Source organism: Oncorhynchus keta, chromosome 8 (assembly GCF_023373465.1).
Source record: "Oncorhynchus keta strain PuntledgeMale-10-30-2019 chromosome 8, Oket_V2, whole genome shotgun sequence".
Lineage (NCBI taxonomy): Eukaryota > Metazoa > Chordata > Actinopteri > Salmoniformes > Salmonidae > Oncorhynchus > Oncorhynchus keta.
The window spans coordinates 31,548,826-31,620,914 of record NC_068428.1 but is presented as its reverse complement, the minus strand read 5'-3'; the positions used below and the strand labels follow the sequence as shown (position 1 = coordinate 31,620,914).

Below are 72,089 nucleotides of genomic sequence, written 5' to 3'. Positions count from 1 at the left end.
CCCTTTTTACCTCTAGAGGGAGTTTTCAGCTAATATTGTGACTGTTGCATACATTCCACCTCAGGACAAGAAAAATAAAACCCGGGCACTTAACAAACTGTACAAGGCCGCTTTTCTGGTTGCTGCCGATTTGAATTCCACGTCATTAAGACGCGTGAAGCCCAACTTCCATCAACATGTCTCCCGCACCACTAGGAGTGATAAAGTCCTAGACCACTGTTATTCTACCCACAAGCAAGCATACAAGGCCCTCCCTTGTCCACCAATCGGCAAATCAAATCAGGACAGGACTGATTTGCTTGCGCTGATTGGAATATGTTTCGGGACTATAACCACCTCTGTCATCGGCTTCATTAGGAAATGCATCGGCGATGTTGTCCCCATAGTTAAGGTTCGCTGCTTCCCCAATCAAAAGCCCAGGATTAACACTGAGGTTGGCGCTAAACACATTTTTTACAGTTCCTGGACGACACTGGGCCAGGATAGGGCTACCGCACACAGGGCCATCGCAGACAACCTTGAGACTACGGCTGTGGACAGGAACAAGTACAAGAAGTCCCGCTTTGACCTTCGCAGAGTCATCAAATTAGCAAATGGACAATATAGGAATAAGGTGGAATCATATTACACAGGCTCTGACATGCGCCGCATGTGGCCGGAGTGAGTAAAGTCTTTAATCAGGTCAATAACCGCAAGGCCGCAGGGCACATTCTCAGAGCATATGCAGAACAGCTGGCAGGTATATTCACTGTAATTTTCAACCTCTCCTTTCCCAGTCTGTACTCCACACATTTTGATCACCATCATTCCTGTTCCCAAGAATTCTAAGGCTTCATGCCACAATGACTACCGCCCTGTAGAACCCACATCTGTAATCATGAAGTGCTTTGAAAGGCTGATCATGGCTCACATCAACTCCATTATCCCAGACACCCTAGACCCACTCCAATTTGCATACCGCCCCAACAGATCCATAGACGATGCAATCTCAATTGCACTCCACACTGCCCTCACCCACCTAGGTGTAATACCTATGTGAGAATGCTGTTCATTGACTACAGCTCAGCGTTCAACACCATTGTCCCCTCCAAGCTCGTCACCAAGCTTAGGAACCTCAGCCTGAACACCTCTCTCTGCAACTGGATCCTGGACTTCCTGACAGGCCGACCCCAGATGGTAAGAATTGGCAACATCAACTCTGCCATGAAGAACCTCAACACATGGGTGTGTCCAAGTTCCCTGCCATCCATGACCTTTACTGTTTATCAGGCGGTGTGAAAGGAAGGCCCAGAAAATCATTAAAGACTCCAACCACCCAAGTCACTGTTTTCCCTGCTTCAGGATGGCAAGCGATACCGGTGCATCAAGTCTGACACCAACAGGCTCCTGAACAGCTTCTATTCCCGTGCCATAAGACTGCTAAAAAGCTTCACGGATGATCTAAACTGACCTTTGTATTTTATTCTTATTCTCTATGCACACTCACAGGGCCCTACACACTACGCACATGGACACTCCAACACACACACAAACACTCTCTCATTTGCTCACACTCACATACAATTATCATATATGCTGCTGCTACTCTGTTTATCACATATCCTGATGCCTAGTCACCTTACCCCTATACATATCTACCCCCATCACTCCAGTATCCCTGCACATTGTAAATATGGTACTGGAACTGACCCTGTATATAGTATGCTTACTTACTTTATCATGTTCTTATTATTTTATTGTTATTCTTATTGGTATATCTCGGTAAGGTAATGTAAAGGTAATGTAAATATTGTAAGAACCACACTTTTTGTTACAGCTTAACTCAGAACGTTTATTTCAAGGGAACCTTCAAGTTCTTACATCTCCACTTCATAGCCCCCTCAAATTAAAATCTGGACCTTGAAGCCAGTTCCATTCTTATTTGTTTCATTTAGACCCAGGACACCAGGTGGGTGCAATTAGTCATCAGGTATTCCAGAAAACCAACAGTACTCCAGACCTGCAGGGTAGGATTTGAATACCACTTCTTTACAGCCTCAATACGGAACAGTTTATGATTCAGGGTCATGTTCTGATGGTTGCATACTCTGTCTGTTGGTCTTTCTCCACCATCCTCCTACTAGTGGGAAGGTTGACCTCAGCATAGGTCATGTCTGCTCTCTGGTCACGCACGCACGCACGCACGCACGTACGCACGCACGCACGTACGCACACACACACACACACACACACACAGTAACAATCAGAGGGAATTATTTTGTTGACAACCCATTTACTTACATTCTTGTTGTTTGCTTGCACCATATTTCCTGGGTTGACTGGCATCTGATTTCTTGAAACATAATCTGAGAACAAACGACCATGAATCATTCATAAAATACACATTTAGCAAGAGAAATAAGGTTTTCTTTTCTATACAACATTATAAATATCTACTGTGTGAAGGAAATTTGTTCATTTCAGATAGAACAGAACCTGACTTCAGAAGGATAAATAAGAGAGTTATAGTTGACTTACACGCCCTCCTTCTGAAGGTGACTGCGGTCACACACACACACACACAGCCACACACACCACCACCCCCATTGGCACCCAGATCAGCAGCGACTGTTTAAGACCTGATGGAGGAAGACAGAGAGCACACCTGTGTCACTTGAGATCCGCCTGGCTCACAACAAGGAGGTTAGTGAAGGAGGGACTGGCACACAACAAGGAGGTTAGTGAAGGAGGGACTGGCTCACAACAAGGAGGTTAGTGAAGGAGGGACTGGCTCACAACAAGGAGGTTAGTGAAGGAGGGACTGGCACACAACAAGGAGGTTAGTGAAGGAGGGACTGGCTCACAACAAGGAGGTTAGTGAAGGAGGGACTGGCACACAACAAGGAGGTTAGTGAAGGAGGGACTGGCACACAACAAGGAGGTTAGTGAAGGAGGGACTGGCTCACAACAAGGAGGTTAGTGAAGGAGGGACTGGCTCACAACAAGGAGGTTAGTGAAGGAGGGACTGGCTCACAACAAGGAGGTTAGTGAAGGAGGGACTGGCTCACAACAAGGAGGTTAGTGAAGGAGGGACTGGCACACAACAAGGAGGTTAGTGAAGGAGGGACTGGCTCACAACAAGGAGGTTAGTGAAGGAGGGACTGGCACACAACAAGGAGGTTAGTGAAGGAGGGACTGGCTCACAACAAGGAGGTTAGTGAAGGAGGGACTGGCTCACAACAAGGAGGTTAGTGAAGGAGGGACTGGCTCACAACAAGGAGGTTAGTGAAGGAGGGACTGGCTCACAACAAGGAGGTTAGTGAAGGAGGGACTGGCTCACAACAAGGAGGTTAGTGAAGGAGGGACTGGCTCACAACAAGGAGGTTAGTGAAGGAGGGACTGGCTCACAACAAGGAGGTTAGTGAAGGAGGGACTGGCTCACAACAAGGAGGTTAGTGAAGGAGGGACTGGCACACAACAAGGAGGTTAGTGAAGGAGGGACTGGCACACAACAAGGAGGTTAGTGAAGGAGGGACTGGCTCACAACAAGGAGGTTAGTGAAGGAGGGACTGGCTCACAACAAGGAGGTTAGTGAAGGAGGGACTGGCTCACAACAAGGAGGTTAGTGAAGGAGGGACTGGCTCACAACAAGGAGGTTAGTGAAGGAGGGACTGGCACACAACAAGGAGGTTAGTGAAGGAGGGACTGGCTCACAACAAGGAGGTTAGTGAAGGAGGGACTGGCACACAACAAGGAGGTTAGTGAAGGAGGGACTGGCTCACAACAAGGAGGTTAGTGAAGGAGGGACTGGCTCACAACAAGGAGGTTAGTGAAGGAGGGACTGGCTCACAACAAGGAGGTTAGTGAAGGAGGGACTGGCTCACAACAAGGAGGTTAGTGAAGGAGGGACTGGCTCACAACAAGGAGGTTAGTGAAGGAGGGACTGGCTCACAACAAGGAGGTTAGTGAAGGAGGGACTGGCTCACAACAAGGAGGTTAGTGAAGGAGGGACTGGCACACAACAAGGAGGTTAGTGAAGGAGGGACTGGCACACAACAAGGAGGTTAGTGAAGGAGGGACTGGCACACAACAAGGAGGTTAGTGAAGGAGGGACTGGCACACAACAAGGAGGTTAGTGAAGGAGGGACTGACTCACAACAAGGAGGTTAGTGAAGGAGGGACTGGCACACAACAAGGAGGTTAGTGAAGGAGGGACTGGATCACAACAAGGAGGTTAGTGAAGGAGGGACTGGCACACAACAAGGAGGTTAGTGAAGGAGGGACTGACTCACAACAAGGAGGTTAGTGAAGGAGGGACTGGCACACAACAAGGAGGTTAGTGAAGGAGGGACTGGCTCACAACAAGGAGGTTAGTGAAGGAGGGACTGGCTCACAACAAGGAGGTTAGTGAAGGAGGGACTGGCTCACAACAAGGAGGTTAGTGAAGGAGGGACTGACTCACAACAAGGAGGTTAGTGAAGGAGGGACTGGCACACAACAAGGAGGTTAGTGAAGGAGGGACTGGCTCACAACAAGGAGGTTAGTGAAGGAGGGACTGGCACACAACAAGGAGGTTAGTGAAGGAGGGACTGGCACACAACAAGGAGGTTAGTGATGGAGGGACTGGCTCACAACAAGGAGGTTAGTGAAGGAGGGACTGGCACACAACAAGGAGGTTAGTGAAGGAGGGACTGGCTCACAACAAGGAGGTTAGTGAAGGAGGGACTGGCTCACAACAAGGAGGTTAGTGAAGGAGGGACTGACCCACAACAAGGAGGTTAGTGAAGGAGGGACTGGCTCACAACAAGGAGGTTAGTGAAGGAGGGACTGACTCACAACAAGGAGGTTAGTGAAGGAGGGACTGGCACACAACAAGGAGGTTAGTGAAGGAGGGACTGACTCACAACAAGGAGGTTAGTGAAGGAGGGACTGACTCACAACAAGGAGGTTAGTGAAGGAGGGACTGACTCACAACAAGGAGGTTAGTGAAGGAGGGACTGGCACACAATAGTCCATAGATGAAGCACAATGAGGTACAGTAGTAAAAGCGTTGCCTTGGTAAACAAAGTTTGAATTTGACTTAGTACACTGTAAACCCCAAGGCATTTTTAACTGAAATACTTCTAGTACTCAAAGTTAATGAAGAGTTATTAATACTTAAAATGTTTATGTGGTACTGACTCAGAACTAAATGAGAAGTCGCACCAACAAGTTTTTTAAAAGACATGATAAAAAATTTACTATTTTCTGAGCATGCTGTATTGCGGGTAGAGTTTTCTAAATAGTTTTAATATCTGTGTTTTAGCATATACATTGACTGATTGGTTGATTCAAAAGTTATGCTACATAAAGATAAATACATTTTTTTTAAACTAATCCGATCACCGAATATTTGCCCCATTACTGAAATGGTTGTTCCAGTTTAAATGGTTTAGGTCGTCTCCTCCCACTGTTCTGAACCCTGGCAGTCATTATGAATGCAGGTTGTGGATGAATACACATTTCAACTGTTGGATAGATGCATGATCAATTTCAATATGAGTTACACATCACTTTGCAAGCCAGCATGATGCGATTTAGAGTAAGGGTTGGAAAATTCTGGCACATCCTCGTTCGAAGATTACTGGACATTTTGCAACCCCACTTAAATTATACGTTTCAGGCTACTGTATTACACTTTATGATAAAGATCATGGTTTAATTATAATGTTATTATAATAATATTCACCTAGGAACTCACTTGAAGGCCACAGGACTGAAAATGAACGAATTCAACAACCATGTCTCACAAACTACGAGCTACAATTCAATCGAAGAGCCACAAGGCACACAGGGAAAGTTTTGGATTTGTTGCTTGGTGGGGGTGTTGAATTGAAGTATATCTTAGTCCAAAAAAACTGCATTTGTATTACTCATATGAAGGTTGTACTGCTCGGTTCAGCTATTTTTGAGGTAATCGTTTCCTCTGGCTGTTCAAACAGCCAGAACTTATCTGGTTTTACGGTGTAGATGGTTTCTTACCGTCGTTTTCCTCTCCACCGTCATCATCCGTGTCTTTAATATCTAGTTTAGGAGAAGAACATGCTCTTTTAAATAACTCTTCATTATCAGACTCATACAGTAGAGCAGTATGCTTGTTCACTCATCACTGATATCAAGAGAAAGGATCAGGTTTGACATTCACTTTAATGTCATTAAATCTTGTGAACTTATTCAGATTATAGGAACATAACAAGAACACATACCTGAGAATGTGGAGGTGAAGTCAATGGAGATCTTCATGTTTCCCTTGTCAGTCAGCGTGCACGTCCACTTCCTGTTGTTGTCCTTCTTCTGGAATGTCACATTCAGAGTGATGTCACAGCGAGGCCCTGTGAGCTGGTATCTGGGGTCTCCCTGCAGCTTCCTACCAGTCTCATCCATCCAGCTCAGATGAACTTGACTATTGAGTACTATCCTACACTTTCCACGTCCTTCATTGGTGTGCAGAGAGCACCTTATTGTTACTGGTCTATCAGGCTTTAGATATGTCAGTAGTGTGGACAAGGAGACTGCAAGAGACAAGAAAACATTCAATTTTACCATGGTTTCTCTTCAAGGAATAAGGTATTGTTGTGGGTCACTCATGTATAGAGTAATACTATAATGTCAATACTATAATACTGCAATGCTAGAATACAAATACTATAATACTGTAATCCTGTAAAACTATAATACCAATACTATAATACTGCAATACTATAACACTAATATTAAAATACTGTAATACTATAACTAATAATATAATACTGTAACACTATAGTACTGCAATACTATAACACTAATACTAAAATACTGTAATACTATAATACTAATACTATAATACTGCAATACTATAAAACTAATACTAAAATACTGTAATACTGTAATACTATAATACTGTAATACTATAATACTGTATTGCATATGTTTTACGAAGACAGATTTTCATCCTTGAATTTACTGTAAACAGAAATACTCACTGGTCAGAACAGACAGGTATCAGTGTCTGAAAAGGGATTTTGGGGTTTTAAAATTCGACATGTGTAGCGTCCAGCATCCTCAGCTGTGACATTGTGAATATGTAGAGAACAGTCAGCGTCCACACTCAGTTTTTTAGCTCTCTTTGAGTTAACTCTCACCTTCCCGTTAAAAACCTCTTGAATAGCATTTTGAAAACTCTCTCTGCTGTGAAGCCACATAATTAAGGAGCAGTCTGAATGAACCACATTGTCACACAGCAGACTGACATCAGCCCTCTCTCTCATTGACGTATTGAGATAATTCTTTTCCATGCACACCTAAAGAGAAAAACTAAATGTATCCATGTAACACAGTAAAATCCTTACTCAAATAACTTCATCAAGGATCCATTATAAGTGGTAAATACTATGTAGATTGATCTCTAACCACCTGTTAGCAAACCTACACACAGCATGAATGGTTAATGAGCATGGCTGATCTTTTATCCTACAGTAGGTGTCCTCTTACCTGCATTGATAAGCTTTAGGATCAGCAGTGGAATGAGAGTGTGATGGGCCCCAGCCATGTTGCTCTTGCTCTGCCTTCCGTAACCGTTTCTTTCTCTGTTCTGTGTGGTGTTGGATTTGTCTTGTTTTTACGAACCAGACTTCACTTCTTAGATTGGCTAATACCCTCTTCTTCGATTTGAAGTTGATGCGCAAGGATGATGATGTGTTTGATGCCATTCCATTTACTCCATTCCAGCCATTATTATGAGCCATTCTCCCATCAGCATCCGACTGTGCTGGACATTCCCACATCACCAACCTCAAATAGAAGCTCAAAAGGATGGCTACATCAAAAGGATGGCTACATCAGCACTTTAATTGTGGATGAATGATCACAACCAATGTGATTTAATAGATCATCGAGGATGATTCAGCATGATCCTGTCATGTCGACTAGAAACAGAACTTGGATTGCACAAGTTGGTTCTTTGAGTTACTGAGAATACGGAATGGCGTGTGTGGTCCATTAACCACTTGGTATGATGTTGCTTTACAAGCTGGTCTTAACATAGATTTAAAGATTGTGGTGGTGGTCTATCATCACATATCTAAAAAGAAAAGCAAACAGACACATTGCACACTCATAGACGTCATCAATATACGAAGGGGAAGTAAGTGTAAGTAAGGGGAAGTAAGAGCTTCAGCACGGCTACACAGCTGTTTAGCTCTTCCTTTCTATGTTGTTAAAGCCTTTTTTCTTGTGTATCCATTTTTTGGTTTGTTGCAAGTTACTTTTACTCCCTAACCTAAGTTGGTGGGGGTTTTCTCTTCCCTTAGTTTGTCTGATGTCAGGCAAATCTAATGGGCTTCATGGTGGGTGTTTGTTAAGACGTGGATGAGTGCAAACCCTGGATGACGGACAGGGGTGCTGTATTGAAGCCACAGGCAGCAATCTTGGCACTCCTCCTCAATTGTAAAATATTTTGGAAGCTATAGAAATGCATTTATTAATGTCTTTATTTGTTTTTTTTTACCCATTTATTCCATTACAGACACCTTTATGCATACTTTTAATGTATATTATGTGAGCTAAAATATTTTCCTTAAAGTATTTATTTTTTGTACTAATGTTACTGTCCTCACTACAACAAAACAATACTTAAATACATGTCATTTCGTCCTTGAAACTTTTAATTGAAAATACTGTAGAATTCCATTAATTTCTATGGAGGACTGCTCCTACTAGGGAGTGCCAATATGGCCGACCAGTGGCTTCCAAGCATCTCATTGGCGAACACATAGCATCAGTTTTCTAGGGTATATATACACTACCATTCAAAAGTTTGGGGTCACTTAGAAATGTCCTTGTTTTTGAAAGAAAAGCACATTTTTGGTCCATTAAAATAACATCAAATTGATCAGAAATACAGTGTAGACTTTGTTCATGTTGTAAATGACTATTGTAGCAAGAAAAGGCAGATTTTTTTAAATGGAATATCTACATAGGTGTACAGAGGCCCATTATCAGCAACCATCACTCCTGTGTTCCAATGGCACGTTGTGTTAGCTAATTCAAGTTTATCATTTTAAAAGGCTAATTGATCATTAGAAAACCCTTTTGCAATTATGTTAGCACAGCTGAAAGCTGTTTTGCTGATTAAAGAAGCAATATATCTGCCCTTCTTTAGGCTAGTTGAGTATCTGGAGCATCAGCAATTGTGGGTTCGATTACAGGCTCAAAATGGTCAGAAACAAAGAACTTTCTTCTGAAACTCGTCAGTCTATTCTTGTAGGAAGGCTATTCCATGCGAGAAATTGCCAAGAAACTGAAGATCTCATGCAACGGTGTGTACTCAGTTAGTGCTAAATACGGCTGCTAGAATCCTGACTAGAACCAAAAAGTTTGATCATATTACTCCAGTGCTAGCCTCTCTACACTGGCTTCCTGTCAAAGCAAGGGCTGATTTCAAGGTTTTACTGCTAACCTACAAAGCATTACATGGGCTTGCTCCTACCTACCTCTCTGATTTGGTCCTGCCGTACATACCTACACGTACGCTACGGTCACAAGACGCAGGCCTCCTAATTGTCCCTAGAATTTCGAAGCAAACATCTGGAGGCAGGGCTTTCTCCTATAGAGCTCCATTTTTATGGAACGGTCTGCCTACCCATGTCAGAGACCCAAACTCAGTCTCAACCTTTAAGTCTTTACTGAAGACTCATCTCTTCAGTGGGTCATATGATTGAGTGTAGTCTGGCCCAGGAGTGGGAAGGTGAACGGAAAGGCTCTGGAGCAACGAACCGCCCTTGCTGTCTCTGCCTGGCCGGTTCCCCTCTTTCCACTGGGATTCTCTGCCTCTAACCCTGTTACGGGGCTGAGTCACTGGCTTGCTGGGGCTCTCTCGTGCCGTCCCTGGGGGGGTGCGTCACCTGGGTGGGTTGATTCACTTTTGTGGTCGGACTGTCTGGGTTGCCCCCCCCCTTGGGTTGTACCGTGGCGGAGATCTTTGTGGGCTATACTCGGCCTTGTCTCAGGATGGTAAGTTGGTGGTTGAAGATTTCCCTCTAGTGGTGTGGGGGCTGTGCTTTGGCAAAGTGGGTGGGGTTATATCCTTCCTGTTTGGCCCTGTCCGGGGTGTCCTCGGATGGGGCCACAGTGTCTCCTGACCCCTCCTGTCTCAGCCTCCAGTATTTATGCTGCAGTAGTTTATGTGTCGGGGCTAGGGTCAGTTTGTTATATCTGGAGTACTTCTCCTGTCCTATTCGGTGTCCTGTGTGAATCTAAGTGTGCGTTCTCTAATTCTCTCCTTCTCTCTTTCTTTCTCTCTCTCGGAGGACCTGAGCCCTAGGACCATGCCCCAGGACTACCTGACATGATGACTCCTTGCTGTCCCCAGTCCACCTGGCCATGCTGCTGCTCCAGTTTCAACTGGCCTGGGCCCTAGGACCATGTCCCAGGATTACCTGACATGATGACTCCTTGCTGTCCCCAGTCCACCTGGCCATGCTGCTGCTCCAGTTTCAACTGTCCTGCCTTACTATTATTCAACCATGCTGGTCATTTATGAACATTTGAACATCTTGGCCACGTTCTGTTATAATCTCCACCCGGCACAGCCAGAAGAGGACTGGCCACCCCACATATGCTCTCTCTTATTCTCTCTCGGAGGACCTGAGCCCTAGGACCGTGCCCCAGGACTACCTGACATGATGGCTCCTTGCTGTCCCCAGTCCACCTGACTGTGCTGCTGCTCCAGTTTCAACTGTTCTGCCTTATTATTATTCGACCATGCTGGTCATTTATGAACATTTGAACATCTTGGTCATGTTCTGTTATAATCTCTACCCGGCACAGCCAGAAGAGGACTGGCCACCCCACATAGCCCGGTTCCTCTCTAGGTTTTGGCCTTTCTAGGTTTTTTTTTCTAGCCACCGTGCTTTTACACCTGCATTGTTTGCTGTTTGGGGTTTTAGGCTGGGTTTCTGTACATCACTTTGAGATATCAGCTGATGTATGAAGGGCTATATAAATAAATTTGATTTGATTTACTACTCCCTTCACAGAGTAGCGCAAAGTGGCTCTAACCAGAATAGAAAGAGGAGTGGGAGGCCCCGGTGCACAACTGAGCAAGAGGACAAGTACATTAGAGTGTCTAGTTTGAGAAACAGACTCTTCACATGTCCTAAAATATCCCAGGTCAGTGATTGGGGACATTGCCCTGTGTAGAGTGCTGCCTTTCAATCGGGACAAGTGTCCTGACTCTCTGTGGTCACTAAAGATATTGTAAGAGTAGGGGTGTTAACTCTGGTATCCTGGCTACACTCATCTGACCATCATACTGTAGCCACCTAATCATCCCCAGCTTCCAATTGGCTCATTCATCTCTCCTGTAACCATTTCCCAGGTTGTTGCTGTAAATGATAATGTGTTCTCAGTCAAGTTAACAAGTTAAATGATACATTTAACCGCTGCGCTGAGTGGTCTAAGGCACTGCATCTCAGTGCTAGAGGCATCACTACAGACACATAAGAGTCCCATAGGGCAGCGCACAATTGGCAAAGAGGTGTCTGGGTTAGGGTTTGGCCTGGGTTGGCCGTCATTGTAAATAAGAATTTGTTTTTAACTGACTTGCCTAGTTAAATAAAGGTTAAACAACAGAGGTTAGGTGACAGTGTTGTAGAGGGAACTGGGGTCAGCAGGGTTCTGTCTCTCTTTATGTCTTGGCTCCCTGAGGTTAGTTGACAGTGTAGTAGATGGAGCTGTGGTCAGCAGGGTTCTCTGTCTCTCCTTATGTCTTGTCTCCATGAGGTTACTTGACAGTGGAGTAGAGGGAGCTGGGGTCAGCAGGGTTCTCTGTCTCTCCTTATGTCTTGTCTCCATGAGGTTACTTGACAGTGGAGTAGAGGGAGCTGGGGTCAGCAGAGTTCTCTGTCTCTCCTTATGTCTTGGCTCCCTGAGGTTAGTTGACAGTGGAATAGAGGGGGGTTTGGCCGGCCATGATGTCCTTGTCCAAAAAATAGGCACGGTGGGCTTTTGGTTTCTCTCCCTCTAAAAACAGAAATAAATTTGCAAATAAATAAATAAAAAATCCTACAATGTGATTTTCTGGATTTTTTTCCCTCATTTTGTCTGTCATAGTTGAAGTGTACCTATGATGAAATCTCTCATATTTTTAAGTGGGAGAACTTGCACAATTGGTGGCTGACTAAATACTTTTTTTGCCCCACTGTATATATTGGTCTAGCCTATTGACACCCTCTTGAAGGTGAATAGAAACATTAACTTATTAAAGTTATTTCCTGCAATTCTACACATTTTGCCATGGGTGTAGAGTAAATGTTCCAGTTTTTAAACAAGATTTTGTCCGTTGCATACATTTTGTCATGGGGCAGAGACAAGATGTTGCTATTTTATAAAAAATGTCATGCAATTCTACACATTTTTCCATGGGGCAGAGATTAATTTTTGCATTTTTAAAGACAATTCTGCACATTTTGCCATGACTCATGACATGTTAATGATATCTGAGTAAGAATGACTAACAAAGTCAATACAAGCCCCCTGGAGGTCAGGGCCCCCTGCCATGTGCCCTGCGTGCCCAGTCGGTATTTGGACATGATTACTACAAGATTAGAAAGCTGGCTAGACTCATTTACAAATCTAAAAATTGTTAGCTGACATGGCAAATTTAGTGACTGTCATTGACTAACATAACAAGAGAAAAACTGCTGATGCACAACTAAAATGTCAAACTTTCACCTTGTGTATTCTACTATTCTAAATCTCAACAGTATGTTGAGACACCGGGTTTATTTTTTAAATTGGTTTCGGGGGGCCCCTAGTGGCCAGGAACGCTCCACCAGGCCGACATGAAATTCAGCAGCAGGTAAAGGTGAAAAAACTAAAAACTGTGTAGGCTACTGTATTGTGGAAGTGTATAGTAAAAAAAACACCTCTGTACTGTACTGACAAAGAGTTAGACATAATACATTTTTAATTGTTTATTTAAAAACTGTTTCATAAATTAATTTAAACGTTAGAAAAGCATTGTGTTCATTAAAAAAAAATTGGTTAGGAAAAAACATATGGATAAACAAAATCTGAATGTCTCTTTGCTGACTTCCTTCATAATGGACAGGGGGAAAAAACGAACTTATCATTCACATAGACCATGTGTTGCTTCAGTGATGTCATCACCCCTACTGCATGCAACAACAAATATGTTAAATACTAAAGATACTAAAAGTTGAAAATACAACTATAAATACATCTTCCAACACACTCTACTCTATTATAGATGAACATCAGCTTTAAAAAACATGTATAATGCCCTCTTAATCAATAAAACCAAAGACTGTTTGAAAGTCTTAGTCCAGCACAGGGAGAAGAGTGAGGAACAAGGGGTCATTCCTCCAGGACATGAATCTCAATACCAGAGGCTTCTTCTATACAGAGAACAAAAATCAGACAACATGTCTCACCATTCATTCTATAGCAGACCATAAAGATGAACTAGTTAATAGGGGATTAGATGGACAAGATGACTACGTCAAAGGACTATTTATGACCTGATTCCATTTCAGTTCACACATCTGAAGATCAGAATATGTGAATGTAATGTGTTGTTTGCTCCATGTGTTCTATGGATTGATGGAACCATTCATAATGTTTAGGTCTATACAGTCCTTTCAGATCTGTGAACTCTGATGTTGTGGGAGAAGTTAGGAACCTAAATGGAACTGGGCCAATGCCTGTGACTCTCACCTGCTTGTGGGGGCAGAGCCTTGGGTGGGCGGATCCTCCTTGTGTGAATAGTGACTATGGCAGCCATGATGGTCAGTGTCACAAAGAGCATGATGTGACTGATGGGCAACTTAACAGCATTACTGGTACCTGGACAATGAGACAGACAGGGATTAAACAGTCAATCATTAAAATTGATTTAAATTAAAGTAGAGTTTGTATCACACACCGGTCAATAGAGGATGTTGAGGACCAATATCCATCAGCCAAACACCTCTACAACTTCACCTCTGTATGAACACCAACAATCTAGCTGAGTGTTTTAATTCATGCCTAATAGATTACTTTGATTGTTCAGACTATCCACTAAATAACTTTAGAGTTATATAACATCTTAAACATGGAGTAGTGGTATTAGGCACCACAGACAAGCATACAGGGACGGCCTACAGGGAGGAGGTGAGGGCCCTCGGAGTGTGGTGTCAGGAAAATAACCTCACACTCAACGTCAACAAAACTAAGGAGATGATTGTGGACTTCAGGAAACAGCAGAGGGAACACCCCCCTATCCACATAGATGGAACAGTAGTGGAGAGGGTAGTAAGTTTTAAGTTCCTCGGCGTACACATTACAGACAAACTGAATTGGTCCACCCACACAGACAGCATTGTGAAGAAGGCGCAGCAGCGCCTCTTCAACCTCAGGAGGCTGAAGAAATTTGGCTTGTCACCAAAAGCACTCACAAACTTCTACAGATGCACAATCGAGAGCATCCTGTCGGTCTGTATCACCGCCTGGTACGGCAACTGCTCCGCCCACAACCGTAAGGCTCTCCAGAGGGTAGTGAGGTCTGCACAACGCATCACCGGGGGCAAACTACCTGCCCTCCAGGACACCTACACCACCCGATGTCACAGCAAGGCCATAAAGATCATCAAGGACAACAACCACCCGAGCCACTGCCTGTTCACTCTGCTATCATCCAGAAGGCGATGTCAGTACAGGTGCATCAAAGCAGGGACCGAGAGACTGAAAAACAGCTTCTATCTCAAGGCCATCAGACTGTTAAACAGCCACCACTAACATTGAGTGGCTGCTGCCAACACACTGACTCAACTCCAGCCACTTTAATAATGGTAATTGATGGGAAATGTAAAATATATCACTAGCCACTTTAAACAATGCTACCTAATATAATGTTTACATACCCTACATTATTCATCTCATATGTATACGTATATACTGTACTCTATATCATCTACTGCATCCTTATGCAATACATGTATCACTAGCCACTTTAACTATGCCACTTTGTTTACATACTCATCTCATATGTATATACTGCACTCAATACCATCTACTGTATCTTGCCTATGCCGCTCTGTCCCATCACTCATTCATATATCTTTATGTACATATTCTTTATCCCCTTACACTTGTGTCTATAAGGTAGTAGTTTTGGAATTGTTAGCTAGATGACTTGTTGGTTATTACTGCATTGTCGGAACTAGAAGCACAAGCATTTCGCTACACTTGCACTAACATCTGCTAACCATGTGTATGTGACAAATACAATTTGATTTGATTTAAATGTCCACAGGATGAGAGTGTGAACTGCACCACAGCAAAGTAAAAAACCTGAACTTTTAAGTTAGTTTAGCAGTAGGTAGGTAGTCTAGGAAGGTAGCCTAGCAATTAACTTCTCTAGGGTAGGGGGCAGCATTGGGAATTTTGGATGAAAAGAGTGCCCAAATTAAACTGTCTGCTACTCTGCCATAAAAGCTAGAATATGCATATAATTAGTAGATTTGGATAGAAAACACTCTGAAGTTTCTAAAAACTGTTTGAATGATGTCTGTGAGTATAACAGAACTCATATGGCAGGCAAAAACCTGAGAAAAAATCCAACCAGGAAGTGGGAAATCTGACGTTCGACTCTTACCCTATCGAATACACAGTGTCTATGGGGTCATCTTGCACTTCCAAAGGCTTCCACTAGATGTCAACAGTCTTTAGAACCTTGTTTGATGCTTCTACTGTGATGTGGGGGTGAATGAGAGGGGATTGAGTCAGAGGTCTGCCAGCAGCCACGAGCTCAGTCTCGCGCTTTCACGTGAGAGCGACCTGCATTCCATTGCATTTCTGAAGACAAAGGAATTCTCCGGTTGGAACGTTATTGAAGATTTATGTTAAAAACATCCTAAAGATTGATTCTATACATCTATTTTCTATTCTCAGTCTCAAGCCGTTAAAGGTACCAACCCTGACCCAACATTTAAGAAACGTTGCTAACTTCTACATATCAAGATGGCACATGGAAGGTGTACTACAGTATATAATAATAATAATAATAAATGCCATTTAGCGGACGCTTTTATCCAAAGCAATGGAGTTTAAAAAAAACCTGGGACTGTGGTGATGACATCACCATCTTCAGTGCCCTTGTCTTTAATATCTAGATCAGTTGAAGAACATCCTCTTGCATGCATCTCATTGTATACATGTATTTTCATATTGTGCGCATGCTTCAGGTCATATAAATCTGAAGGCACTACCAGTGCTTTGAAAAGTGTATGTAATTATACTTCTCTGTGTACATATTGTCTTACATCCATACCGCCAAAAGAACCAACAGCATGAACATGGACAAAAGGTAAAGTAGCTTCAAATATAATTTTATTCAACATTCTGGGATATTGAGGTCGTGAAAGGAAACTTTCCTGATTCAAATGCAGATTTCTGCCCGACAGAGATTTCAATGCAATTCTAAATCGGGTTTCCAGGTAACATTCTCCTGTACAATTATATAGACTATTATATATATAGACTCTCTATATACGCAGAGGCCTAGGCTGTTACGGTATAACCTCAAAAGCCCCCAAAAGGAGAGGGGTCACAAACTTCTATAACGAACGAACTTCCAAATATTATTGACGACGCACACATAATTCCTATGAATGATATTTTCCATGAGCTTGTTATTCAGGGCTCGGACAACCGACATTAATATTAGGCGACGTTGTTTTTAAATAACGCTATACAGCCTCGAGATCGCTATAGGTTACGTACCTCCTATGGATCCTGCCGCGAAATCGGCGATATGCATTCTTCAATCATAAGATAACTTGTGTGAAAACGATATCACTGCATGTTTCTCATGCTCCCACTGATTGTCGTTGTGTAAACTGTGTTCCCTGTTATAGAAGGACTATTCGAGCCAGTTATGTGAAGCTTCTGCGTCCTTCATACCAAAATACCACGTGTAAGTTCGGTTGGGGGTTACGAAACAGAGGAGCCGAGTTTAGCCGAATAATGCCGAAGTTGCCATTGATAAGTTCGTGCGCTTCAAAACAGCCATCGTGTCTAAAGCAATGACAGTATATGAAGTGTCAAAGACACACTGAAACAGACATTGAATGGCTTTATCAAAGCTTTTGAAAAAATAATTACAAATGTAATAGGACTATAACAACATATTCAACATAAAAATGAACTATCTTTACAAATGCCCTCTAAGCAAATGTTATTCTAGCACAAAACCAGTAATTGTTTAATGCGAAATATCTCAAGATACTCATTGAAGTAATGCCAGGTTGAGAAACAATTCAGCTTTTTCTCTTAGAAAGAGGCATAAAAGCATATTGTGTCTAAAACTAGTGTCTAAAACGGAGAACTGTTCTGAAATACATAATGTCATTGATAAGGTTAAAACGAGAAGTTTGAAAGGTGGTAGCTATTCCATGATATGCTCGTCCATACGTGACCTTGAATGTAGGTAGTTAAGCCATAACATATGGAATAGTTCCTATTTTGTCTAGGTTTGGCATATGTATGATATGGTAATCGCAATTTTCAGCAGCCAAATGTTTTTCAGCCTGTTTACTTATTCGTAGAAACATCTATTTCCCTATGTACAATCGATATTATTTAAAACCTGCCATAATGATTCAAACGAGAGTTGGTTGTGTTTTTTTTTTTTTTTTTCATCAATGACCAAAAGCGTCACACCGTATTGCTGACGCAACCTTGAAAGTGCGATTATTTTCATACACAACCAATAAACGTTGGGGGTAAGATTGAAAAGAGGGTGGTGCCTTCGGCACTGTAATGTGATTGGATACGATGTTTACCCGAAGCAGGTAGTAAACACCTCCAATGCCAACTGTCAAAACGTTGGTCAAACAGACACAGGGTTACTACAGAGAGGGGATCGTAAGTCACTTAGCTCGGACAGTTCATGGAGGTCGTGTAGCTGCTCTATTCATACCTCAGTGATTCTAACGGCCGCAACAAGGAAATATTAGCTAGCATGTTAATAGCACATTAGCCTAGCTACGAGACGAAGACTGTTGCCAACTAGCGCAGCTGTGTTTCATCAAACTGTGTAAGTGGCAAACGAATCGGCATCAAAAAGTATTAATTAACCGATATTTGACACTCTTAATCGCAAATTTGTACTGAAGAGTGGTGATGGACTTTCTCGCTGGCTGCATTGGCGGTAAGTCTGATTTGAAGCACATCAACCCAGGAGGCAGCTTTAGCTAACTACTGGCTGCACGAAGCCAATCAGGGAAGGCAAGCGCACCCATCCATCGTCATATGCTACCTATCGTCACACCACACACAGATAATTGTCTTTAAACCAATTTGAGAAATGAATTCTTACATTGTGTAAATTTGTGTGAGCTATGTATGTCATTGAGATTGTTCAACTCTAGCCTTGTTCACATGATCACCCGGCTAACTACTGTAGGTAGTTAAATCGATAGTGTGTGATAATGCAATCCCATTCCGCGATTTAAACCGCATTTTTGTACTTTGCGCAAGTGGGTCGACAGGGCACGCAAGGTTCATTTTCCAAATTATATCTATATAAATGGGAAAACGTGTGACATAATGATAATAGATGTCTAGAACTTTTCAGACAATGCATTAAAACCAGTAACTGACTCTGTGTGATTGTAACCATAGCCGCGGGAAGTAGAGGTGCTTAACTCCCTGAAAATAAAAAAATATTAATACATTTTTATTATCATTATTATTATTATATATTTTTTTATTAAGGTAGTGCACTGGGGTAAAAATCACAGCATCCCCCATACCCAAACATCTTCATGTGGCTATGATTGTAACATCATATACCAGGAATAACAAACTCAATTTAACACCATAAGACACTGTAGCCTACAGTCTGAATAATTGTTAGGCATGACATTGTTGCAATGTAGATATATGCCTATTTGGTAAGTCAGGTCGGTGCAAGCCAAATTGAGTCTGGTGTCAGAAAAAGTAGGCCCTATGAGTCAAAAGCTAGACACCAGGGGATAAGGGAAACCACCGTCAACATTTCAGGGTTAGACCTTATTTAGGAATCTGATGCCAGTAGTCTCCAATGTTACCTTGATGCTATTCTTCTTGATTAGATGTGTTTATAGGTGGTTGGTTCATAAAGCAGATGGATGGCCCTTCTCTCCAGGAAGACTAAGTTTATGTTGTTTAAAGTTAAAGGTCTACTTCTGGTGAAATTTATTTATGATAAGTGATACTTCCTGTGGTTTCAGTTATTTATGATAAGTGATATACTTATACACTGGTGTTCAACCTTCCCAAGTTCTCTCACGTCACCCCGCTCTCTCCACTGGCTTCCAGTTGAAGCTCGCATCCGCTACAAGACCATGGTGCTTGCCTACGGAGCTGTGAGGGGAACGGCACCTCAGTACCTCCAGACTCTGATCAGGCCCTACACCCAAACAAGGGCACTGCGTTCATCCACCTCTGGCCTGCTCGCCTCCCTACCACTGAGGAAGTACAGTTCCCGCTCAGCCCAGTCAAAACTGTTCGCTGCTCTGGCTCCCCAATGGTGGAACAAACACCCTCACGACGCCAGGACAGCGGAGTCAATCACCACCTTCCGGAGACACCTGAAACCCCACCTCTTTAAGGAATACCTAGGATAGGATAAAGTAATCCTTCTCACCCCCCTTAAAAGATTTAGATGCACTATTGTAAAGTGGCTGTTCCACTGGATGTCATAAGGTGAATGCACCAATTTGTAAGTCGCTCTGGATAAGAGCGTCTGCTAAATGACTTAAATGTAAATGTAAATGTATATAACTCTTCATCAGACAAATACAGTAGAGCTGTATGCTTGTTCACCAATCACTGATATCAGGAGAAAGTATCAGGTTTGATATTCAACTTTAATATCATTACAGATTTTATTCAGATTATAGGAGCATAACAGGAACACATACATGAGAATGTGGAGGTGAAGTCAATGGAGGTCTTCATTTATCCCCTTTCAGTCAGCTGACACGTCAGCTTCCTGTTGTTGTCCTCCCTCTGGAGTGTCACAGTCAGAGAGATGTCACAGGGAGAGCATTGTGTTAGCTGGTCTCATCCACCCAGCTCAGAGTAACACCACTAATGATGAGTGGGTTACAGTTTCCATAATAGCTGAGCAGGGGCATGTTCATTTCACTGTTCCATCAGGCATTGTATCTCTCATTAACGTGGACTGGGAGACTGTGAAAGAAAAGGAGATAGTTTACTGTCACAAATACATCTAATATACCAAACTTAATGTATTCAAACAGTAATACTCACTATTTAGAAGTGACAAATAAAAAGCTTCACCCACTACACATTTTGTCCCATTCTTAAGGTTCTCTTTAAAAATGTAGACTCCAGCATACTCAGCTTTGATATCACTAACATGTAGAGAAAAGTTAGACCCAACACTGAATCTGTCTGTCTGTTAGTTTGTTTTCCTTTTCTGACCTCCCCCCATTGACCTCTTCAATAGTACCAGTAGATGCATCTCTGTTATAGATCCATGTAGTTGAGGAGCACACAGAGAGTGTCTGACACCTGGATAGGCAGAATAAGTCTCTAATTTAAAAAATAATGATTTGGGCATCTTTTGTTGAACACAGTGCTGAACTTGTGTTTTGGACTTAATAAACAACCTACCTTAAAACCTTCAGGTACTTCATCAAACATGGATACTAACTCATTGTTGTATATTATCATCCATTATAGGGGGAAAGTTCCTGGAGAGACAGAAAGTTATCAGTAGCACCTTATTTTGAACATGCTAGTTGCTGAGACTCAAGTTGCCAGGGAAGTAGAAATAATCATACACATTAAACAAAAGATTCCAGCTATCAACCATTGAGCTATCTGAGGTCCCGAAGCTCCAAAGAGGCCCTTCAGCCAACCAGTAAACACCCACTCTGATTCCCGGGAATAAGACTTTGTAACAGTGGCAATGTAGTTAGCAAAACCAGTCACATTTGATGACACATCTTGGACAAAAGTGCAGCATTCGTCGCCAATGAGTGCACAAATAGCCCCTTGACCAGCCAATAAGTAGTCAAGTGCATCCCTGTTTTGCAGGGCCACCTCGGTGAGTGCTTTTACTTCCTCATTCAGAGAAAACAAGGCATCTCTAGTAGCATTTCCCATTTTTCTCAGGGGGTGGGGGGAGTAGCCAATGACAGTATTGGGGGACAGTGTAATTGTTAAGATTACCCCAAAGGAAACCCCTACATATGGAGACCCTTACCTACTCCCACATGACCCCATCCACATACCCAACAAGAAGTCTTATATGAGGTGACATTTGCCACCATTTCAGCTAGAGAGAGGAACAGATTCCCTCCCTCATCTTGACCTTATACTTCTCTTTTCCTTCGACTCACTTCTCGTTCTGGACCACTACTCCGGGTCTGTGGTGGTCCCTTCGGCTCGGGACTTTCATCTTCACCTGAACAGTCACCCAGTGGAGGGAAACAAACTGTTCCAATCAACACAACGGTGCAGATCCAGACAGCAAGGCCACACAACCTAAGGGATTGGACTCCCGCCATCCTCCCCAGGGGCAGGAACTCGTCTGCAGAGGAGATGTGTCGCGCTGCATGAGGCAAATGGTGGTCACACATTCTAGCTAACATCTGCTTCATCCAAAATACTGCCTGTAATCCAAGTCACTGGGAGGCTGAGGTTGGTGGATCGAGTGAGCTGAGGAGTTCTGGGCTGTAACGCATTATGTTGAACAGGTGTCCTCACTAAGATCGATATGGTGCTCCTGAGGGAGTCTGGTACCACCAGGTCGGCTATAGAGGGGTGCACTAGCCCAGGTTGGAAACTAAGCAGGTCAAAGCCCACATGCTGTCCAGCAGTGGGATAGTGCCTGTGCGTACGTGTTAAAAATATCTACTTCATGGTGGAAACTGCCTCTGCGATACAATAACTTGAAGCAGACAAACAATATTTAGCAGGTACTTTTCTGAAAATGTAGAATTACACTAACGCCTACTGACGAAGTGAGTGAATAACACATTCATATCAACGCAGCAGACATCTATTTTGTTGGGATGTTTATTTTACTATGTAACATTATAAAATGTAGTATAACAATGAAACTATTGTTTTCAAGGCACAGGAATAATGACACAGAGAAAGATCTTAATCCTAGTCAGTCGTTTATTGATTTTCAAATGTTCTACAAGTCAACCTTGATGAACCAAAGCATGAGATACACTGACTGGGCTAAGCGTTGTTAGTTTGTTATAAAAATATATCAGTGTCTCCATCTTTTGAATCTTCCTTTTCCAAGCTCATCTTTGTAACAGCAAAACCCACAAGTTAAGAGAAAGACAAAAAAAATATTCTGGTCAAAGTCAAAAATTGAGGACATCACAACTAACAGATCAAAAAATATATGTTTTATATATTTACATTTTCATTCCCCCTTTCAAATGATCTAACAGATTATCATCACACAAAATCACATACTTTGTTCATATCTTCCCAGTCCAAAGAATTTTCATATGCCAGTTTTTTACTTTAGCCTCGTGTCCAGGACTGGAGGAGTATGAGAACATTAAAATGATCACAACAAAGCCCAATAAAACATTATGGTGACAAACACAATGTGATACAGTATATAAAAAATATTAAAATGAACAATTAGCAATGGCAAAAACTGATTGGCATACTGAATGTCACTCAGCAACATATTTTATTATTTGTGGGATTCTGGGTTACCATATATATATATATATATATATATATATATATATATATGATTAAATATTATCTGATGTTGGCTGTGTGAAGTATCTGCATTTGTGCACTTGAGCATCATCATGAGATTAAACATCTGCTTGCTACATCTACTTGCCTGTTTGTGTGTGTGACAAGAACTGAGTAACATGGTGTGACCTGCATGTTGCAAAACTGTAGATAACAGTCCAGCAGATGCTTTGTCCGTAACAATATTGAGCACATGGTGTGACTTGCTGTATCTTACAAAGTTGTGGTCAATTAGGTGTAGGGAGGGGTGGTCATCTCGAGGTTTAACTGAGATGGAAAAATACTGAACACCACAATAGCAGGAATTGAGCAACTGTTATAACTAGGCTGCGATACCAGAACAGTAAGAATCTATACATCGATGGATGGAGGACTCCAAGAGGTGGGGACCCGCCTGAGTGCCAGTGATAGGCTGAGCAAGTCTAAACCACGCTCAGCCTCTACTGTGATAGACATAGTTCCAACCCGTCTGTTGGCCTATCACAGTATAAGAACAACTGTTTACATACATCCTGTCAGTTCCCTGTTCTTCCCTGCGTGGTATTACAGTGAGCCTGTATATTCGAAAGTTGCATTTGCCATTTATTGCTTAGCTAATAAAAAATACACAGTATACAAATCGGTGACTCATTGTTATATTTATCCTGATACCAGATTCAAATTTACGCAACTCTAACAATTACCACACAACCACAATTCACCAATTCAGCAGACTGCAGGACACCAGTATTTCAAGGGTTGTGCTATCCAAGCAGCCAACTTCCTTCGAACCAACCAAAATATTTAGAAGAGAAGCTGATTGTTACAGGTCTCTGGGTACATGTTTCTTCTCCTCCTGGTAAAAGTCAGACCATTTTGTGGAGGTAACATCTTGTTACATTCAACAATTCAGTACATGTGGATATGTTTGTGGATATGTTAGAGACTGTCATTAAGACGTCACTGTCGCTGTTTTAGAGAACGCCATTATGAATGATGTCATAGCTCTTTTAAAGAACACTACTGTGGTGTCATCGTAGATTTTCCTGAATCCTTTGTTTCAGAAGGTTATGACAATGATAGTTATTTACTGCAGCAACACACTAGAGACAATTCAGTGTGTGTGTGTGTGTGTGTGTTCTTCCCTCCCCTCCACAGTGAAAGAAGAGAGAACAGAGTCATTAATAACACATGAATACTGTGTCAAAGCTACCATACTGTAGGTCCACTGATGTGTATAGCCTACTATATTAATACCCTCATACAGGAACAGCATGCAAAATACCCCATCATACATATCGCAGAGAGATCTGCCAATCTCTGCTAATACGACTAAGTATCTCACATACCAGTAAAAACATACAGTACCAGTCAAAAGTTGACACACCTACTCTTTCCAGAGTCTCTTATTTATTTATTTATTTTTACTATTTTCTACATTGTAGAATAATAGTGAAGACATCAAAACTATGAAATAACATATATGGAATCATGTAATAACCAAAAAAAGGTGTTAAACAAATCAAAATGCATCTTATTGTAGAGTCTTAACTGGAGCCAACCTGACAGCTTTGCATTCTCTCAACCAGCATCATGAGGGAGTCACCTGGAATGCATTTCAATTAACCGGTGTGTCTGCTTAAAAGTTCATTTGTGGAATTTCTTTCCATCTTAATGCATTTAAGTGAATCAGCTGTGTTGTGACAAGTAGGGGCGGTATACAGAAGATAGCCCTATTTGGTAAAAGACCAAGTTCATATTATGGCAAGAACAGCTCAAATAAGCAAAGTGAAACGACAGTCCATTATTACTTTACGACATGAAGGTCAGTCAATCTGGAAAATGTCAACAACTTTTTAAGTTTCTTCAAATGCAGTCGCAAAAACCATCAAGCTCTATGATGAAACTGCCTCTCATGAGGACCGCAGTTCATTAGAGTTTACCAGCCTCAGAATTTGCAGCCCAAATAAATGCTTCACAGAGTTCAAGTAACAGACACATCAACATCAACTGTTCAGAGGAGACTGTGTGAATCAGGCCTTCATGGTCAAATTGCTGCAAAGAAACCACTACTAAAGGATACCAATAAGAAGAGACTTGCTTGGGCAATGAAACACAAGCAATGGACATTAGACCAGTGGAAATCTGTCCTCTAGTCTGATGAGTCAAATTTGAGATTTTTGGTTCCAACCGCTGTCTTTGTGAGACGCAGAGTAGGTGAACGGATGATCTCTGCATGTGTGGCACCCACCATGAAGCATGGAGGTGGTGTGATGGTGTTTTGCTGGTGAAACTGTCAATGATTTATTTAGAATTCAAGGCACACTTAACCAGCAAGGCTCCCACAGCATTCTGCAGCAATACACCATCCCATATGGATGTTTCAACTGGACAATGACCCAAAACACACCTCCAGGCTGTGTAAGGGCTATTTGACAATAACCTGACCTCAACCCAATTGATATGGTTTGGGATGAGTTGGACTGCAGAGTGAAGGAAAAGCAGCCAACAAGAGCTCAGCATGTGGAAACTCCTTCAAGACTGTTGGAAAAGCATTCCAGGTGAAGCTGGTTGAGAGAATGCCAAGAGTGTGCAAAGCTGTCATCAAGGCAAAGGGTGGCTACTTTGAAGAATCTCAAATATATTTTGATTTGTTTAACACTTTTTTGATTACATGTGTTAGTTTTGATGTCTTCACTATTATTCTACAATGTCGAATGAGTAGGTGTGTCCAAAATGTTGACTGATGCTGTATAGCAACTCCCCATTACAAATCTTCTAAAATGACAGGAGTTAACAGTAACAGATATACCAAAGTCTACATTATGAGGAACAAGAGACACAGATAGATTAGTTAACATTCGGCTCAAATAATAGCACACAAAAATCCTCTAGAATTTGCAATATTTTGCCAATCGCATCTTTAAAAATAAAATACAATGAATCTCACATTTATACACAAGTAAAACACCAAAGACAAAACTTCCCATTACTCAGTAAAACACAAGCCTTGTCCCAAAACAAAACACACAAGACAAATTACATTATTGCCAACTCTAATAGGGATTCACACTTGTGCTTCAAACACAAAACGTCACATTCGGGGCTTTCATTCAGCTTTCAGATATCGCTCAGGTGCATTATAGGTTGCTTTTCAGTTAGGACTTTACTGTGCAAAGACAGAGCTATAAAAGGATAAACTGCATAACCATACCATTACAGTGCTTGTTAGTATGTGGTTGTACCAGTTAGTACCAGCGACTTAACCATAACTTAACCATTTGAGCAATACTATGGTCTGAGAGAGAAAGTGACATATTAAACTTTGGGTTCAATCTCAGTCTTTTTTGTCACATCTTCCAAAGATATCAGTGCTTCGACTTCTCCATTTCAGTAAAACTGTTAAAATGTAATAAGGCAGGAAATAACGGTTACTTTAAACATGATACAAAATAACCCCCCCCCCCCAAAGTAAATTATATATACAAGTCAAGTGCAGTCTTAGCCTGCAAATCTATAGATTTACACTACTGTTCAAAAGTTTGAGGTCACTTAGAAATGCCCTTGTTTTTGAAAGAAAAGCACATTTTTAGTCTATTTAAATAACATCAAATTGATTAGAAATACAGCGTAGTACCATCAAAACACCAGTCTCAACGTCAACAGTGAAGAGGTGACTCGGAGGCTGGCCTTCTTGGCAGAGTTGCAAAGAAAAAGCCATACCTCAGAATGGTCAATAAAAATAAAAGATTAAGATGGGCAAAAGAACACAGACACTGGACAAAGGAACGCTGCCTAGAAGGCCTGGAGTCGCCTCCCCCACCCCACAGTAGAGCAGCTTTGGTGGGAGTAACACCTCCAGACTCAGATCACAAGCTGGAAGCCTGGGTCTGCTGCGGTAGCGGTGTGTGGTGAGCTGTGTTGGGGAGCCCCAGCTCAGTCTTTGGGCCCCTCTTCCACTCCCCGTGCGTACAGCAGCACCAGCGTGACGGTGGCGAAGGTGGCAGCATTGACGGGAAACGCCCTGAGCAGGGTGGAGGTAAGACCTCGCGTGAACACCCTGAGCCCCTCCCTCCTCACGCTCTGCCGCACGCAGTCAGCGATGCTGGTGTACTGGTAGACCCCACCCACCCCATCCGCCTGGAGGCGGGACTTAATCACATCCACTGGATAGGTGGAGAGCCAAGAGGCAATCCCGGACATCCCACCGGCGAATAGCAGTTTGGGGATCATGTGGGGGTCGTCAGGTTCACAGCCAATTGAGCGAGTCAGGAAGTCATAGGCCAGGAAGTAGACCCCAAAACCGGGGGTTTCTCGGATCAGCGTGGTAACCATGCCACGGTTCACCCCCGACAGCCCCTCCCGCTTGTAGATACGGGCCAGACAGTCCAGGGAGTTCTTGTACAGCTTCCTCTTGGACTTCTTCTCCCCAGTGCCTTAGTAACACAGTATAATTATAAATACTAGTGATGGGTACCAATATGGAAAACTTGACGCTAGGAGAAACATGAAATAGGTGGCCATACATGTTTTGAAAACATTTTAATAGTTAGTGCCATTAGTGAACCCTTTAAAAACTGATACTATAGACGGGTGGGTTGACAATGTCACCAGAATTATGCATGCGCGTTGCAGAGGAAAAAGGCAGTGTGTTATGATTCTGAATGGTCAGATCTCTAGCAGCAATGACAAGAAGCGGCCATGTGGAGTATCGTATTTGGCTTGTTTCAGCTAGTTGTATGTTGTTCTTGATAACGTCTTGTTTTTAGGTGTTTTCACTTATGTCACGTCAATGCTAATATGGCAAAAAAATTGCTAGCTAGCTAACCAACAACTGTAACTAATTATTAGAGAAAAAAATGTGTATTGTTTTACAGTTTACAATATAGTTAACATGTTGTCAATAATCCTTTGATACTAAGGCAACCCACTTTGTTTTGCCCCAAAGTTGAGTATGCATCGGCTTTGTTGCTAAACAACCCATCCGTCTATGGTACACACACTTTCCAACAGTGTAGGGGCAGTGCACAGAGTACATTATGCTAGCTAGCTCAGATAAGCTAAAATGACAAACATTTGACAACTAGCTAGAAACGTTCGCTAACTAGAACAAAAACATCTGCACAAACATCAACTACACAGAATGTGCTTCTTAGAAATGATTGTTCGCTAAGGAGGTAGCTAAGTCGCTAGCTTGAAAAGGCAGAGTACAATCCACAAATTGTTTAACTTGCTGGCTAGTTAGCGAAGTTCCTCCACCACCAAATACTGGGGAAACCAATGAATGAAATATGGAACACTTTTGCCCAGTAAAGTATTCATGCAAGTGTTGACAACAGTTTTTGTTATCTTAAAGTAACAAATACCTCATCAAATCATGATATTGCACTCTCCTAAGGTAGTGTTGCATGCTTGCAACAATGGTATGGTCATCACAACATACTTCACTCAAATCAATATGATATCGAATTATCAACAATGGTCCCCAAGGTTGTCAAAATAATGTCCAATACTGGTTCATGACTTTTTTATAGCAACTTCAATTGAAATACGTGTGCATCTATTACATGCATGGGTATACAAGGACATCTAGTGGTCAGATGACCTGGTTTATACCTCACCATGACACACGTGTAAAGAAAAGCACCATTTTCTAATTCAGACCATTTTAAGCAGTTGGAGAGAATAGTAGTTATCTCCCCTATTTTCCTCGTATTAAAATGGTGCTTTCAAGACAACTGGGAAAGCAGAAAAATTATGATTAAATTATTATTAATTAATTATTAAATTATGATGTTGAAAGATGCCGGAGTTTCCAGCTTGGAATTCCGATTTGGATGAGCGTTCAAAACTATTTTTCCCCAGTCAGAGGCCTATTTTTCCCCAGTCAGAGGCCTATTTTTCCCCAGTCAGAGGCCTATTTTTCCCCAGTCAGAGGCCTATTTTTCCCCAGTCAGAGGCCTATTTTTCCCCAGTCAGAGGCCTATTTTTCCCCAGTCAGAGGCCTATTTTTCCCCAGTCAGAGGCCTATTTTTCCCCAGTCAGAGGCCTATTTTTCCCCAGTCAGAGGCCTATTTTTCCCCAGTCAGAGGCCTATTTTTCCCCAGTCAGAGGCCTATTTTTCCCCAGTCAGAGGCCTATTTTTCCCCAGTCAGAGGCCTATTTTTCCCCAGTCAGAGGCCTATTTTTCCCCAGTCAGAGGCCTATTTTTCCCCAGTCAGAGGCCTATTTTTCCCCAGTCAGAGGCCTATTTTTCCCAGTCAGAGGCCTATTTTTCCCAGTCAGAGGCCTATTTTTCCCAGTCAGAGGTCTATTTTTTCCCCTGAGTTGCCGGTTGTCTTGAATGCTTTTTATGGTTGTTTCTACACCTGCATTGCTTGCTGTTTGGGGTTTTAGGCTGGGTTTCTGTACAGCACTTTGAGATATCAGCTGATGTACGAAGGGCTATATAAATACATTTGATTTGATTTGAATGCACTGAAGTCTGAGATTTTTGAGTTCCCAGCTGTTTTGAACGAGACATTAAAAGCCCATCTTTTTGATAATCCCTACCTTGCATCTGCATGCGTGTCTTGGCCAGCTCCATGGGGCAGCAGATGACACACTGGATGGTTCCGGCTGCGGCCCCGGCCAGGAACTGGTTCATAGGGGTGTCGTGGCCCAGGTAACGCATAGCGTTTCCCTGCACTCCAAACACTATGGCATTGATGAAGGTTAGGCCCATCATGGGGGAGCCGATGCCTTTGTACAGCCCAAACATCTGGGGTGGGGGGTGAAGGTTGGAGAGATGGGTCAGGCAAAGAGAGGGAAAGGGAGAAATTAAAAACATTTTATATTTCAGGCTATGGACTCATGTGGAGCATGAAAAGAGTGAGACATAATTCTAACTCAATGGATATTGTAGATTCATTTATAAACTAGTTAAAACCCTTAAAAAGTGAACAGAACACAACCCATAATATCTATTCCCAATGCCCATATTTTGCTACAGGGCGCTACGCTTACCTTTTTTTTTAACTAGGAGCATGTGTGGAAAACGTAGGCACACACCAAGAAATTTAGCAGCACAATGAAAAATATTTGGGGTAATAAGGGTAGATTCCTTCATTTTTCAAGGGACACTAGCACTCTTAAATAAAAAGTGCTCTTGAATAAAAATTCCAGGTCGCACAGCTAAATATGTTTGCGCATTTGCGAGTAAAATGGTTGCACTGTAGAGCTAGCTCTGTGCTACTGCCTCTCCCACACCCATCAGCTCTGTGAATATTCTATCAGGCCCATAACAATCAGTCACAAGACAAGACAGGTGAGGTCATCTGAAACAGACAGGTCTAGGATCAGCGCTTAGGACAAACTGACCTCAAGCAGAGCAGACTTCAATGTGGTTGTATTGATGAGAGAGTGGCCAAAGTCTCAAACAAATCTGAAGCCTATAGGACTATAATATACCAAACATGACAACTTAACATGAGATCATCGCCTGTTTAAAGTTAAATTGGAGACGCAGCTTCCACTTAATGATAAAGATTTAGGTAGGACTTACCGACTCCTGCCGAACGATGGACTGGAAACAGTGGTAGGTCCCGCGGTAGAGAGGCTTGTCCACATTCTGAACCTGGAGTCTCACCTGCAACACATACACAGGTCAAGGTCGAAGAGAACCTGGATGGCCAAACAGCATCCCTACTTAACAAACCAACACTTCCTGACAACAGTATCACAACATAGGAACAAAAATGAGGGAATACAGAATAGCTTACCAATACACACAATTATACACTACATGACCAAAAGTATGTGGACACATGCTCGTCGAACATCTCATTCCAAAATCATGGTCATTAATATTGCGTTGGTCCCCCCTTTGCTGCTATAAGAGCCTCCACTCTTCTGGGAAGGCTTTCCACTATATGTTTGAAGATTGCTGCGGATACTTGCTTCCATTCAGCCACAAGAGCAGGTCGGGCACTGATGTTAGGCAACTAGGCCTGGCTTGCAGTCCAATTCATCGCAAAGGTATTCGAGGGGGTTGAAGTCACTGCTCTGTGCAGGCCAGTCAAGTTCTTCCACACCGATCTCGACAAACCATTTCTGTATGGACCTCGCATTGTGCACAGGGGGCATTGTCATGCTGAACCAGGAAAGGGTCTTCCCCAAACTGTTGTCACAGTTGGAAGCACAGAATCGTCTACAATGTAATTGTATGCTGTAGCATTAAGATTTCCTTCACAGGAACTAAGAGGCCTAGCCCGAACCATGAAAAACAGCCCCAGACCATTATTCCTCATCCACCAAACTTTACAGTTGGGACTATGCATTTGGGCAAGTAGCGTTCTCCTGCCATCCGGCAAACTCAGAGTCATCCATCGGACTGCCAGATGGTGAAGCGTGATTCATCACTCCAGAGAACATGTTTCCACTGCTCCAGAGTCAAATGGTGGCAAGCTTTACACCACTCCAGCTGAAACTTGGGATTGTGCATGGTGATCTTAGGCTTGTGTGCAGCTGCTCGGTCATGGAAACCCATTTCATGAAGTTCCCAACAAACAGTTATTGTGCTGATGTTGCAACCAGAGACATTTAGGAACTCAGTAGTGAGTGTTGCAACTAAGGACAGACAAATTGTACATGCTAGGGGCTTCAGCGGTCCCGTTCTGTGAGATTATGTGGCCTACCACTTCACGGCTGAGTCATTGTAGACGTTTCCACTTCACAATAACAGTACTTACAGTTGCCCAGGGCAGCTCTAGCAGGGTAGAAATTTGACTAACTGATTTGTTGGAAATGTGGCATGCTATGACAGTGCCAAGATGAAAGCCACTAAGCTCTTAGTAAGGCCATTCTACTGCCAATGTTTGTCTATGGAGATTGCATGGCTGTGTGCTCGATTTTATACACCGGTCAGCAATGGGTGTGGCTGAAATAGCCAAATCTACTAATTTTAAGTGGTGCCCCCATACTTTTGTATATATAGTGTATGTACTGCCATGAAGTATATAAACAAGATTTTTCTGACGCAACTTGGTGAACTCAGACATCAAAATGTTGATAGGGGATGGGGACGAGTCCTATTCTTGTTGTGGTTCAACAAAAATAAGAGTCAAAGTGACAGAGGGAGACGGGTGGATGGGTTGACCTTTGCTGTACTTACTACAGTGTACAGTTGTGTAGAAGTATCTACTAACACAGTAAGACCTTTTCTGTGAAACGAAGAAAGTCCTTGTTACATTAACAAGGAAATCTTCCACAATCATTAGACCTACGCAAGCAGGATGTGTATGAAATCAGTAGCATACATACAAAACAGCATCTGTTATAGTGTGGAGAATACGGTCATCAATTTCCCCTTGCTATACTGTATTGCTGCTTTTTATGGTTGTTTGAGACAAGCAGCAACTATTGAACTTAGTGACCGCAAGCTTTATTTTCATATAATGGAAAGAAAAGCCCAAAAGGAGAACAACCAGACTCACCTTAACTGTGTCAAAAGGGTGCCCTACTAAGACTCCGGCAGCACCTGAAGAGAAGAACGAGACAGCAGTCTGACAGGATAGACTACGCTATACTTAACCGAGAGCAGATTGTGATACACAGATAGTTTGAGAAGTTGTATTCTGGTAGGAAAAAATAAGAAGTTATTTATAGCAACCAAAACATTGTTTCTGTAAACTAAATAAATAGCCATGTCCGCTATTCAGATCTCAACGACAGAAATTGTAAACATAAGCCTTTTAATGTTGGCTCTCAACCCACAGAGGACATCACATCAGGAAATGGAAACCCTGTAGCCATCAACAACAACCTGTAGCCTAACTGTAGACCGACAGCAGACCTGGGTTAAAATACCATTTTAGAATCTTTCAAATAGTTGAAGCATTTGCTCCAGCCTGCCTTGCGTGCCAGACGGGCAGGTTTCACAGTTGAAACTATTATATTAGTCCATTAGCCAGGCTGGCTCAATCAAGCACCGGCAAAGTATTTAAAATTATTTAAAATAGTATTTGAATCTAGGTATGACAGACAGCCTCATATATGGCAAGGCCACTGGGGAGAGACTGAGTCTCCTTCAGGAATAGCTTTGTCCAAGCGACTGCTCTGGAAGGTACTGTACATAACATGTGTACAAGCCCTCTCATCCACTCCCAATGGCTCTGAATACAGAGTGAAACCTTAGCCCTGGGCCCTGGCAGCAACTGTCCTGCTATAGGCCTTGATATTGGCGGACTATACTCCAAACTGGCATCAAACGTTCCAAAACAAACAACATTATTGAAGGTTGGAATGTGTAGTGCACCAACAGAATGCTACAACCCAAACAGAGCTTGCAGAACTCTGTGGCTGTAGGCCATCTCTCAGTCTTTGGTCTGTCTGTGCCTCTCTGGGACTGGCTAAAAGAGCAAGGATAATCCTTACTAAGCGCCTGCTGTGCCACAGCCAGCCAATCAGAGCCGGCCTCCTTTTGTAAGCCAGGAAAAGAACAGCAGTCGGCATGTGATCCTTGGGATGTCCCTACCATAAATCCTTACCTTAAAAGAGAAACTGACACGATTACTTGTGCCCTTGGCAACCGGCAGGCAAAGGACCATTTTGGTCATATTTTACAATACCTTCTGTAGCTACAGCAGAAAAAATTACCAGCAAACTAACATGCCAATTGCACACTCAAAACTTGAGACACCTTTGGCATTGTGTTGTGTGACAAAATTTCACATTTTAGAGTGGCCTTTTACTTTCCCCAGCACAAGGTGCACCTGTGTAATGATCATGATGTTTAATCAGCTTCTTGATATGCCACACCTGTCAGGTGGATGGATTATCTTGGCAAAGGAGAAACATGCTCACCAATAGGGATGTAAACATATTTGTGCACAACATTTGAGAGAAATAAGTTTGGGTGCGTATGGAACATTTCTGGGATCTTTTATTTCAGCTCATGAAACATGGGACCAACACTTTACATTTTGCATTTATATTATGGTACAAAGTAACTACGCAAGTTTTTCATTCTCCTAAGGTCAGCTTGGAATGATTGCTTTGAAAGCCTAATGCAAGTTTTCAGAAGAATTGATAAACAAATGCTCAAAGGCTTGGTTTGTTATCATTTACATTTGAGTCATTTAGCAGGCGCTCTTATCCAGAGCGACTTACTGGAGCAATTAAGGTTAAGTGCCTTGCTCAAGGGCACAGGCACATTTTTCACCTAATCAGCTCGGGGATTCGAACCAGCAACCTTTCAGTTACTGGCCCAACGCTCTTAAACACTAAGCTACCTGCCGCCCACTTTTGCAGCGTGCCATGTTGGCAGCAAAAGTTCCAACATAACCACATTCTAGTCGGAATAGCAATTAGAATAGTATTGTTATGGAACACCTGGTGCCAACATGGAGGATAGTTTACTCTCATGTATGTTTATGGCTCACATCCAAATAGTGGATCTAATAGGCTTTACATTCCCACGTAATACTAAAGTTGCCTTCTGAGTCGAGTCGGGCTTTTCACACCATTCCACTAATGTTGAGCATGCGAATCCCTCCCCTATGGGTTTACATGTACACCAGACCCTTCCATAGCAAACCAGTGACAGCAGGAGGGAGAGTGTGATTGGTCTGTGAAGGGGTATGTGTAGATACATATCCTTTTTACAGTAGAGCCATCTTAGGTTATCTGTTTCAGTCTGCAAATATAAAAAAATAATTATGCACGTAAGTCGCTCTGGATAAGACCGTCTGCTAAATTACCAATGATCAAAGTGTCAAATGTAAATGTAATGCTACAGGACATAGGACTAAATGCTTTCCATTCTTCACAGGGTGTACAGAGGACATTAAGGAGGCTTGTGGGTGGCTGGAAAACACCTGTGGTAGGATTTCTAGACCATGTCCAAGTGAGAACGAAGGAAGGAAAGGAGGAAGTTATTTGATCTTTCTCCAACGATAGCCAAGTCATTGAAGTAAATTTGTATGCCTGTTATTTGACGTATAAATCATTGATTGACAGAGCAGTAACTGAAACCACAGGATGTATTTACATTTACATTTAAGTCATTTAGCAGACGCTCTTATCCAGAGCGACTTACAAATTGGTGCATTCACCTTATGACATCCAGTGGAACAGCCACTTTACAATAGTGCATCTAAATCTTTTAAGGGGGGTGAGAAGGATTACTTTATCCTATCCTAGGTATTCCTTAAAGAGATTCCTTAAAGAGGTGGGGTTTCAGGTGTCTCCGGAAGGTGGTGATTGACTCCGCTGTCCTGGCGTCGTGAGGGTGTTTGTTCCACCATTGGGGAGCCAGAGCAGCGAACAGTTTTGACTGGGCTGAGCGGGAACTGTACTTCCTCAGTGGTAGGGAGGCGAGCAGGCCAGAGGTGGATGAACGCAGTGCCCTTGTTTGGGTGTAGGGCCTGATCAGAGCCTGGAGGTACTGAGGTGCCGTTCCCCTCACAGCTCCGTAGGCAAGCACCATGGTCTTGTAGCGGATGCGAGCTTCAACTGGAAGCCAGTGGAGAGAGCGGGGTGACGTGAGAGAACTTGGGAAGGTTGAACACCAGTGTATAAGTGTATCACTTATCATAAATAACTGAAACCACAGGAAGTATCACTTATCATAAATAAATTTCACCAGAAGTAGACCTTTAACTTTAAACAACATAAACTTAGTCTTCCTGGAGAGAAGGGCCATCCATCTGCTTTATGAACCAACCACCTATAAACACATCTAATCAAGAAGAATAGCATCAAGGTAACATTGGAGACTACTGGCATCAGATTCCTAAATAAGGTCTAACCCTGAAATGTTGACGGTGGTTTCCCTTATCCCCTGGTGTCTAGCTTTTATGACTCATAGGGCCTACTTTTTTCTGACACCAGACTCAATTTGGCTTGCACCGACCTGACTTACCAAATAGGCATATATCTACATTGCAACAATGTCATGCCTAACAATTATTCAGACTGTAGGCTACAGTGTCTTATGGTGTTAAATTGAGTTTGTTATTCCTGGTATATGATGTTACAATCATAGCCACATGAAGATGTTTGGGTATGGGGGATGCTGTGATTTTTACCCCAGTGCACTACCTTAATAAAAAAATATATAATAATAATAATGATAATAAAAATGTATTAATATTTTTTATTTTCAGGGAGTTAAGCACCTCTACTTCCCGCGGCTATGGTTACAATCACACAGAGTCAGTTACTGGTTTTAATGCATTGTCTGAAAAGTTCTAGACATCTATTATCATTATGTCACACGTTTTCCCATTTATATAGATATAATTTGGAAAATGAACCTTGCGTGCCCTGTCGACCCACTTGCGCAAAGTACAAAAATGCGGTTTAAATCGCGGAATGGGATTGCATTATCACACACTATCGATTTAACTACCTACAGTAGTTAGCCGGGTGATCATGTGAACAAGGCTAGAGTTGAACAATCTCAATGACATACATAGCTCACACAAATTTACACAATGTAAGAATTCATTTCTCAAATTGGTTTAAAGACAATTATCTGTGTGTGGTGTGACGATAGGTAGCATATGACGATGGATGGGTGCGCTTGCCTTCCCTGATTGGCTTCGTGCAGCCAGTAGTTAGCTAAAGCTGCCTCCTGGGTTGATGTGCTTCAAATCAGACTTACCGCCAATGCAGCCAGCGAGAAAGTCCATCACCACTCTTCAGTACAAATTTGCGATTAAGAGTGTCAAATATCGGTTAATTAATACTTTTTGATGCCGATTCGTTTGCCACTTACACAGTTTGATGAAACACAGCTGCGCTAGTTGGCAACAGTCTTCGTCTCGTAGCTAGGCTAATGTGCTATTAACATGCTAGCTAATATTTCCTTGTTGCGGCCGTTAGAATCACTGAGGTATGAATAGAGTAGCTACACGACCTCCATGAACTGTCCGAGCTAAGTGACTTACGATCCCCTCTCTGTAGTAACCCTGTGTCTGTTTGACCAACGTTTTGACAGTTGGCATTGGAGGTGTTTACTACCTGCTTCGGGTAAACATCGTATCCAATCACATTACAGTGCCGAAGGCACCACCCCTCTTTTCAATCTTACCCCCAACGTTTATTGGTTGTGTATGAAAATAATCGCACTTTCAAGGTTGCGTCAGCAATACGGTGTGACGCTTTTGGTCATTGATGAAAAAAAAACACAACCAACTCTCGTTTGAATCATTATGGCAGGTTTTAAATAATATCGATTGTACATAGGGAAATAGATGTTTCTACGAATAAGTAAACAGGCTGAAAAACATTTGGCTGCTGAAAATTGCGATTACCATATCATACATATGCCAAACCTAGACAAAATAGGAACTATTCCATATGTTATGGCTTAACTACCTACATTCAAGGTCACGTATGGACGAGCATATCATGGAATAGCTACCACCTTTCAAACTTCTCGTTTTAACCTTATCAATGACATTATGTATTTCAGAACAGTTCTCCGTTTTAGACACTAGTTTTAGACACAATATGCTTTTATGCCTCTTTCTAAGAGAAAAAGCTGAATTGTTTCTCAACCTGGCATTACTTCAATGAGTATCTTGAGATATTTCGCATTAAACAATTACTGGTTTTGTGCTAGAATAACATTTGCTTAGAGGGCATTTGTAAAGATAGTTCATTTTTATGTTGAATATGTTGTTATAGTCCTATTACATTTGTAATTATTTTTTCAAAAGCTTTGATAAAGCCATTCAATGTCTGTTTCAGTGTGTCTTTGACACTTCATATACTGTCATTGCTTTAGACACGATGGCTGTTTTGAAGCGCACGAACTTATCAATGGCAACTTCGGCATTATTCGGCTAAACTCGGCTCCTCTGTTTCGTAACCCCCAACCGAACTTACACGTGGTATTTTGGTATGAAGGACGCAGAAGCTTCACATAACTGGCTCGAATAGTCCTTCTATAACAGGGAACACAGTTTACACAACGACAATCAGTGGGAGCATGAGAAACATGCAGTGATATCGTTTTCACACAAGTTATCTTATGATTGAAGAATGCATATCGCCGATTTCGCGGCAGGATCCATAGGAGGTACGTAACCTATAGCGATCTCGAGGCTGTATAGCGTTATTTAAAAACAACGTCGCCTAATATTAATGTCGGTTGTCCGAGCCCTGAATAACAAGCTCATGGAAAATATCATTCATAGGAATTATGTGTGCGTCGTCAATAATATTTGGAAGTTCGTTCGTTATAGAAGTTTGTAACCCCTCTCCTTTTGGGGGCTTTTGAGGTTATACCGTAACAGCCTAGGCCTCTGCGTATATAGAGAGTCTATATATATAATAGTCTATATAATTGTACAGGAGAATGTTACCTGGAAACCCGATTTAGAATTGCATTGAAATCTCTGTCGGGCAGAAATCTGCATTTGAATCAGGAAAGTTTCCTTTCACGACCTCAATATCCCAGAATGTTGAATAAAATTATATTTGAAGCTACTTTACCTTTTGTCCATGTTCATGCTGTTGGTTCTTTTGGCGGTATGGATGTAAGACAATATGTACACAGAGAAGTATAATTACATACACTTTTCAAAGCACTGGTAGTGCCTTCAGATTTATATGACCTGAAGCATGCGCACAATATGAAAATACATGTATACAATGAGATGCATGCATACTTGCAGGCTCGTGCGCGTGATTACATTGTTCTGTGCATGATGATAGACATCTGAACACACTACCAGCGCTTTGAAACGTTGTTGTAATTATACTTTCCTGTGCATATATTGTCTTACATTCCTACCGCTAAAAGAACGAACTGCATAGACAACAAATTGTATTCAACATTCTGGCTTGTAGAGTTCGTGAGAGGAACATTGCCATTCAAACCCAGTTTTTTTGTCCAACACTGAATTCAATACAGTTCAATTCAGGAATGTCCAGAAGGCCTCAAAACCCAAATCCTAATCCTTTTCTAAACATAGTAACATCTTTGGCAGTCTATCCTCCTTGATTAACCAGGCCACCTCATGCACCTACTGTATGTTACTTTGTGTCAAATACGTTTTTTACAGTATTACAAAGTATCAATTTAATGTTGTGTGGCAGTCAAAATTGATATGCCATCACAATGTTAGGATGTTGTAAACAAGGACCATCATGGCAGACTGATATGTACTCTCATACATGTATCTAGTCACCAAATTCTTATCGGCAGACTCAACAGCCTCGGTTTTTCGGATGACTGCCTTGCCTGGTTCACCAATTACTTTGCAGACAGAGTTCAGTGTGTCAAATCAGAGGGCATGCTGTCCGGTCCTCTGGCAGTCTCTATGGGGGTGCCACAGGGTTCAATTCTCGGGCCGACTCTTTTCTCTGTATATATCAATGATGTTGCTCTTGCTTTCCCTGAACCTCTACGCAGACGACACCATTCTATATACTTTCGGCCCGTCAACACTGTGCTATCCAACCTCCAAACGAGCTTCAATGCCATACAGCACTCCTTCCGTGGCCTCCAACTGCTCTTAAACGCGAGTAAAACCAAATGCATGCTTTTCAACCGATCGCTGCCTGCACCCGCATGCCCGACTAGCATCACCACCCTGGATGGTTCCAACCTTGAATATGTGGACATCTATAAGTACCTAGGTGTCTGGCTAGACTGCAAACTCTCCTTCCAGACTCACATCAAACATCTCCAATCAAAAATCAAATCCAGAGTCGGCTTTCTATTCCGCAACAAAGCCTCCTTCACTCACGCTGCCAAGCTTACCCTAGTAAAACTGACTATCCTACCGATCCTCGACTTCGGCGATGTCATCTACAAAATGGCTTCCAACACTCTACTCAGCAAACTGGATGCAGTCTATCACAGTGCCATCCGTTTTGTCACTAAAGCACCTTATACCACCCACCACTGCGTTGTATGCTCTAGTCGGCTGGCCCTCACTACATATTCGTCGCCAGACCCACTGGCTCCAGGTCATCTACAAGTCCATGCTAGGTAAAGCTCCGCCTTATCTCAGTTCACTGGTCATGATGGCAACACCCATCCGTAGCACGCGCTCCAGCAGGTGTATCTCACTGATCATCCCTAAAGCCAACACCTCATTTGGCCGCCTTTCGTTCCAGTACTCTGCTGCCTGTGACTGGAACGAATTGCAAAAATCGCTGAAGTTGGAGACTTTTATCTCCCTCTCCAACTTCAAACATCAGCTATCCGAGCAGCTAACCGATCGCTGCAGCTGTACATAGTCTATAGGTAAATAGCTCACCCTTTTTCACCTACCTCATTCCCATACTGTTTTTTATACTGTTTTTATTTATTTACTTTTCTGCTCTTTTGCACACCAATATCTCTACCTATCATTTATCACTCCAGTGTCAATCTGCAAAATTGTATTATTCGCCTACCTCCTCATGCCTTTTGCACACATTGTATATAGACTGCCCATTTTTTTGTTCTACTGTGTTATTGACTTGCTAATTGTTTTACTCCATGTGTAACTCTGTGTTGTCTGTTCACACTGCTATGCTTTATCTTGGCCAGGTCGCAGTTGCAAATGAGAACTTGTTCTCAACTAGCCTACCTGGTTAAATAAAGGTGAAATAAAATAAAAAATAAATAAAAATCTTAGCAACTCCTTAATTTACATTTGGTGATAGAAATGTGGTCATGTTACCGCAGTAACACCTGGAGTTTGCTTAATTAAGATGGTTAGCTAACACAGATGTCATCATTCACCAATCAAGCTAGCTATAATAACATTGTAATAACAATGTCACCTAGTCTGCTATGTGTGTGGTCTTTATCATTTCCATCCCTCTGTCTAAACACAGGGGCATGTGGTGTTGCTGTGGGATATCCGCTTGATACAGTAAAGGTAAGTGTTTTGATGTTAATGTGTTTTATTAAAGTGGAGAAAAACCATACCAGTCAAAAGTTTGGACACACCTACTCATTCAAAGATTTTTCTTTATTTGTACTATTTTCTACATTGTAGAATAATAGTGAAGACATCAAAACTATGAAATTACACATAGAGAATCATGTAGTAACCAAAAAGTGTTAAACAAATCAAAATATATTTTAGATTCTTCAAAGTAGCCACCCTTTGCCTTGATGACAGCTTTGCACACTCTTGGTATTCTCTCAACTAGCTTTCTGAAGAATGATTTTCCAACATTCTTGAAAGAGTTCCCACATATGCTGAGCACTTGTTGGCTGCTTTTCCTTCAGTCAGACCAAAGGACAGATTTCCACCTGTCTTATGTCCATTGCTCGTGTTTCTTGGCCCAAACAAGTCTATTCTTATTAATGGTGTCCTTCAATAGTGTGGTTTCTTTGCAGCAATTGGACCATGAAGGCCTGATTCACGCAGTCTACTCTGAACAGTTGAAGTTGAGATGTGTCTGTTACTTGAAGTCTGTGAAGCATTTATTTGGGCTGCAATCCGAGGGGCAGTTAACTCTATTGAACATATCCTCTGCATTAGAGGTAACTCTGGGTCTTCCTTTCCTGTGATGGTCCTCATGAGAGCCAGTTTCATCAAAGCGCTTGATGGTTTTTGCGACTGCACTTGAAGAAACTTGAGAAGTTCTTGAAATGTTATTTATTGACTGACCTTCATGTCTTAAGGTAATGATGGGCTGTTGTTTCACTTTGCTTATTTCAGCTGTTCTTGCCATAATATAGACTTGATCTTTTTACCAAATTGGGGCTATTTTCTGTAATTGAAATGTTAATTGTTAATTGAAATGCATTCCAGGTGACTACCTCATGAACCTGATTGAGAGAATGGCAAGAGTCTGCAAAGCTGTCATCAAGGCAAAGGGTGGCTACTTTGAAGAATCTCAAATCTCAAATATAAAATATATTTTGATTTGTTTAACACTTTTTTGGTTACTACGTGATTCCATATGTGTTATTTAATAGTTTTGATGTCTTCACTATTATTCGAAAATGTAGAAAATAGTAAAAATTAAGAAAAACCCTTGAATTTGTAGGTGTGTCCAAACTTTTGACTGATACTGTACATACCTAAATATGTTGCCATGAGCCTTATTCTGGTGATGACATAACTCCTCCTAGGCTGAACTCTTCCTGACGTTGACAGGTGAGGATACAAACTCAGAAGCAGTTCACTGGAATTTGGCATTGCTTCATAACAACGTTATCTAAAGAAGGGGTGAGTGTCAATCCTTTCCGCCATCAAGCAGTCCTAATCAGTTGGTTCATCAGTCACCTTATCTTAATGTCTAAACTGAGAAGCACACTGACCCACCTCTCTCTCCTGTACCTCCAGGTCCATGGCTTCTTCAAGGGGATGTCCCTGCCTGTTACCACGGTTTCCATGACTTCCTCTGTGGTGTTTGGGATGTACAGGAACTGCCGTCAGTGTCTCAGTCAGCTGAGGGGAGGACCAGGAACACCAAACACCAAACCAGAAATCTTCCTCTCCGGCCTGGCCGGGGGTGTGGCTACGGTGAGGAGTTTTATTTCTGAGGATATATATTCTTTTGTTGTTGTTTTCCAGAATGAACTTTCACAGGATTTGTGATTGTATGACCAATGTATTTACTTTCTAAGGGAGGACAATGTCATGTTATCCAGACTTGGACCTTATTGTTCACCCTGCTACCATCTAGAAGGCGGCGACAGCACAGGTGCATCAAAGCAGGGACCGAGAGACTGAAAAACAGCTTCTATCTCTAGGCCAAAAGACTGTTAAATTGTCACCTCTCGCCGGCCTCCGCCCATTACCCTGTCTTGAACATAGTCACTTTTACTAGCCGGCTACCACCCGGTACTCTACCCTGCACTTTAGAGACTGCTGCCCTATGTACATAGTCATTGAACACTGGTCACTTTAATAATGTTTACATACGGTTATATCCACTTCAAATGTATACTCTTTATTCTAGTCAAGGCTCATCATATACATATTTATTTCTGGACTCTGACATTGCTTGTTCTGATATTCCTTAATTTATTTCTCAATTTCTTGAGGGAATTGTGTGTAATGTTTTGTACTGTTAGGTATTACTGCACTGTTGGAGCTAGAAACATAAGCATTTTTTTGCACCTGCAATAATATCTGCAAAATATGTGTACTCGACCAATAACAGTTTATTTGATTTATTGACATTATTTGGTTTTAAAATATGGTAGTCCTGTTACAGAGTAATTAGTGAGTAACTGCCAACCTATATGTGAATTCACTGACTGTCCCGTTTCCTTATTCTGGTCTCTCAGGTGTCAGTGATGTCACCAGGCGACATAGTGAAAGTCAGACTGCAGTGTCAGACAGAGTCCATGCGAGCCAGAAAAGGGGCCAACTTGCCCAAACCCAAGTACCGCGGCCCCGTCCACTGTCTCCTGACCATCGTCAGAGAGGAGGGGGTACTGGGGCTCTACAGGGGAGCTCTGCCTCTCATGCTGAGAGACGGACCGTCCTACGCCACCTACTTCCTGACTTACAGCACACTCTGTGAGTGGTTCACCCCGACTGGAAAGAAGGGACCTGGTGGGTGAGATTCTATTTGGTCCATAGCTTACCTTTTGACCCTCCAGCTGGTTTTCTATTGGTCCAAAGCGTGGGCTTCTGTCCTCAACAGGATACAACGTTGGCCTCTTATGAATGTGTTCTACTCTACAAATGGTTAAAGTAATTATTGTTGTAGTTCATAGATAGAGCATTTAACCCTAAATCCCTATCTCTTGCGATTCTCAGAGTGGACAGGGGTGATGCTGGCTGGCGGGGTGGCTGGTATGACCGGCTGGACAGTGGGTACGCCCATGGACGTGATTAAGGCTCGCCTCCAGATGGACGGAGCCAGGGATATCAAGAGATACAAGGGCTTTGTCCACTGCATCACAGAGACAGTCAGGATGGAGGGGTCAGGGGTGTTCTTTAGGAGCTTGGGTATCAACTGTCTACGTGCCTTCCCTGTCAACATGGTTGTGTTCGCTACCTATGAACTCCTGGTCGGCTTCCTCAGAACACAGCCTGATGCTATAGAACCCCCCAAACTAGAGTTTGAGTAGACACTGAGTGATTAACCGAAATGTTGGTTATTTTTTGTTTTTTAAACAACTAATTGACCAATTAGTTCAATTATTTTAATTCCATTTCATTCGTTTTTTTCTGTTAGCTCAATGCGCACATCGCACAGTTTCTCTAGAGATAAATCCGATCCCGCCTGAACTGTGCAATGTACAGTAGTAGGGAGTTGAAATCTCCAATAGGTTAGAGCATAAAACGCTGTAATTAACTGCAATGACCTAAATCCATTGCGCAGATGACTTGGAATTAAATAATAAATTAATCAAATAAAACAAATGTAATATATACAACAACTGAAATATTTTATTAAAGTAATGTGAATAAATTATGGTTAATAAGTGATAAGCAGTAATGGGAAGTCACTACCATCATGGGACTTTTATTAATTGTTTTATTCTGTTACAGTATTCAACCCACATAATGCATAGTGCATTTAATGTTTAAAAAATAATCCAAATTGAAAACTGTAATTATTTTGTAATAATCTAACGTAAACCGAACCGACCTCAAAAAGCATAAATCGCTCGGCACCAGACACTGGACTTGTTAGACAAATGTACCTCTCTCTCTTGATTGTACTCTCTCTCTCTCTCTCTCTCTCTCTCTCTCTCTCTCTCTCTCTCTCTCTCTCTTCTCTCTCTCTCTCTTCTCTCTCTCTACTCTCTCTCTCTCTTCTCTCCCTCTCTTCTCTCTACTCTTCTCTCTCTCTCTCTCTCTCTCTCTCTCTCTCTCTCTCTCTCTCTCTCTCTCTCTCTCTCTCTCCTCTCTCTCTCTCTACTCTTCTCTCTCTCTCTCTCTCTCTCTTCTCTCTCTCTCTCTCTCTCTCTCTCTCTCTCTCTCTCTCTCTCTCTCTCTCTCTCTCTCTCTCTCTCTCTCTCTCTCTCTCTCTCGGGACAGTAGAGGGGTTAGATCAGTGGTCACCAACCGGTCAATCGTGATCGACTGATCGATCCCCAAGGCATCTCTAGCCGATCTCCAAATATTTCTGTAGAAAACCCAACTCTAAAGCATTGCGTTCCTATTTTTTTCGTATTCCTCTTGTGCAGTTGGCTGTAGGTGCACCCGATTCAGCTGCCCTGCGTGCCGGGAAGCCAAAGTGTTCAGATTTTGAACCGTTTCATGTGTCTGAAGGGACACATGGGGCAGCAGCGTAGCCTAGTGGTTAGAGCGTTGGACTAGTAACCGGAAGGTTGCGAGTTCAAACCCCCAAGCTGACAAGGTACAAATCTGTCGTTCTGCCCCTGAACAGGCAGTTAACCCACTGTTCCTAGGCCGTCATTGAAAATAAGAATATGTTCTTAACTGACTTGCCTGGTTAAATAAAGGTAAAAAAAACAAAAAAAACTCTGTCTTCCCCACGGGCCCCAAGAGCAAATCATGTGCACTATAGGCCTACCGCTGACCAATCGGATGGCTCAGATGACTGTGTCTGCAGTAACGTAGCAGGAATAAAAGGAAGCTACAGCAAAGTTATGAGATTTAAAAACGTTTAAAATCATGACTAGATAGAGACTGTCTACAAATACAGCAAAGAGATGCTGTTTTTATGAGTTAGTTTATGTTTAAGTTCTTACTCAGCACACACAGTTGATGTCGGAAGTTTACATACACTTAGTTTGGATTTAATAAAACTAATTTTTCAACCACTCCACACATTTCTTGTTAACAAACAATAGTTTTGGCAAGTAGGTTAGGACATCTATTTCGTGCATGACACAAGTAATTCTTCCAACAATTGTTTACAGACAGATTATTTCACTTACTGTATCACAATTCCAGTGGGTCAGAAGTTTACATACGCTAAACTGACTGACTTTAAACAGCTTGGAAAATTCCAGAAAATTATGTCATGGCTTTAGAAGCTTCTGATAGGCTAATTGACATAATTTGAGTCAATTGGAGGTGTACCTGTGGATGTATTTCAAGGCCTACCTTTAAACTCGGTGCCTCTTTGCTTGACATTATGGGAAAATCAAAAGAAATCAGCCAAGACCTCAGAAAAACAAGTGTAGACCTCCACAAGTCTGGTTCATCCTTGGGAGCAATTTCCAAAAGCCTGAAGGTACCACGTTCGTCTATACAAACAATAGTACGCAAGTATAAACACCATGGGACCACTCGGCCGTCATACCGCTCAGGAAGGAGATGCGTTCTGTCTCCTAGAGATGAACGTACTTTGGTGCGAAAAGTGCAAATCAATACCAGAACCACAGCAAAGGACCGTGTCAAGTTGCTGGAGGAAACAAGTACAAAAGTATCTATTTCTACAGTAAAAACGAGTCCCATATCGACATAACCTGAAAAGCCGCTCAGCAAGGAAGAAGCCACTGCTCCAAACTGCCATGAAAAAGCCAGACTACAGTTTGCAACTGCACATGGGGACAAAGATCTTACTTTTTGGAGAAATGTCCTCTGGTCTGATGAAACAAAAATAGAACCGTATGAACATAATGACCATCATTTTGTTTGGAGGAAAAAGGTGGGATGCTTGCAAGCCGAAGAACATCATCCCAACCGTGAAGCACGGGGGTGGCAGCATCATGTTGTGGGAGCCTTTTGGTCCTAGACTTGGCGCTCCGGTACCGCTTGCAGTGCGGTAGCAGAGAAAACAGTCTATAACTTGGGTGACTGGAGTCTCTGACAATTGTATGGGCTTTCCTCTGACACCACCTATTATATAGGTCCTGGATGGCAGGAAGCTTGGCCCCAGTGATGTACTGGGCCATTTGCACTACACTCTGTAGCGCCTTGTGGTCAGATGCTGAGCAGTTGCCATACCAGGCGGTGATGCTACCGGTCAGGATGCTCTCGATGGTGCAGCTGTAGAACCTTTTGAGGATCTGGGGGCCCATGCCAAATCTTTTCAGTCTCCTGAGGGGGAAAAGGTTTTGTCATGCCCTCTTCATGACTGTCTTGGTATGTTTGGACCATGATATTTCGTACGTGACGTGGACACCAAGGAACTTGAAACTCTCGACCCGCTCCACTACAGTCCCTTTGATGTTAATGGGGGCCTGTTCGGCCCGCCTTTTCCTGTAGTCCACGATCAGCTACTGGTCTTGCTCACATTGAGGGAGAGGTTGTTGTTCTGGCACCACACAGCCAGTTTTCTGACCTCCTCACTATATGCTGTCTCATTGTCGTCGGTGATCAGGCCTATTGTGTTGTCGGCAAACTTAATGATGGTGTTGGAGTCATGTTTGGCCACCCAGTCATGGATGAACAGGTAATACAGGAGGGGACTAAGTACACACCCCTGAGGGGCCCCAGTGTTGAGGATCAGCGTGGCAGACGTTTTGTTGCCTACTCTTACCACCTGGGGGCGGCCCGTAAGGAAGTCCAGGATCCAGTTGCAGAGGGAGGTGTTTAGTCCCAGAGTCCTTAGCTTAGTGATGAGCTTCGTGGACACTATGGTGTTGAACGCTGAGCTGTAGTCGATGAACAGCATCTGTCACGACTTCTGCCGAAGTCTGTTCCTCTCCTTGTTCGGGCGGTCGATGTCACCGGTCTTCTAGCCATCGCCAATCTATTTTTCATGTTCCATTTGGTTTGTGTTGTTTTCACACTCACCTGGTTTCAATTCCCTAATTACAGTACATGTTGTATATGTTCCCTCTGTTTCCCCCATGTCCTTGTCGGGAATTGTTTATTTGTAAGTTATTCATGCTATGTGTTACTGGTGCGCTATGGTTTTTGTACCCATGTGTTTGTTGTTTTATTTGCCGTTAGTTTTATATTTTAAACTGCTCCGGCTATTCACCACGTTCTGCTCTCCTGCGTTTGACTTCCCTACCACCAGTTACTCACGTCTTACAGCATCCTCACATAGGTGTTCCTTTTGTCCAGATGAGAAGGGCGGTGTGGAGTGCGATTGAGATTGCATTATCTGTGGAACTGTTGGAGCGGTATGCGAATTGGAGTGGGTCTAGGATGTCCGGATGCTGTTGATTTGAGCCATGACCAGCCTTTCAAAGCACTTCATGGCTACCGAAGTGAGTGCCATGGGTCGATAATCATTTAGGCAGGTTACCTTCGCTTCCTTGGGTGCAGAGACTATGGTGGTCTGCTTGAAATGTGTAGGTATTACAGACTCAGTCAGGAGAGATTGGAAATGTCAGTGAAGACCCTTTACAGTTGGTCCGCACATGCTTTGAGTACACGTCCTGGTAATCCGTCTAGCCGGTTTAAAGGTTTTGTCCACATCGGCTACCGAGAGCGTTATCACACAGTGGTCCAGATCAGCTGGTGCTCCCGTGCATGCTTCAGTGTTGCTTGCCTCGAAGCTAGCATAAAAGGCATTTAGCTCATCTGGTAGGCTCGCGTCACTGGGCAGCTCACATCTGGGTTTCCCTTTGTAGTCCGTAATAGTTTTCAAGCCCTGCCACATCTGACAAGTTTTTTTTACACTGTATTGACGCTTTGCTTGTTTGATGGTTTGTCTGAGAGCGTAGCGGGATTTCTTATAAGCATCCGGATTAGTCTCCCGCTCCTTGAAAGTGACAGCTCTTGCCTTTAGCTCGATGTGGATGTTGCCTGTAATCCATGGCTTCTGGTTGGGATGTATGTAAGGTCACTGTGGGCACGACGTCATCGATGCACTTATTGATGAAGCCGATGACTGAGGTGGTGTATTCCTCAATGCCATTGGATGAATCCTGGAACATATTCCAGTCTGTGCTAGCAAAACCGTCCTGTAGTATAGCATCTGCGTCATCTGACCACTTCCGTATTGAGTGAGTCACTGGTACTTCCTGCTTTAGTTTTTGCTTGTAAGCAGGAATCAGGAGGATAGAATTGTGGTCAGATTCGCCAAGTGGAGGGCGGGGGAGAGCTTTGTATGCATCTCTGTGTGTGGAGTAAAGGTGGTCTAGGATTTCTTTTCCTCTGGATGCTGGTAAAAAAAATGGTAAAACTGATTTAAGTTTACCTGCATTAAAGTCCCCGGCCACTAGGAGCACTGCTTCTGGGTGAGCATTTTCTTCTTTTTTATGGCCTTATAGAGTTGGTTGAGAGCTTTCTTAGTGGCAGCTTCACTTTGTGGTGGTAAATAGACGGCTACGAATAGTATAGATGAGAACTGTCTTGGCAGATAGTGTGGTCTACAGCTTATCATAAGGTACTCTACCTCAGGCGAGCAATACCTTGAGACTTCTTTAATATTAGGCATCGCGCACCAGCTGTTATTGGCAAAAAAGACACACAGACCCACCTCTAGTCTCACCAGAGGTAGCGTCTCAGTTCTGCATGGGAAATCCCGCCAGCTCTATATTGTCCGTTTCTTTGTTCAGCCACGTCTCGGTGTAACATAAAATGTTACAGTTTTTTTTTTCCCGTTGGTAGGATAATCTTAATAGTAGGTCATCAATTTTATTTTCTAATGATTGCACATTAGCAAGGAGAATGGAAGGCATTGGGAGTTTACTCATTCGCCTCCGGCTTCTCAGAAGGATCCCCAATCTGGTTCCCCTTTTCCAGCGTCTTTTCTTCACGCAAAAGGTGTGGATCTGGGCCTGTTCCAGTGAAAACAGGATATCCTTCTCGTCAGACTCGTTAAAGGAAAAAGTTTCTTCCAGTCCGCGGTGAGTTATCGCCTTTCTGATGTCCAGAAGTTATTTTTTTGTCATAAGAGACGGTAGCAGCAACATTATGTACACAATAAGTTACAAAATAAGTTAAGCAAGAAAACTTACAAAATTGCACAATTAGTTGGGAGAATGTAAAATGTCTGCCATGTTCTTCGGCGCCATCTTTACATTTAAATAATGCAGTGTGACTCGAGTTTCGCCATCAGCTGGAAGACGGTGTCCCTTTTTGGTCAGTGTCAGCAGAGAAAAAGGAGAGCGGAGTGACGTTGAAAGGCAGAACGTCAGTCTGCTGCTCTCTCTCTACCTCCACTGAGACTGACCATCAGATGCAGGCACCATCAGCCCAGTAAACTAAATTAAAATAAAACAAATATTTTAATGTATGCTCACTCAGCTGTAAATGTATGCTCACAAGTAATACAACAATTGATCTATAACCGGTGTGATGACATAGCCTACCTCAAATTTTGAAATATGAAATATATTTTAATGGTCCAAACAAAAATGCTTTGGCAGGGCAATTCAAGTAAAACCAATATGCAGTGATAATGTGTTGGACCTATAGCCTTCTGCACAAACCTCATTGCTACAGTACTGTTTTCAATAGCTTAATGTTGCATAGGATTACGTTTATTTCAGTCATGTAAAAAAAAATCTGAGCGACTCCGGAAGTGATCTTGACCCAGAAAAGGTTAGTGAACACTTGGTTAGACAGTTAGATGATATGCACATGCTTTTCTGGGCTTGCTTTTCTGGGCTAAGGACTCAAAGAGTGTACCCCTCAGGCCTCAGTGTCTACTGACTTTCATTCTTGCCCCTTAATCTGGGAAGCCAGGTGTGTTGGACACTTAAGCAATAAGGCCTGAGGAGGTGTGGTATATGGCCAATATACTACGGCTAAGGGTTGCTCTTAAGCAAGACACAACGCAGAGTGTCTGGACACAGCCCTTAGCCGTGGTATATTGGTCATAAATCACAAGACCCCAAGGTGCCTTATTGCTATTATAAACTGGTTACCAACATAATTAGAGCAGTTAAAATAAATGTTTTGTCTTACCTGTGGAATATAGTCTGATATACCACGGCTGTCAGCCAATCAGCATTCAGGGCTCGAACTACCCAGTTTATAATGGTTAATAAGTACTGAGAAATGATCAATATCAGGGAGAGTACCAGGAAGAGACGACAAATAGCTTGGCTGTGACTCTGAAGGACAGCAGTTTTTCCACCACTGGTCTTCGCAACTCCTGCCTCTCCTCCCTTGTAGCTTAGTTGGTAGAGCATGGATCTTGCAACGCCAGGGTTGTGGGTTCGATTCCCAAGGGGGACCAGTATGGAAAATGTATGTCACTCTGGATAAGAGTGTCTGCAAAATGACAAAAATTTAAATGTTTTTCATCAAAGCAGAGAAAGATAAGATTAGGCAAGCTGAACTGTACGTGTCTGTTTTGTAGTCAGTTCTCTACTTGAATCAATTTTATTTGCGATAATTGAGCATTTTATCAATGCGCTGCAAAGTGCACAATTTTTAAAGGGATTGTTGATTGAGGCTAAAATGACTGCAGGGGCAGTAATGATGGTATGACTACAGGGACTAGTGAGAGAGTGGTATGACTACAGGGACTAGTGAGAGAGTGGTCTGACTACAGGGACTGGAGAGAGAGTGGTATGACTACAGGGACTAGTGAGAGAGTGGTATGACTACAGGGATTAGTGAGAGAGTGGTCTGGGACTAGTGAGAGGGAGTGAGAGAGTGGTATGACTAGGGACTGGAGAGAGTGGTATGACTGGGACTAGTGAGAGAGTGGTATGACTACAGGGACTAGTGAGAGAGTGGTATGACTACAGGGACTAGTGAGAGAGAGGGACTAGTGGAGAGGGGTAGAGGGACTAGTGAGAGAGTGGTATGACTACAGGGACTAGTGAGAGAGTGGTATGACTACAGGGACTGGAAAGAGAGTGGTATGACTACAGGGACTAGTGAGAGAGTGGTATGACTACAGGGACTAGTGAGAGAGTGGTATGACTACAGGGACTAGTGAGAGAGTGGTCTGACTACAGGGACTGGAGAGAGAGTGGTATGACTACAGGGACTAGTGAGAGAGTGGTATGACTACAGGAATTAGTGAGAGAGTGGTATGACTACAGGGACTAGTGAGAGAGTGGTATGACTACAGGGACTGGAGAGAGAGTGGTATGACTACAGGGACTAGTGAGAGAGTGGTATGACTACAGGGACTAGTGAGAGAGTGGTATGACTACAGGGACTAGTGAGAGAGAGTGGTATGACTACAGGGACTAGTGAGAGAGTGGTATGACTACAGGGACTAGTGAGAGAGTGGTATGACTACAGGGACTGGAAGAGAGTGGTATGACTACAGGGACTAGTGAGAGAGTGGTATGACTACAGGGACTAGTGAGAGAGGGGTATGACTACAGGGACTAGTGAGAGAGTGGTATGACCTCAGGGACTGGTATGACTAGGGGACTAGTGAGAGAGTGAGTGGTATGACTACAGGGACTAGTTTTTACTTCAGAGAGAGAGTGGTATGACTACAGGGACTAGTGAGACTACAGGGACTAGTGAGAGAGTGGTATGACTACAGGGACTAGTGAGAGAGTGGTATGACTACAGGGACTAGTGAGAGAGAGTGGTATGACTACAGGGACTAGTGAGAGAGTGGCATGACTACAGGGACTAGTGAGAGAGTGGTATGACAATAGGGACTGGAGAGAGAGTGGTATGACTACAGGGACTAGTGAGAGAGTGGTATGACTACAGGGACTAGTGAGAGAGTTGTATGACTACAGGGACTAGTGAGAGAGTGGTCTGACTACAGGGACTGGTGAGAGAGTGGTATGACTACAGGGACTAGTGAGAGAGAGTGGTCTGACTACAGGGACTAGTGAGAGAGTGGTATGACTACAGGGACTAGTGAGAGAGAGTGGTATGACTACAGGGACTAGTGAGAGAGTGGTATGACTACAGGGACTAGTGAGAGAGTGGTATGACTACAGGGACTAGTGAGAGAGTGGTATGACTACAGGGACTAGTGAGAGAGTGGTATGACTACAGGGACTAGTGAGAGAGTGGTATGACTACAGGGACTAGTGAGAGAGTGTTATGACTACAGGGACTAGTGAGAGAGTGATATGACTACGGGGACTGGACAGAGAGTGTGTGAAAAGTAGAAATTGTTTTTGAAAAAATATAAAGGCAGTTATAGTATTTTGTGCCTGCCAAAATGTGAACGTTCATACTACTTACAGCTCATGACCTAACAGTGGCCAAATCTTGGCCTCTGTGTCCTCTGTCTCTTGCTGCCGAGGTTCAGCCTACTTTGCATGCTGACAGTAAGCCTCGCCTACAATTTTATAACAAACACAGTAGGTCATAAACAAAGAACTCATGCCACTTCCTAGGAGCAATATGATAGTACTGTCAGTAGTATGACTCATCTCTGTGTTGATTTTGAGGGTTGTATTCTGTGTATTACTCAGGTATCCTGTGATGAATAGTTTCTGTTCATGGACCATGCTGTAACCATAGATCTGTCTCTCTGTCTCTCTGTGTGTGTGACATAAATAATGTACTCCCTCTTCATGGAATATTGTTACAATGACGCCTCTTTAGTGGGATACTGCTATGAGGTGAGTGATGGCTGCTGATCCAAAAATATGGTTGACTTTGAGGTATTGCAATGGCTTCTATCTTCTAAAGCCATTCAAGGGAGTGTTGGTCACGTGTGTGTGTTATTTATTTTAGTAATTTATTCTGAAACTTAAAGTTGTACTTTTGACATTGGGCAGAATGTGTATGAAATGCACCAAATAAATGTTCTGGTGAATGTAGCCACTGAAGAGTGGATGTGCTCACTTACTCTGTCAATTGCAGAATTGAACACAGCACAGCATACTAGCAAGCTGAACAGGTGTCCCTTTTGAATCAATTGTATTTGTTTTATTTAGCATTTAATCAAACGTCTGCAAAGCATTGTGTGCTTTGCAGCGCATTGATGTCATGCGGGATATCAGCTGTCATAACTGTTATAACAGTGTTATGTATCCTGAAGGTTTCAACTGCAGCTTAACCCAGCCATGGTTTCAGAATAGAACTCTATGGACATCTAGTGGAAAGAAGAGACATCAAAAGTTAATAATAAATCATTTGGGGGTTTGCTTATAGACAGGTTGGTTGTTTAGCAACAAAAAACAACGTGTTTCTTGTTATTCTTGCTAGCAATCTGGCCATCCAGAATCTCACATTGTTTTCGTGAAGTTGTCAGCCAGCCCCTCTATGTTTGTCCTGTTACACAAGTGTGTAATGGAAAGGCTTTTTTACATATCCCAACTCCCCCGCAGGGAAGTGAGGTCATGGTCAGGTCTACTTGCACAGCGACATTATCTTTATCTGCTCCAGGATTCTCAGTTACTGGCCCAATGCTCTAACCTCGAGGCTAACTGTCAACTGGGGCAGTTCTGAGGTTCATCCCTCAACTGGGGCAGTTCTGAGGTTCGTCACTCCAGTGGGGAAGTTCTGAGTTTCATCCCTCAACTGGGGCAGTTCTGAGTTTCATCCCTCAACTGGGGCAGTTCTGAGGTTCGTCACTCCAGTGGGGCAGTTCTGAGTTTCATCCCTCAACTGGGGCAGTTCTGAGGTTCATCACTCCAGTGGGGCAGTTCTGAGGTTCATCCCTCAACTGGGGCAGTTCTGAGGTTCGTCACTCCAGTGGGGCAGTTCTGAGTTTCATCCCTCAACTGGGGCAGTTCTGAGGTTCGTCACTCCAGTGGGGCAGTTCTGAGGTTCATCACTCCAGTGGGGCAGTTCTGAGGTTCATCACTCCAGTGGGGCAGTTCTGAGGTTCATCACTCCAGTGGGGCAGTTCTGAGGTTCATCATTCCATTGGGGCAATTCTGAGGTTCATCACTCCAGTGGGGCAGTTCTGAGGTTCATCACTCCAGTGGGGCAGTTCTGAGGTTCATCACTCCAGTGGGACTGTTCTGAGGTTCATCACTCCAGTGGGGCAGTTCTGAGGTTCATCATTCCATTGGGGTAATTCTGAGGTTCATCACTTCAGTGGGTAGTGGGGCAGTTCTGAGGTTCACCACTCAACTGGGGCAGTTCTGAGGTTCATCACTCCAGTGGGGCAGTTCTGAGGTTCATCACTCCAGTGGGGCAGTTCTGAGGTTCATCACTCAACTGGGGCAGTTCTGAGGTTCATCACTCCAGTGGGGCAGTTCTGAGCTGATGCAGAACAGACGTCTTCCCATTACATTTGACTGATCTGGTCCTTTACCATAGCACACGCGTCACTCTCTCTCACACACACACACACACACACACACAACATCACCCACCTCACACTACCCCCCCATGAGTGATTAGTCCCATATCAGGCGTGAACCAAATATTTCCAAGAGCCATTTGACTTTGTGAAATCCAACAAGACATTTAACCAGGTGGCAAAGATGAACCAGGGTTGAACACATGTTTGTCTGAGGTCTATAGGAGAGTGTCGAAGCTTGGGGCATGAGGCTGATATTTAGGTTGGCTAACGTTAGATTACAATAGAACAGTCTCAGTTGGTGATTGCTACTGAGTACCTCAGATTCCTGGGCATATTCTGCTGCGGTGCACTACCTCTCTCTACTGGCCACATATGGAACTGAGCCAAACACCAACCACCAACACTGTTGCTTAATATTCACAAACAATGCCTCAAATCCTGCAGCATTTAATTCTAGCAACTTTCAGGTAGATGATAGATCTATTGTTGATAAAAATAATCAAATAAAATCACATTATCCAGAACTGATGTGGAGAGGGATAACCTTTGAAATCAAGGTTCTCGACTTGCTTATTTCCCACAAACATGCTGAGTAAACATGATCACATGCACACACAAAGGCATGCACATGCACACACAAAGACATGTATGCACGCGTGCAAACACACAAACAACTCACACATCACTGAGCGCTTTGAACTTGAAGGACAGTCCTAGAATAATCATAGTAATGTGGCTTCGGGTCAAAGCGTGAGAAGCCTCTATCCAGTCCTGACCTGAAATGTCAGTAATATGAAAGAAGAGGGATGGAAGGATGATGGGATGAATAAACAAACAGAATAGGTGAATGGAGGTCATCTGAGGACAGCCCCAGAGAAGCCTGTACTGCCAGTGTAATGGGCTATACATTAAACCACAGGGGGGGGCGTCGCTAATTTGTACTAACAACCAACTAGACGCCAATCACCATAAAGATCTGTGCACATTTGGGTATAAGGGCTTCTCCTGGAAACTGGGCTCTCTAACAAAGACATAGTTGATGAAATTCTAGGTATTACAGACTGTGTGTTGTGAAACACGAAAACCCCTCAATGTTTCCTTTGTTCTCTGCTCATAATTAAACCCTGCATGTCTTTTCCCCTTATGCAACGAAAACGGTGTGCAATTACGCAGGCTTCTACAGATCTCACTGAGCTAAGTTACAAGCTGGCTAACAACGCACCACACTACTTTTGGACAGGGATAGATTTATTCATTTGTAACCTATTGAAAATGTGTTCATGTTCAAGTCTCCACTTGCATTCCCTGTTGCTAAGGCCAAAGGCATGAAGCCACATCAGAATAGAAGAGTGGCCTAATCAGAGGCCATTGTGGTGCTTGGTGCAGCTATACAGACCTTTCTTACCACTACGTCACCTGCTCATTGTGGATTGGACTGATTGAAGAGGGTTGAAAAATGAATGTTGGAGATTACATGTCTGGTCTGCATGTGGACAGTCAGTGAGTACGTTTACATGCACACTAATGATTCAATATTAGACTGATAATGGCAGTAGGCTGAGTATTGACATTAGTCATGGAAACACCTGACTGTTTATCTTTAATCGGCTTTAGGCCTTACTTGAAGTAAGCATACGGCGATTAAAACACCTGGTTTTCTGAGCAATGTTTCTAAATATTATGACGTGTAAATAGCTTAATCAGCGTTCCAGTGGTGTATTTGATCTGCACATGTACCAGCACCAGGTAGCTTCCCTCTTATCCATGAGAGAAGTGAGTTCAGAAAAACTGAATGTGTGCATCTTGCAAATAATTTTCACATACACACTTTTATGTCAATACTCAAAAAAAGCAGTCACTTGTAGAAGGTTTATTTTGATTGGTGATTTTCTGCATTTATAAAAAGTCCCATCAGTAGCTTGATTTCAGATGTGTCCATGTAAACAGGATTATTAGGGAAATCATTCTTCTTGCAAAGGATGTAAACATTTTAAACAAACAATAATATTAACTTGACTATCCACAATAATCACATTATTATGTGCATGTAACCATGCTCAATATTATGCCCTCCACAACATTCCAGCCACAGCCTGTCTATGTGTTGTGTGGCTGCTTGAACAGGCTGGCTTTGAACACTGGTCGCCTGTGTGCCACAAGACTGTCAGCTCACTTTGCTTATATACAGATACACAAACTCATCCAAGATCTGTGAATGTCATTTAGATAGTAAGATAGGTCATTATGAATGCCTCCTCTCAGATCACGTTAGGCCAAAAGAAGAAAGAGATAAGAAAATGCCACTGAGATCTTTGACGGACAAGCTGATCACATGAAGCAGCTCAGCCTAGTCAGCATACTGGCCCTAGGTTGAGATCTCTTTCACTAAGCCAATATTGTATACTCCCCCCCCCCAGAGTGAGGCTTTATATCAACCCCAACTGGCATGACTTTGCCAACATTCTTAATCAACGTGTGCCATTTCTGTAAACTGAGAAATAAATATGCTCAGAGTTGCTTCCAAACACCAGCTCTCATCTCCTCCCTCTGCAGTGCAGTAGCAGGCTGTCTAACATCACCATAGAATATATGAGATCATTTGAGGGGGCTGGGTGGAGAGACAGACACTTGTTCACATCCGGTTTGAAAAGCTCAGTTTTGTTGTCAGAATCAGTCCTTGGTAAGCAGCACTTAGGTCCCCATTCACCCAGTGCTATTTGGGCTATTTTGGGCGTTCTGCGCTTCCCCGGTGGTGACGTGTGCTGCTGAGTAAATCTGCAGCTCTGACGGTCCCGGCCTGTTACCTCAGATGGCACTGAGAGAATGACAGTCAGGAGAGAGGGATGGGGAGGAGAAGAAACAGTTGTCTGCTTGATTGGGAGACCATGGCTCTGCTGAGGACAAGATGTTGTTTTTAGTTTCCCATAGTTTATATAGCTGTATGTTCACTCAGCTAGCAGGGTTCCACACGACAGACATGATAAATGTTTAACAGATGCTAGTCTGGGCTGAGCGTATGGGGCCAATGAAAAGAGAGCTAGATGTACAGACAACCATATCAGACCCATATCAAGGCAGGTAAATCAGTAGAGCTTCATATCATGTATCTGGTGTCTGTTTGAAGAGTTTCAGAGAAAGAGAATAGTGGAAAAAAGAGAGGGAGCTGAGCAAAGACAGAGTGGATCATGAGCCAAGTGGGTCTCATGCCTCGGCAGACTTGATGATGTTAGTCCTTCCCACTCGAGAGAGAGTGAGTGGGTGAGAGATGCACTATGGTCGAGTGAGAGAGAGAGAGAGCGAGAGAGAGAGAGATGCACTATGGTCGAGGGTTCAGCTTAGGTCAGCTACTCACAGATCAGAGAGCATGAATCTGGATCTGCACACATACATATATACACTGCTCAAAAAAATAAAGGGAACACTTAAACAACACAATGTAACTCCAAGTCAATCACACTTCTGTGAAATCAAACTGTCCACTTAGGAAGCAACACTGATTGACAATACATTTCACATGCTGTTGTGCAAATGGAATAGACAACAGGTGGAAATTATAGGCAATTAGCAAGACACCCCCAATAAAGGAGTGGTTCTGCAGGTGATAACCACAGACCACTTCTCAGTTCCTATGCTTCTTGGCTGATGTTTTGGTCACTTTTGAATGCTGGCGGTGCTTTCACTCTAGTGGTAGCATGAGACGGAGTCTACAACCCACACAAGTGGCTCAGGTAGTGCAGCTCATCCAGAATGGCACATTAATGCGAGCTGTGGCAAGAAGGTTTGCTGTGTCTGTCAGCGTAGTGTCCAGAGCATGGAGGTTCTACCAGGAGACAGGCCAGTACATCAGGAGATGTGGAGGAGGCCGTAGGAGGGCAACAACCCAGCAGCAGGACCGCTACCTCCGCCTTTGTGCAAGGAGGAGCAGGAGGAGCACTGCCAGAGCCCTGCAAAATGACCTATAGCAGGCCACAAATGTGCATGTGTCTGCTCAAACGGTCAGAAACAGACTCCATGAGGGTGGTATGAGGGCCCGACGTCCACAGGTGGGGGTTGTGCTTTACAGCCCAACACCGTGCAGGACGTTTGGCATTTGCCAGAGAACACCAAGATTGGAAAATTCGCCATTGGCGCCCTGTGCTCTTCACAGATGAAAGCAGGTTCACACTGAGCACATGTGACAGTTTGGAGATGCCGTGGAGAACGTTCTGCTGCCTGCAACATCCTCCAGCATGACCGGTTTGGCGGTGGGTCATGGTGTGGTGTGGCATTTCTTTGGGGGGCCGCACAGCCCCTTCTTTGGGAGGCCACACACACTACTGAGCCTCATTTTGACACATGCACATTTGTGGCCTGCTGGAGGTCATTTTGCAGGGCTCTGGCAGTGCTCCTCCTTGCACAAAGGCGGAGGTAGCGGTCCTGCTGCTGGGTTGTTGCCCTCCTACGGCCTCCTCCACGTCTCCTGATGTACTGGCCTGTCTCCTGGTTGCGCCTCCATGCTCTGGACACTACGCTGACAGACACAGCAAACCTTCTTGCCACAGCTCGCATTGATGTGCCATCCTGGATGAGCTGCACTACCTGAGCCACTTGTGTGGGTTGTAGACTCCGTCTCATGCTACCACTAGAGTGAAAGCCCCGCCAGCATTCAAAAGTGACCAAAACATCAGCCAGGAAGCATAGGAACTGAGAAGTGGTCTGTGGTTATCACCTGCAGAACCACTCCTTTATTAGTGGTGTCTTGCTAATTGCCTATAATTTCCACCTGTTGTCTATTCCATTTGCACAACAGCATGTGAAATGTATTGTCAATCAGTGTTGCTTCCTCAGTGGACAGTTTGATTTCACAGAAGTGTGATTGACTTGGAGTTACATTGTGTTGTTTAAGTGTTCCCTTTATTTTTTTGAGCAGTGTATGTACAGGAGGGGAGAGGTACTCACAGATCAAAGAGCATGAATCTGGATCTGCACACATACAGGAGGGGAGGGGTAGAGGAAGTGTAATATATATAAACCATATGTTAAATAGATTTATACACACCCTATTGAGCCAAGCCAAAAGTTGCTTAACCCTGCACCCTTTAAACATATATTTTCTTATGTGTTTAATACTTTCCTCTGTTATTCTAGATATCTCTGTGTTGTTCATCACATTCTGTCCCTGTTTCGTCTCCCACAGTAGACTCTAGGAGGCTGTCATAGCTGGGTTGCACATTTCTTGGCCACCGCCATATTGGATAATCAGCTATATCATTAAGAGGACATGATGACTGACTCACCATACAGCTGGATGGGGGGGGTTGTCCTGTAAACCATTGCTTCTCTATACATTTCTACAGTAGTATGACATGTAGTGACTCCCTGACCTCCAGCAGCTTTGATGATGTGAGGATGACACCTGTCAATCATTCACAAGAAGGTAAATAAATACAAGATCTGTGAGGCAGAGTTGGTGTGTGTGTGGTGCATGTGTTTAAGTAGCAGAGGTTGTTCACCTTGCATTGCCTGAGAGGAGAAAAAAAAAACTGGTAAGTAACCCACTCCCCCCTCTGTGAAAGGTCAGGGTTGAGGTTGGGTTTGTGTGTACATGTTCCCTTCCCAAAGTTACAGCTCGCTACCCGCTCTGCCCTCTACTCCACGTGGTGCTGTTCCATCTGTTCCAACGCAGGGGACAAACGAGGACAGCACTTGGGAGAGGAGAGGACGTCAAGGGTATATTAACCCCCACTTCTGGACCCATATAAACCTGCATACACATGCCTGCAGTACAGCATCTCTGCTCTGTATCAAACTTCCTCAATGATACAGTTAAAATGATAAATTAATCATGATTATCCCATTTAGCAGATGCTTTTATCCAAAGTGACTTTCAGTAGTACGTGCATACATACGTGCATACATTTCCGTATGGGTGAACCCAGCGGGAAAATAACCTGTTACCATGTGACCTGACCACGAAAAATTGTCTTTCCAAATGGGACGTCCTAAAAACACAGCACTTAGAAACATCTATGACTGGAAGTGACTTTTCCATAGCAGGTTAGGAGAGCATTTTCGCTAACCCTAAACCTTTTCCTAACTAACCTTAACCTAATTATCATAACCTGTTATGTTAATTCTCCTAAAATGCCTCTTAAGTTCTCCAAACCTGCTACTAAAAAAGTAATTTCCGGTCGTAGCTGTATCAAGGAGTTTTTGTATCCTTTCCAAACTGCTGCCTGGGCTCAACACTCTAACAGGCACTGAAGAGAAACAACTGTCCCTGCTCCACCTTGCACAATTTCATGTCCATATTACCACAGGATTTGGAGCAAATTGTAACATTGGAACATAACGTTTACATTTTTTTCTCAAAGGTCTTATAGGGTTGAATGTTATAGGGTTAGAGTTCATGGCTTTAAACATGATGCACTGTCAATCATCGATGTGCTCTGGGGGGGGGGGAAAGTGTACACATCTTCAGAGAGCAATGAAAGATCTACTCGTGCTTCAGAAGACATGATAGTGTCTTATTTTCTGTTGGTCAAATCTTTTGAAGGATAACTTTGTTCCTCCCCCGACGATGCAGTTTCTTTTTTCCACCTCCATAGCCTCTGGGAGACAATTGCAAATTGTAAAAGCTGACTGTAAAACATGTCACTGTTGAAACAGATTGGCTTATAAGGTCAAATTTTACAGAGGAAAAAAGGGTCTGTGGCCTCTCTCCTCCAAAGCATTTGCACAACAGTTCTGAGGGCTCTAATGAGAAAAACACGCAGAACTATACATTCTCGTGCATATTTCCCATTGACATCATTACATAATTGTTGTAGGAGAAATGGTGATGATGCTGTAATAAAATCGAACGTGTTCTTGAACATAATCACGAACTTGAACTTGAAACAGAACCATTGTGTGTGTGTGTGTGTGTGTGTGTGTGTGTGTGTGTGTGTGTGTGTGTTGTGTGTGTGTGTGTGTGTGTGTGTGTGTGTGTGTGTGTGTGTGTGTGTGTGTGTGTGTGTGCGTGTGTGTGTCATAAGGTGAATGCACCAATTTGTAAGTCGCTCTGGATAAGAGCGTCTGCTAAATGACTTAAATGTAAAATGTTAAATGTGTGTGTGCCCCCTGTCTACTTGTACACAGTATATGTTATTGACATGAGGACAGTGTTTGAGACATGTGTTGAACGTTTTATTTGGGAATTTGTTGGAAAAACAAAATCACGATGCAGCAGGTCTTCTATAAAGTTTAAAACAAACATTGGGCTGTGCACATACAGCCTCCCATAGGATAAACCATTGGCTGTTTGAGGACTAGCCCACATTAGGAAACTATTCCAACTGTTCCAGTCAGATACAGCATACAGGACATGTGAGGTGGCCTGCCCTGTGTCCTGTGTGGAAAGCATAGCCAGTACTTATGTATCGCCAGGTAGTAGTGATAATAATATTAATAAATATAGCACCGAGCAGCAATGAACAGGGTGCACAAGATGATAAAAAGGACACAAGATAAGTAGGATAACAAAGCAAGCACTCTATCATACAGTATATATGATATTTGACATTGTTCATCTGCATAATAATAATTTGCATGAAACGAAGTCCACAGGATCAATAGATATTGCACCATAGTATCCTATGGTGCCACTGGTGCCAATGACATCTAAAGTGCCACCAACTGGTCTGGTGCAGCCATCTAAGGTTGCGGTGACTTTATATTTACACTGTTTCTAATGTATTACACGTGAGGTTGTCCATCGGTTCATTTCTTAGAGCCCTGGTGTCACAGGGTGGCATCTAGTGGCTTAGCGTGGCCGACTTTGAATAAGGCAACTCATTATCCTCAAATTCATTAAAGGCTAATTCATTGAGTCAATATACCAAATCTGGAGTCAATCTGACTTAGTTTGAGTTTTTCTCAAACTAAGTTAAGACATGTACCATGGGCCTACATTCCAAACTGGTGTAATTTGTTCCTATTGTTCATGAGAAGAAGATTTTAGAGGTATTTGTAGCATATTTTTGCACATTAGTGTATATTCTAATATGCATCTTTTGGTATGTTTGACCATCTTTGAATGCATCACATGTATTACCTCAAACTCTTTAGGGACTATTGTGATGAGTCTAAATACTGAATTTAGTGTGTGTGACTTTTAGTCCATCAGAAGAAGATATTTTCGGATTATTTTAAGCATTAGCGTTACATACTCCAAAAAGTTAATTTTTAATATAGTTTCCTTATTTTTTAAGATATCTTTGCCAAACTTAAAATGGTTCATCATGGTAATCTCTTTGATGAGCCTAAATAGTTGTGGAGTAGATTTATGAAAGATTGAAATGGACACATTCAAATCTGATTTCCTGTTGTACTGTATCAATAACTCAGCCATCTCTTAACCAATCCCTTTTGGACTTACGGTTCATGAGAAGAAGCTTTTCAAAGGTTTTAAAAAATATCCCAGATCTATCCTGATGGCCTTGAGGCAAATTTGTTCAGCATGAGGAAAGACAGGTCTCTAGGTCACAATGGGGTGATGGATCTTCAGCATCGGTGGGTCCCATGCGGGACATTTCGCTAATGTAGGCTAATGCGATTAGCATGAGGTTGTAAGTTACACAAACATTTCCCAGGACATAGACATATTTGATATGGGCAGAAAGCTTAAATTCTTGTTAATCTAACTGCACTGTCCAATTTACAGTAGCTATTACAGTGAATGAATACCATGCTATTGTTTGAGGAGAGTGCACAGTTTTGAACATGAAAAGTTATTAATAAACAAATTAGGCACATTTGGGCAGTCTTGATACAACATTTAAAAAATTTCAGCTGGGCTGGAATAATACATGATGGCCTTTCTCTTGCATTTCAAAGATGATGATACCAAAAAAATACAAAAGAACCGTTGGTTTTTTTCTTTGTATCATCTTTTACCAGATCTATTGTGTTATATTCTCCTACATTTAATTTAATTTTTTTAATTTTACCTTTATTTAACCAGGCAAGTCAGTTAAGAACACATTCTTATTTTCAATGACGGCCTGGGAACAGTGGGTTAACTGCCTGTTTCGGGGTCAGAACGACAGATTTGTACCTTGTCAGCTCGTACATTCATTTCACATTTCCACAAACTTAATTGTGTTTCCTTTCAAATGGTATCAAGAATATGCATATCCCTTGCTTCAGGGCCTGAGCTACAGGCAGTTAGATTTGGGTATATAATTTGAGGTGAAAATTGAAAAAAAGGGTCCTATCCTAAAGAGGTTTTTAAGTGAGAATGCTAATAACAGTGCCTCCTATTGGCCAATCGGTGGTATTATGTTTGTCTAAGTCACTCATGGTCTCTTGTAACTGTACAAATGTGAAAAAAGTTATCAATCTCTGCTTGAGTTATTTTACCATGTCAAGGACAAAAATAAACAATTTGGTGAGTGCTTATACCGTGCATTCGGGAAAGTATTGAGACAGTATTTTCAACATTTTGTTACATTGCAGCCGTAATCTACAGTAGCTATTACAGTGAAAGAATACCAGGCTATTGTTTGAGGAGAGTGCACAGTTTTGAACATGAAAAGTTATTAATAAACCACCAAGACTCTTCCTAGAGCTGGCCGCCTCGCCAAATAGAACAATCGGGGTAGAAGGGCTTTGGTCAATCCGATGGTCAATCTGCTCCAGAGTTCCTCTTTGGAGATGGGATAACCTTCCAGAAGTGCAACCATCTCTGCAGCACTCCGCCAATCAGGCCTTATGGCAGAGTGGTCAGACGGAAGCCACTCCTCAGTAAAAGGCACATGACAGCCTACTTGGAGTTTGCCATAAGGCACCTGAATGACTCTCAGACCATGAGAAACAAGATTCTCTGGTCTGATGAAACCAAGATTGAACTCTTTGACCTGAATGCCAAGCATCACGTCTGGAGGAAACCTGGCACCATCCCTACGGTGAAGCATGCGGGTGGCAGCATCATGCTGTGGGGATGTTTTTCAGTGGCAGGAACTGGGAGACTAGTCAGGATCGAGGGAAAGATGATTGGAGCAAAGTACAGAGAGATTCTGCTCCAGAACTCTCAGACTGGGGCTTAGGTTCACCTTCCAACAGGACTAAAACCCTTAGCACACAGCCAAGATAATGCAGGACTGGCTTTGGGACAAGTCTCTGAATGTACATGAGTGGCCCAGCCAGATCCCATACTTGAACCTGATCAAACATCTCAGGAGAGACCTGAAAATATCTGTGCAGCGACACTCCCCAATCAACCTGACAGAGCTTGAGGGGATCTGCAGAGATGATTGGGAGAAACTCCCCAAATACATGTGTGCCAAGCTTGTAGCGTCATACCCAAGAAGTCACAAGGCTGTGATCGCTGCCAAAGGTGCTTCAACAAACTACTGAGTAAATGGTCTGATATGTAAATCTGATATTTCCACGGGGTTTTAAAATCAATTTGCAAACATTTCTAAAGACCTGTTTTTGCCTTGTCATTATGGGTTATTGTGTGTAGATTGATGAGGAACATTTTTAAAAATTAATTTTAGAATAAGGCTGTAATGTAACAAGATGTGGAGAAAGTCAAGGGGTCTGAATATTTTCCAAAAGTCTTATTTCACACATGTGCATTATACAAACATGTGAATTGGAAATATGTGTTTTTTTGTCCATATTTTTATTTTTTAATTTTACCTTTATTTAACCAGGCAAGTCAGTTAAGAACATATTCTTATTTTCAATGACGGCCTGGGTTAACTGCCTGTTCAGGGGCAGAACGACAGATTTGTACCTTGTCAGCTCAGGGGTTTGAACTCACAACCTTCCGGTTACTAGTCCAATGCTCTAACCACTAGGCTACGCTGCCGCCCCATATACCAACTCCCCCGAGACACCCTTGGAGAGTGGGGTCACGGCAGGGGTAACGGCGACGTGACCTGACCCCTGTGAGATGTTCATTCATAGCAGCTTTCATAACAAGATAAGAAGCTCAAGGCATCTGAGGACAGTCAGGAGGAAGATCAGTAAATAGACACACTTTGGACAAGGTGACAAATTAACTTAGAGAGACACACCGTCAGAACTGGTAACTGGGTGTGTTCGGAAGGGAGGGAGATGTGTATTGAGGTACTGTAAATCTCTGGTTATGGTTAGGTCTGGTCAAAGGAGTGCTCTTACCACACTTCAAGATGGCGCCGATACACATGAAAGCTCTGCTTCTATCTCCTAAACTACTTTGCAGTATTTCGTTTTTTTGTATGTTACTTCTAACATTATTAGCCCACAAAGTTTTTGTGTTATTACATACAGTTGGAATCAGAGCAACAATAAGCATTACGACCAGGAATACGACTTTCCCCAATTGGATCCTTTGTTCGTACCCCCCAGGGCAATTTAACTTATCTCAGAGGAAACCACATACAGTGCCTTGCGAAAGTATTCGGCCCCCTTGAACTTTGCGACCTTTTGCCACATTTCAGGCTTCAAACATAAAGATATAAAACTGTATTTTTTTGTGAAGAATCAACAACAAGTGGGACACAATCATGAAGTGGAACGAAATTTATTGGATATTTCAAACTTTTTTAACAAATCAAAAACTGAAAAATTGGGCGTGCAAAATTATTCAGCCCCCTTAAGTTAATACTTTGTAGCGCCACCTTTTGCTGCGATTACAGCTGTAAGTCACTTGGCATATGTCTCTATCAGTTTTGCACATCGAGAGACTGAATTTTTTTCCCATTCCTCCTTGCAAAACAGCTCGAGCTCAGTGAGGTTGGATGGAGAGCATTTGTGAACAGCAGTTTTTAGTTCTTTCCACAGATTCTCGATTGGATTCAGGTCTGGACTTTGACTTGGCCATTCTAACACCTGGATATGTTTATTTTTGAACCATTCCATTGTAGATTTTGCTTTATGTTTTGGATCATTGTCTTGTTGGAAGACAAATCTCCGTCCCAGTCTCAGGTCTTTTGCAGACTCCATCAGGTTTTCTTCCAGAATGGTCCTGTATTTGGCTCCATCCATCTTCCCATCAATTTTAACCATCTTCCCTGTCCCTGCTGAAGAAAAGCAGGCCCAAACCATGATGCTGCCACCACCATGTTTGACAGTGGGGATGGTGTGTTCAGGGTGATGGGCTGTGTTGCTTTTACGCCAAACATAACGTTTTGCATTGTTGACAAAAAGTTCAATTTTGGTTTCATCTGACCAGAGCACCTTCTTCCACATGTTTGGTGTGTCTCCCAGGTGGCTTGTGGCAAACTTTAAACGACACTTTTTATGGATATCTTTAAGAAATGGCTTTCTTCTTGCCACTCTTCCATAAAGGCCAGATTTGTGCAATATACGACTGATTCTTGTCCTATGGACAGAGTCTCCCACCTCAGCTGTAGATCTTTGCAGTTCATCCAGAGTGATCATGGGCCTCTTGGCTGTATCTCTGATCAGTCTTCTCCTTGTATGAGCTGAAAGTTTAGAGGGACGACCAGGTCTTGGTAGATTTACAGTGGTCTGATACTCCTCCCATTTCAATATTATCTTCACAACAGTATCTTGGACCTGCCTGGTGTGTTCCTTGTTCTTCATGATGCTCTCTGCGCTTTTAACGGACATCTGAGACTATCACAGTGCAGGTGCATTTATACGGAGACACAGGTGGATTGTATTTATAATCATTAGTCATTTAGGTCAACATTGGATCATTCAGAGATCCTCACTGAACTTCTGGAGAGAGTTTGCTGCACTGAAAGTAAAGGGGCTGAATAATTTTGCACGCCCAATTTTTAAGTTTTTGATTTGTTAAAAAAGTTTGAAATATCCAATAAATGTCGTTCCACTTGTTGATTCTTCACAAAAAAATACAGTTTTATATCTTTATGTTTGAAGCTTGAAATGTGGCAAAAGGTCACAAAGTTCAAGGGGGCCGAATACTTTCGCAAGGCACTGTATATACTGAGATCATGTGACAGATCATGTGACACTTAGATTGCACACAGGTGGACTTTAACAAATTATGTGACTTCTGAAGGTAATTGGTCGCACCAGATCTCATTTAGGGGCTTCAAAGCAAAGGGGGTGAATACATATGCACGCACCACTTTTCCATTTTTTTTTTTAAACAATTTTTTTCATTTCACTTCACCAATTTGGACTATTTTGTGTTTATCCGTTAAATGAAATCCAAATAAAAATTCATTTAAATTACAGGTTGTAATGCAACAAAATAGGAAAAACACCAAAGGGTGAATACTTTTGGCACTGTATAAATTATAAATTAGACTGGGCCACAGTGATGTAAAGATCACCAGGTGAATCCATACAGATGTAAGATCCTAATTTGAGCCAGTTTGCTACAGAAGGAAAATTGTACAGCAGCAACAGGAAATGTGAATTATTATGTGGATGATAATTATTGGACATTTTTTGGGGGGGTTGATACATTTTTCGTAAGGGAAAATCAAGTCTGAAATTAAAAAGTGCGACTTATAAACCTTTTCATACCTCAAACATACTACACATGTTCAATGTCCTTCATTGCAGGAAAGATCTGCTGCAACAGGGTGACCAAATGAAGATCCTACTGATCCTACTGATCTGTGATCAGTGTTTTGTAAGATCACAAGACATCCCTGGACAATCCAGAGCACAGCAAATATGAAGTGAGGTTGCCAATAATTAGTTTAACCTTTCAGATGGTAGGATTAGATTATTTGGTATTCAACTTCGTTGTGGCTGAAAATGCTATTTAGAGTCTTCAAACAGAGGAGGATTTGGTCGACATCTCAAATCGCACCCTATTCCCTATATAGTGCACCACTTTTGACAAAAGAAGTGCACTACTGTACATAGGGAATAGGTTACCTTTTGGGACACAGACTTGGAGATGTGGGAAACAAAGTGAACAAAGTAGGTACACGTACCTGAAGAGGGGACAACACAGCATAACACAAGGAAAAACAACAAAAGGCAATCAATTAGTTTTGTATCTTCCTCAAATTATCCCCAGCCACAGACCTCAAGTCTCTTTGACATTATACACTGAGTGCACAAGCTGGTTTAGGACACAAATGTTATTTCCACGCCACCCACTGTAAGTGAGCTGTTTCCTTCAAAGCTGTGGCTTATGGATCGTGTGCCTAGAACCTAAACTTTGTATCCAGGCATATCACCACCAATCTCAATATTTGTTATTACACTGAATTATGTTCTCGTTCTTTTATAAGATGCCAAATAACGGTGCCCACCCACACACTAGTTTCATTGAAAATGTTTCACTGTGCACTTTTTAATTTCAAAACAGGATACAAGTCTTGTAAAAAAATTATATTCAATCTTCATCTCACCATCCTATCATAAATTAACTGTATAAGCAAAAATCAAACAAGGATAAACACTAACTACAGTTGCCGTTTAGAGTCCAGGCAAAAGGATAGGATACTGTATACAGAGCCATTCTGCTTCAACTTACAAAATATTTTTCATATGTTGGTCAAATATGGATGCCTGGAGGGAAATAAGTTGTTCTCTGCCCTGCTCGGTTCTGGACTACTGGACTGAGGACTCTGCGCTTGTTGACAGAGAACCTTTGTGTCCTTTTGGACCACGGCATCAGGTCACAACCTTGAGCCCAGGGCTCTGTATGCCTGGTACAGACTAAAACTTACCTATCAACACACACACACATACACGGACGCACACACATACACGGATGCACACAGGGACTCTCTCTCACACACACACACACACACACACACACACACACACACACACACACACACACACACACACACACACACACACACACACACACACACACACACACACACACACACACACACACACACACACACACACACACACACACACACACACACACACACACACACACACACACACACACACACACACACACACACACACACACACACAATGGTTCTGTGTGTTCAAGAACATGTTAGATTTTATTATAGCTTCATCACCATTTCTCCTATAACAATTATACAATGATTTCAATGGGAAATGTGCACGAAAATGTATAGTTCTGCGTGTTTTTCTCATGTGTCTCCCCATCGCCAGACTACTCAGATTGGATAGACTTAGGCACATTCCAGAGAGTTCATATAAAAGTAAAATTAGTCATATTAATTATATTAGTTCACGAAATGCGTGTGTGTGTGTGTGTGTGTGTGTGTGCCTGTGTTTATGCATACAGTGCCGTGAAAAATAATTGGAAATAGGTCTGGACTTTGACTAGGCCATCCCAAAACATCAAATTTGTTGCTTTTTAACCATTTTCATGTCAAATCAAATCACATACACATGGTTAGCAGATGTTATTGCGAGTTTAGCTAAATGCTTATGATTCTAAATCCAACAGTGCAGCAGTATCTAACAGGTAATATCTAACAATTCAACAACAAAAGCTAATATCTTACAAATTCCACAACAAAACCGAATACACACAATCTAGTAAAGGAATGGAATGAGAATATATAAGTATAAAATATATGGAAGAGCAGTGACAGAGCGGCTAAGATGCAATAGATAGTAAAGAATAGATAGTGAAGGATACAGTATACAATATATATATATACTGCATGAGATGAGTAATTTGAGATATGTAAACATTCTTAAAGTGACATTATTAAAGTGACTAGTGTTCCATTTATGAAAGTGGCCAATGATATCAAGTCTGTAAGTAGGCAGCCGCCTCTCTGCTAGTGGTGGCTGTTTAACAATCTGATGGCCTTGAGATATAAGCTGTTTTTCAATCTCTCTGTCCCAGCTCTGATACACCTGTACTGATCTCGCTTTCTGGATGGAAGCAGGGTGAAAAGGTAGTGACTCGCGTGATTATTGTCCTTGATGATCTTTTTTGCCTTCCAGTGACATCAGGTGTCCTGGAGGGCAGGTAGTTTGCCCCCGGTGATGCATTGTGCAGACCGCACCACCCTCTGGAGAGCCCTGCGGTTGTGGGTAGTGCAGTTGCCTTATCAGGCGGTGATACAGCCCAACACGATGCTCTCAATTGTGCACCTGTAAACGTTAGTGAGGGTTTTAGGTGACAAGTCCAATTTTTTCAGCCTCCTGAGGTAGACTTGATTGTGTGTTTTGGATCTTTGTCTTGCTGCATGACCCAGCTGCACTTCGGCTTCAGCTCACAGACGGATGGCCTGACATTCTCTTGAAGAATTCTCTGATACAGAGCAGAATTCATGGTTCCTTCTATTTAAGGCAAGTCATCCAGGTCCTGAGGCAGCAGAACATCCCCAAACCCTCTCACTACCACCACCATGCTTGACCGTTGGCATGAGGTTCTTACTGTGGAATGCAGTGTTAGGTTTTCACCAAACATAATGGGAACCATCTCAAACAAAAAGTTGACTGAAGTTTTACAAAAAGCCCCTGGAAGCACCTGAATTATCATCAAGCCTATTGGAAAAATGTTCCATGTACAGATGAGTCAAAAGTACAACTTTTTGGAAGACATGGGCCTTGGGGGAAGTAATGAATTGTTTTGGTGGTGTCAAATTAAACACATACGCATGAATGAATGCATTCATGCACACTGACACACACAACATTTTTCATTGACAATTGATATTAGTTAGTAAATGCTATTTTGTCATTGAGAAAAGTAGCCTTCATACTGTAGATTTAGAACTGCACATCTTTTTTTATTTTTTATTTTATTTATTTATTTTTTACCTTTATTTAACTAGGCAAGATCAGTTAAGAACAAATTCTTATTTTCAATGACGGCCTAGGAACAGTGCCTGTTCAGGGGCGGAACGACAGATTTGTACCTTGTCAGCTCAGGGGTTTGAACTTGCAACCTTCCAGTTACTAGTCTAACCACTAGGCTACGCTGCCACCACTTTGTGTCAAGATGTTCCCTTTTATAATGTCAATGCGATGGCACAGAAAGGTTCTCAGCAGAATGTTGAGAGGGCCTTCTCTGACCAGGGGTTCAGGCATTTTCAAGTTCAGTCGTCTGCCACAACCTGAAGTCGCGTCATGGCATATTTTAAGGAGACCATGGAGGAGATTCTGAAGGACATGCTAAAGAAAAGTATATATTTCAAATGTACCATTCTTCACTGTAGATTATATGGCCACATTTGGAATCCTTTGCTTATATCATTGTTTAGGAGGGTCATCTATTTTCAACCGGAAATATCATGGCTGATTAAACCATTACAAAGAAAATCCCAAAACAACATTTTTGCAGTCCTGTATTACCCCAGTTGTTTCCTTGTGCCCATTTCTACTGGCTGGTCAAAGCCCTTTCACAAGACTGACACCGTAAACAACATTACCGCTTTGTCGTCATTGTGCTTGTGTGCCCTCCTAAAATAATTCCCCCGCAATATTTAATAATGATAGAAAGGGACCCATTGTTT

The 72,089-nt window shown here is 42.6% G+C and overlaps 3 protein-coding genes and 1 long non-coding RNA gene across 8 annotated transcripts in view; 2 read left to right on the top strand and 2 right to left on the bottom strand.

The window, feature by feature from the left end:
• The window catches only part of LOC118386627 (uncharacterized), a 15,492-nt gene extending 5,656 nt beyond the window's left edge, over positions 1-9,836 (bottom strand). The window contains exons 1-5 of the mRNA XM_035774312.2: positions 6,988-9,836; positions 6,225-6,571; positions 6,001-6,042; positions 2,518-2,618; positions 2,281-2,345 (exon numbers count right to left, since the gene is read on the bottom strand). Coding sequence (XP_035630205.1) covers positions 2,545-2,618; positions 6,001-6,042; positions 6,225-6,571; positions 6,988-7,292 — 768 coding nt within the window. The 5' untranslated portion in view covers positions 7,293-9,836 and the 3' untranslated portion in view covers positions 2,281-2,345; positions 2,518-2,544. The remainder of the gene's footprint in view (positions 1-2,280; positions 2,346-2,517; positions 2,619-6,000; positions 6,043-6,224; positions 6,572-6,987) is intronic.
• A 12,346-nt stretch (positions 9,837-22,182) lies between these two features.
• On the bottom strand, positions 22,183-37,178 carry slc25a29 (solute carrier family 25 member 29). Of its 4 annotated transcripts, none has more exons than XM_035775230.2 (5): positions 36,437-37,178; positions 32,265-32,308; positions 30,335-30,418; positions 29,344-29,551; positions 22,183-27,227 (listed from the first exon to the last, which is right to left on the bottom strand). In XM_035775230.2, exons 1-5 carry the CDS (start codon positions 36,462-36,464, stop codon positions 26,728-26,730), a joined length of 864 nt encoding a protein of 287 aa, XP_035631123.1. In that variant the 5' UTR covers positions 36,465-37,178; the 3' UTR covers positions 22,183-26,727. The 4 variants fall into 4 exon arrangements, with proteins under 4 accessions (XP_035631123.1, XP_035631125.1, XP_035631126.1 ...); XM_035775232.2 differs by having other exon boundaries at positions 36,551-37,174; XM_035775233.2 differs by lacking the exon at positions 32,265-32,308 and having other exon boundaries at positions 36,551-37,175.
• Positions 37,179-37,639: 461 nt separating this feature from the next.
• Positions 37,640-44,186, top strand: slc25a47a (solute carrier family 25 member 47a). Of its 2 annotated transcripts, none has more exons than XM_035775374.2 (6): positions 37,640-37,858; positions 40,615-40,658; positions 41,892-41,963; positions 42,081-42,260; positions 43,031-43,301; positions 43,509-44,186. In XM_035775374.2, exons 1-6 carry the CDS (start codon positions 37,822-37,824, stop codon positions 43,820-43,822), a joined length of 918 nt encoding a protein of 305 aa, XP_035631267.1. In that variant the 5' UTR covers positions 37,640-37,821; the 3' UTR covers positions 43,823-44,186. The 2 variants fall into 2 exon arrangements, with proteins under 2 accessions (XP_035631267.1, XP_035631268.1); XM_035775375.2 differs by having other exon boundaries at positions 37,641-37,858; positions 41,867-41,963.
• Positions 44,187-51,319: 7,133 nt separating this feature from the next.
• On the top strand, positions 51,320-53,279 carry LOC127931414 (uncharacterized). The gene is made up of 2 exons (XR_008141017.1): positions 51,320-51,738; positions 52,373-53,279. It is a non-coding gene; the product is annotated as an uncharacterized LOC127931414 (long non-coding RNA).
• Positions 53,280-72,089: the final 18,810 nt, after the last annotated feature.

Coding starts and splice junctions, on each gene's coding strand:
- slc25a29 (XM_035775230.2), bottom strand. CDS start 36,464: ATGGACTTTCTCGCTGGCTGCATTGGCG. Junction 30,419..32,264: donor ACCCTTTTGACACAGTTAAG/GTGAGTCTGGTT, acceptor TATGTGTTGCAG/GTGAGACTCCAGGTTCAGAA. Junction 27,228..29,343: donor GACACGCATGCAGATGCAAG/GTAGGGATTATC, acceptor TGTGTTACTAAG/GCACTGGGGAGAAGAAGTCC.
- slc25a47a (XM_035775374.2), top strand. CDS start 37,822: ATGCATATCGCCGATTTCGCGGCAGGATCCATAGGAG. Junction 37,859..40,614: donor CGCGGCAGGATCCATAGGAG/GTACGTAACCTA, acceptor GTCTAAACACAG/GGGCATGTGGTGTTGCTGTG. Junction 40,659..41,891: donor ATCCGCTTGATACAGTAAAG/GTAAGTGTTTTG, acceptor TGACGTTGACAG/GTGAGGATACAAACTCAGAA.